The sequence below is a fragment of the Podarcis muralis genome, chromosome 13 (genome assembly GCF_964188315.1).
Source record: "Podarcis muralis chromosome 13, rPodMur119.hap1.1, whole genome shotgun sequence".
Lineage (NCBI taxonomy): Eukaryota > Metazoa > Chordata > Lepidosauria > Squamata > Lacertidae > Podarcis > Podarcis muralis.
The window spans coordinates 37,527,751-37,597,442 of NC_135667.1; the positions used below are offsets into that span (position 1 = coordinate 37,527,751).

The window sequence follows — 69,692 nt, forward strand, 5'->3', positions numbered from 1 at the left end:
AAAGGAAGCAGTAACTTTGTGCAGTACAGTACGCAATTTGTGGCATTAAGCCACATTGCCCCAAGATAAAAGTGGATGGTGCGCAACTAAGTATTACCCAGAAGTAAATGGGCCTAAGTTATTCGTAGAGGGCAATTCTGTCCGTGGCTGCTGGTCACAATGGCTGCTTGCAGCATCAAGTGAGGCAGTGTGCCACTGCTAGGATTACAACTGCTTGTAGGCTTCCCAGAGTTATCTAGTTGGCCATTGTGGGAAATACGATGCTGGATTAGATGGGCTTTTGATCTTACCCAGCGGAGCTCTGCTGGAGCCATACTTGCATAGATGGAACAGCACCTCAATGATCACAGGGTCCTGTCTTGTCCCTGCACACCAGTTACAATCTTCATCCACTGTGGTTTGCAATGTAAGTTAACACTCTGACATAACTTACAATTACCTTGCAAACCAAAATCTGATTGAAGAAGTGGGGGTGGGGAGGCAGTATTAGCATAACTGTAGCTACCCTTTTATTTATAGGTACCACAATCACCCTTTTCTTAGGTAATTGCACGGCTCTTCATTTCTACCCAGACACCTTCAGCTTACTCACACACATTACTCACACAGTAGCTTTTATTCTCTTACGGCATAAGTCTTACGCACATCCTAATGAAGCCCAAGTAGCTATGGATTTCTTCTTTTTCATTTGTAAAGCATTTCTGCTCCGCATTCTCTCTGCAGCCAGACAGGGCGAAAATGTCACTGTGGATGAATGAATGTAAACTTCCCCTTAGGTCTCGCTCTACCCAGCCTGTAAGACCAATGGAGCAGGAAACAATACATATTAAGACAAGAAAGGTGGCTGGGAGAGTAGGGATCGTTTGCTGGATACTTGCTGGGTTAAGACTTTTGAGAAACGCTTCGCTTGTCCCCTCCTGCGCAAATATCTCAGGCTAGATCATAGGGGTTGACTTTGAAAGAGACATCACTTATCAGAGCACAGATTCCCTGGAGGGAGTGAAGGGTGCTCTTCAGCTGGCAGAAGACCAAACTGAGCTCACGTGGCTAAGTGTTTTGTAGCTAGCCAGACTGGGGTGGAAGAGGGCCGTGCTGTGGCTTGAGTGGATTTGAAAATGACTGGACGGAAGGTGATTTTTTGCCCAAGGATGCCAGAGAATTGTGACTGGGCTGAGAAGAAGGGTCAACTCAGAGGGAGCAATAAGGCAATCCCCTTTCGAGTTACGCAGGTGGGAAGGCTGCAGCTCAGTGGTAGAGCAACTGCTTTGAATGCAGAAGGTCCCAGTTTCAACCCCTGGTGTCTCAAAGTAAGGCTGGGAAGATTTCTACCTGCTAGTTGTGTAAGATTTCCTGGGAGAGCCACTGCCAGTCAGGGCAGACAGTACTGTACTGAACTAGATGAACCAATGGTTTGACTCAGTAGGAGGCAGAATTCTAAGCTTAAGGCATTCTGGTGCCAGAAGCAGAATGTTCAAGCAGTATTCTTCACTCTCCCCCTTTCCTTGGTGGTAAACATTTAATGCTATCTAAATCGAGATGGCTGCCCTGTGGTTCTCCCTGGCCCATTGGCTGTGCTAGCTGGGGCTGATGGGAGTTGTAGTTTAACAGCATCTAGCGGGCCACCCCTGAACTCGGTAACTGATCAGCTGCTGCCCTTTCATGGGTATCTGAAGCATGTTCTAGGCTGCCTTGCCCTAATGATCAGTAGGAAGTCAGTCCTAGAGATGGGGCAAAAGGTTTGGTTATGCTGCACTTAACTGCCCTCTTGGGAGGGACACCAAAGCAGAAGAAGAGGACAGGCTTGGCATTTACCGCCTTGTGATGAATGGAAGAATGGTTTGGGGCTGAGTCTTGGAAGAAAAGGGAGAGCTGTCATAGGATCTGCATGCAAGGCAGATGCTCTACCAGTGAGCTATGCTCACAATAAAACAAAAGTTATGTAAGAATTACACCTTTGTTGTAGCCTAAGAAATTAACATGTGTCTGCCCCTATCCCTTTCACTGTGGATCGTCAGCAAAATGAAATATAGACACCTAATGAAAGGGGATCCTATAAAGACGGACAGATGGATGCTGACAACTCCTTTGCTTCTGCCAGTTGTAGCCTGGAAATGTATTTACAGTCCCCCCGCCTCAATGCGCTAACAGTGTTCCCTTTGATGCCCTGATTCAGAAGCGGGTGGCTGATGGCGTTCCCTTATTTATCCCCCGCTCTTGCTATTTGGGACCGGGTCGCTCTGGGCATGTTCCACTGTGCGCTCCAACAGATGTAACCCAAGAACGCATTGCTGTGATTTCATGGAGGCATCTTCATGCCAGGGCCTCTTTGACTCACAGAAGGGTAGCGGCGTGTGACAAGGCAGAGGGAGAGGGGAGTAAAAAGGAGCAGAGGAGGGTAGGAGGGACTGTTTCTTCCTGGATGGACTGAGCCCTCAGCCAACCAAGCAAGGAGCAGAGCAAAAGGGTGTGTCTGTTTGTCCGACTGTCTCCTTGCGACCGAGTTCATGTGATGCCCCCTTATTTTCTGTCCTGCCATGTGCTCTGCCGGCAACCCACTGTGACTTGCCCCATCCCAAATTTAATCACAGCTGTCTTTCTCCTCCAGCCTCCTCTCTAAAAGTGATGCGAAAGGTTCTCTCCGTACCCAATGTACTGTCTTTGGGTTCGAAAGCCAAACCAGAGACCGGCGTTCGGGCTAATTGGTATTTTGGGTTTTGCTTTTGCAGAGCCTTCCAGTTAAGACAATGAGGTGCAGGGCTAAGTCAGGTTGGGGTGTGGGGATCGGTCACTTGGATAGGTAAGGTGGGTCACACTTGGGTTACGAGACGTTTGCTGGGGTTTTCCGAGTTGCCCATAGGCCCCACGCCATCTAGCAGTTCCGAATTGGGGACAGTATGGGGGGTATCCCCATGGTGATGCTTCTCCTTGAGGTGGGCCCTCTCCCGGATAGCGGCAGGGGCAGGGGAGGGCGGCGGGGTGTATGGGCAGGTGGTAATGTGAATGTACTGCCCTGTCTCCTCGCACTCTGTCTCACGGTGGTAGAAATAGCTGAAGTTGGAGACAATGACAGGCACCGGGAGGGAGATGGTGAGCACTCCAGCGATGGCACACAGGGAGCCTACAATTTTGCCACCTACAGTCTCAGGGTACATGTCGCCGTACCCCACGGTCGTCATGCTAACCACGGCCCACCAGAAGGCCGCAGGGATGCTGGTGAAGCTTGTGCCTTCGTGGTCAGCTTCGGCGAAGTAGACAGAGCTGGAGAACAGGATGACTCCGATGAAGAGGAAGAAGATGAGCAAGCCAAGCTCCCTCATGCTGGCCTTGAGTGTCTGTCCTAGGATCTGCAAGCCTTTGGAGTGCCTGGAGAGCTTGAAGATCCTGAAGACCCTCACCAAGCGGATGACCCTGAGGATTGCCAAGGACATGGCAGGCTGGCCCACGCCCCGCTGGCGGGCAAACTCCGTGCCGAGGGCTACAAAGTAAGGGATGATGGCCACGAAATCAATCATGTTCATGACGTTCTTGAAGAAGGCGGGCTTACTGGGACAGGCAATGAACCGCACAAGGAGCTCAAAGGAGAACCAGCAGATGCAAATGGTCTCAACGATGAAGAAAGGGTCTTCAGCATGGGACTTTTGTGGTGGCAGGTGATGTACTATGCTGCTGTTCAAACGGTGATGGACCATCTGTGGAAAGCAGGAAGGGGTGGGAGAAAGAGAGAGACGTTAAGGCATGATTGTGTTATTATGACTTATTAAACCTGAAAGAGTTCACAAAACTCTCTATCTGCGGCACGGCGAGAAATCTGGCTGTCATGCTGGACTCAAATATGATGCTTATTACCAAGCTACACTGCTCATATGTTTTTTTTCCTGATTTTGGTTGTTTGAAATTCTTACTCTGTTTCAACAGAATTATAACAAAAAATATCTGTATAGTACAAAGCATTAGGATCAAGGGAAAGTGTTTAGTCCACGTCTTCAAAGTAAGATGCAAGGACTTGCATCCCTGGATATATTTTGTGCCATTCTGCCAACCTTTCCCCAAAGACCACTGCATCGCCTCCTCCAACACAGAAAACGGAAACAAAGCCTGCCTGCCTTCTTCACATTTCCCATTAACACAATCACAGCTAAAACATACAATTCACATCACTACCATAGCATTCACACTAGTTCCATCACAAGGGCCGTGGCCGGTCCTCCATTTGGGCAGATGGGGCATCTGTCCATGGTACTACTGAAGGATGCTGATGGGAGTGCCAAGGAAGCTGTATCTTACACTACAGCAGGTGTAGCCAATGTGATGCTCTCCAAAAGTGGTGGACTGCAACACCCATCAGCCCCAAGCAGCATGGTCAATGGTGAGGGGTGATAGGAGTTGCAGGCTAAAGCACCACATTGCCTACCTCTGCCTGACAGGCTGTGCTGAGCCAACCTACAAGCATTCACAGTTGTGCCACAGCTGCTGCACTACGGTCTATCTTGCTAGTGCCAGGCAAATCCTTTCACATAAGTATCATAGGTGACCTCCTGCTACTTTAAAGCCCTAAATGGCTTAGGCCCCAAATATCTGGAAGTCTCCCTTCTTCCAGCACTATTGGGTGTTAAGATCAATTTGCTAGTTTCACCACCCTCAGAGGTTCAGGGGTTAGTGGCCCAAGAGGGAGCACTCTTTCATAGCCCCCAAGCTGTGGAATTCCCTCTCCACAGAGGTGCATCTGGACCTTCCTTGTATAGTTTCCATCATCTGCTGAAGACACACCTCTTCACCTTGCTTTTTGACACCTGAACATGGGCATAGCCAGGATTTATGTCAGGGGGGCAGAACCTCAGTTAGTTTTTTTAAATTGATTTACTTGATTGGGGGGGCAGCTTCCCCCCACCCCTGGCTATGCCCATGTACTCTAGCAGTAGTAGTAGTAATAATAATAATAATAATAATAATAATAATTATTATTATTATTATTATTATTATTATTATTATTATTAATACCCTGCCCATCTGGCTGGGTTTCCCCAGCCATTCTGGGCAGCTCCCAACAGATTATTAAAAACACAATAAAACATCAAACACTAAAAACTTCCCTAAACAGAATTGCCTTCAGATGCCTTCTAAAAGTCAGATAGTTGTTTATTTCCTTGACATCTGATGGGAGGGCGTTTCACAGCGTAGGTGCCACTACCGAGAAAGCCCTCTGCCGAGATATATATTGTTATAGATTTGTAGGTGCTAGAGCAGGGGTCAGCAAACTTTTTCAGCGGGGGGCTGGTCCACTGTCCCTCAGACCTTGTTGGGGGTCGGACTATATTTTTTTTGGGGGGGGGGAATGAACGAATTCCTATGCCCCACAAATAACCCAGAGATGCATTTTAAATAAAAGGACACATTCTACTCATGTAAAAACACCACACAGGTCCCACAAATAACCCATAGATGCACTTTAAATAAAAGGGCACATTCTTCTCATGTAAAAACACACTGATTCCCGGACTGTCCGCGGGCCAGATTTAAAAGACGATTGGGCCAGATCCGGCCCATGGCCTTATTTTGCCTACCCATGTGCTAGAGTTTAATTAAGGCTTGGAGTACTAAAACTGGGAAATAGCCAGGCTCATGTGTCTTTAGGATAGATCCATGTGTGTATTTAGGATAGAGCCATGTGTACCACAAGCTTCCAACCCTTAAATTAGCATATGTGAAAGACTAATGAAGTTAACTTCCTAAACTGTGTATTAGACACCTCGCCAATCCCTTAATTTTAAAACATATGTTAGAAAGTAATAACCCTTGAGATGATAGCCTGGGGTAATGGGTCGCTCACACAAGAACATCAAAGGAAGTGGGGCCTCTGTTAAAAGAGACCAATGCTTAGGTTAGGGAGGAGAGTAGGACGGGATGTGACTTTGGAAGCAAGGCAAGCTGCAGGGCACAGAGCAATGATGCTGCTGTGGCTAGGGGAGAAGCAGGACTTGCATGGAATGCTAATGCTCTGAGCCTCTCTATGGCAGGTTCAGGTTGTATGTGCCTCATTGTCCAAAAGGAAACAGAGACCCTTGTAAGTATGCTTGAAACTCCCTGGAATCTGAAACTGCTCAAAGATTGAAGGTGGCGTGTAACAACACTTACTAATACTACTAGCCTTCATTGGCACAAGGTATAATAACATTTTAGGCCCTACTCCGTTATCGTCATCAAAATCCATTTTAACTGTGTTAAATTGTATTTTTGAAATTACTCTTGGACCTCATGATGGCAAGGTAAGAAATCTACTGTTGTTGTTCATTATTATTTTACTTGGAAACCATCCAAAGCTACTTCAGGAGGAGGAGGAAAGCAACAGGCACAAGCTGACTTTGGGCAGTGGCAGCAAAAAAGAGCGACTTTGACCTATAAAAATAGGGAAAGCGGAAAGGAACGAAAGCAGGAGGAATGAAAAATGTGGAGCTAGGTCTAGAACACTAAAAAAGACAAAAACCTTTGCTCAGCAGATTTAATTGTGTCACTGCTCCCTGCTACCCTGTCTTCTTTTCCTAGTTTAGAAACTACATTCCACTGAATGCTTCATAATCCACCATATCAACACTGGCTAAGTACACATAATATATTTATAGCTCATGACCCCCCCAAAAAAAGAATCCTGGAAACTGTAGTTCCCCTCACATAGCTGCAATTCACAGCACCCTTATCCAACTACAGTTCCCAGGGCTCTTGGAATGTGTGTGCTTTAAATGCATGGTGTGTATGCAGCAACTGAGAAGTTCTCACTTTTCCCAAAAGACTTCCTCAACTTCCCCCCATATAATTCCTGTTCTGTACATGACACCACTGTTACACAATTTTTGTACCACAAAGAGCAGCTCAGGCTGTGCTTTCACATTGTACTCCATGACATCCTACGCACTCCATCCTGCAGATGACCTCTTCTTGGTTGTTCAGAATAATGGGGAAGCCGGGGACAGAGGTGGGCATGATACAGAGATTGGTGGGTTACAGGCATTGATTCTTGGCCATCACTGTGAGGTGCTCATTCATATATGGAGAGATGACAGAGTATAGTAGCTAAGAGACTTGGCTGTGAATCAGGAAGGAAGGAAGGGGAAGGGGAATTCTGTTCAGATTTTAATGCAAACCTTTCGTTTAACTGACACCTTCTCATATGCAAACCAAAACACAGCTAGCTTTCGAAATTTGCACTTCTTTGAATTTTGCATTGCACTTCTTCAACCAAACAGTGTGCATAAAAATTCATACGTTAGTGAAAAGAAATACAAGAATGTTTGCTTAAAGGTGTACATCAGGCAAAATTTAATACAAAAATGTGAATATCAAACAAATGTGGAAGATAGGAAAATGGGAAGCCAGAATGGGCAGATTCATTCTAACTGCAGGTCCCTGGTTGGAATCTTGCTACTGACACGAACCCATAGGTAAAGGTAAAGGGACCCCTGACCACTAGGTCCAGTCATGACCGACTCTGGGGTTGTGGCGCTCATCTCGCTCTATTGGCCGAGGGAGCCAGCATACAGCTTCCAGGTCACGTGGCCAGCATGACTAAGCCGCTTCTGGCGAACCAGAGCAGCGCATGGAAACGCTGTTTACCTTCCCCCCAGAGCGGTACCTATTTATCTACTTGCACTTTGACTTGCTTTCGAACTGCTAGGTTGGCAGGAGCAGGGACCGAGCAACGGGAGCTCACCCCGCCGTGGGGATTCGAACTGCCGACCTTCTGATCGGCAAGTCCTAGGCTCTGTGGTTTAACCCACAGTGCCACCCGCGTCCCGACACGAACCCACAGGCAAGCCACATTCTCAGCCTTTACAACCCCCTCTCTCTGCATCTGCAGTGTGGAAGACAATAATACTGACATTCCTGGCTTAAAGGGTTGTTGTAAGGATTGTAGCTAGACACACACAGGAAGCACTTTGAGCACTTACAAGTTGTATACTGGTGTTAAATATTATTTTATTACTGTTCACCCTGAATGCTTCAATTGAATTAAGTTGAGTGGAAAGCACATTTTGTTCTGAATGGATGGTATTTTGTTTCTAATGCTTTGGAATTGAAAAGCAATGCAGTGTACAGAAATGGTACATTCCTTTACTGATATGCATATACAAGAAAATGAGATGGAAGAGCTATTTATTTTTATCCTTTATAAGTTGGCAAGTGAGTTCTGTTAAGCAACTTAGGTCTCCTGTTCTGTTTCCACAGCTGGCCATTTCCCATCCTCGCTGGAAACAAGCAATTTGAGGGAATCAAAGCAATTTGAGGGAACCTGTGAAGAACAGATGAAAGTTCTGGGTACGTTTAGCTCAGTGAAGAGAAAATCCTGGCTGTGTCACTATTCCTTTAAAACATGTTCAAAACACCCACCCAGCCCAACAGTTTGTTAAGAGTTGCTGGGAATTGTAATTCTGTGAAGCGCAAACTACAGTACCCAGAATTCGGGGGGGGCGGGCGGGCACAAATGTACTTTGAATGTGTTTTAAAGATACAGTCTGTATGTAGCCACAGGGTAACTGTCTTCAAATATCCAAAGAGCTGTCAGACAGCAGATGGGAACAAACTTGTGGAAACTGCAAAGAAACAGATTTTGGCTAAGCATTAGCAGAACATTCCTTATGGTAAGAGCTGTTTGACAGTGGGACAAACTGCCTCTGGAAATGGTGAGATCTGCTTTACTGGAGGTATTTAAGCAGAAGATAAATAGATGCATCTTACAATGTAAATCCTGAATTGAGCATGGGACTAGTGTAGATGGCCTTGACGGTCCCATTTAAAACTTCATGATTTAGACCCCTTCTGAAACTCTATGATTCTGTGACTTGGGCTGCATACACACTATACATTTCAAGCACATGGCTTCTCTCAAAGAAACCTGGGAGTTTTGGCTTATTTAGATTGCTGGGAGTTGCAGCACTGTGAGGGGTAAATTACAGTTCCCATGATCCTTTGTGGGAGCAAGTAATCTACTTTGGGGGATTCTTTGGGGGAAACCACATGGATCCACAGTGGGGTAGGGAGAGAAGGGTCATATCAAAATGTATATATTACCCATTGGGAGCAGGGACACACACCAGCTTAGCCTATATATTCTCAGGGAGAATCAAAGCTGTTTCTAAAGTCTGGAGAAAAGCCGAATGTCAAGGTCAAACACCCCTCCCAGCTCTGTCCTCTGGTCAGCTCTAATTTCCTGGCTCGCTAATTTTGACTCCTGTTCACTATGTAAGAAGGACTTGTTTGCTTTGCAAGCAAGTGAGGTGTGTAGTGGGTTAACGGGAATTCTGTCTCAGATCTGTTCGGACTCAGAATAGCCCTGGACTAGGTCAGTCTGTCTGATGCCCATGTGTAGAGAGCATACTTAAGAGCTGCATTCAATGTTAGGCATACGCAGAGCATGTTTTAATGAACATGACTACCATGCGTCCATTCATTTCATTGGGCCTCCCCTGAATAGAATTTAGTTGCTTCACACTGGCTTAGATGCACGCAATGCTTCTTTACATTTGTGGCGGAGAGAACCCTGGAGGTCTCCAGAGAAATCCTGCATTTTCCACGCAAGCTGTGTCAATTCCTTAGTGCCTACTGTTCTCCGGACAGCTCAGAGTGGAATCAGTTCAGCTGTCAAGCAATCTCTAATCCAGCTATTGGGAGGCCTCAGATTTACTTCACTCTGGTCTACAGAGGGAACTGCATCAATTGCCTTTAAAGACCACTCTCTAAAACCCATAGCACATCCTACATACTAATAGAGAAAATATTCTCCAAGCTAGATCCTTATCCATCCGAAACAGCACCATCTCCATGCAAGAGGGAGACATCAACCTGTTTAGGGCATCGCAACAGTTTGCAAAAGTACAAAAAACCTTTTTTGGGGGGGGAATTCTAAAGGTGGAGCAAGAGAAAGCCCAGTTAATCAGTGGCATGCGGGAAATTTTTCGTAGGGGAACAGTTAGGGCCAGAGGTGCCAGTTTGCGAAGGCGATGACCAGGGTAATGTTGCACATGTGATGTCCCAACATTCTGACATCATGCGCATGAGCTTCCTGGGCTTTGGGAAGGAGGCACCAGTGTGTTGGAGGGCAGTGGGTAAAAAGGTAAAGGTACCCCTGCCCGTACGGGCCAGTCTTGACAGACTCTAGGGTTGTGCGCCCATCTCACTCAAGAGGCCGGGGGCCAGCGCTGTCCGGAGACACTTCCGGGTCACGTGGCCAGCGTGACATCGCTGCTCTGGTGAGCCAGCGCAGCACACGGAACGCCGTTTACCTTCCCGCCAGTAAGCGGTCCCTATTTATCTACTTGCACCCGGGGGTGCTTTCGAACTGCTAGGTTGGCAGGCGCTGGGACCGAGCAACGGGAGCGCACCCCGCCGCGGGGATTCGAACCGCTGACCTTTCGATCGGCAAGCCCTAGGCGCTGAGGCTTTTACCCACAGCGCCACCCCCGTCCCAGGGCAGTGGGTACATGCAGCTAATACTTGGGAGGCTTGGCGATAGCCTGGTGCTGTCCCAATTCACACCATTTTTGGTCCAACAGGAAATTAATTAAGTGACACAAACATCCTACCCACATTTGCCCTGGAGGAAACAGGATTGAAGTTGCCTTTGTTCTGCAATTTTATTATCCATTCTGACTCTTTAGAAGGCACAGGCTTTAGGCTTAAATAAAACAAATATTTGATCATGTAGAGGATCAAATCCTGCTGCCATTATGAGATTATGCAGACATATTGATCCTACTGATTTCCAGTGATTCAAACTGCAGATGTGTAGCTTGTTCCACTGTATTTAGCCTCTCCTTGATTGCAATGCACATATTTCTATACTAACCAGAGTGCAGAAATTGTGTACAGTATTTCTGGGCCTGATTTAAGGTGCTCAACCTAGTGTTTAAAACTCTGGGTGACTTAGGTCCCAAATATCTGAATGACCACCTCCTTCCCTACAGACGCTCTCAGAGGTTAAGATCAACAGAGGTGCATCACACACATTAATTTTACAGCTTTTGTGGTGTGCTGAATTCATGGGAGGGGGGAAGTGATGTACTTGAAAGGTATGGTGTGCATGCAGCAATTTGATGTCATTTAAATGGTGCCATGGGTGGGCTGCCTCACCCTTTCTGAATTGTAGGGCTGGTCTAGTTTGCCCTATAATCACACCAGCAGGCTGAATGCTGGTTCCCTTCATGCCTGAGGTGTGCTGCCTGCACTTAAAAAACATTTATTTTAAACAGCCATATAATATTGATCCTTCACCTTAAAAAGCAAACTAATGAAAACAGTTGAAAACTCCTCTGGGAACTAGGGATAGGGATTTTTCAGAGCTTATTATGTGACAGAGAAAAGTCTGTTGAGTATTGAATGCTAAGTGCATCCTCGAACTGGCCTCAGAGTACTTAAGACATTAAATATTGTCTTCCTAGGCTCTTGAGGGTTTAAGTCAATAGTTACAACACGAAAAGGGTAATTCACAAAGCTCCTTCCAGATCTGGAAGAAGGGTACTTCAGCCAAGGTGAGAGGAGGGTGAAACTGAAGGCGCTTCCAGACTGTCAGCATTTTGGGATGAGATTCAATTGCCTATCAGCACATTCAGATTCAGCGATTAAAGTTGAATTGCAGCTCTTGCGCAACAAAACCCCTTCCTCTTCCCCCCAAATCAGACTTTTTGCAGGAAGGAAAGTGATAAGGAAATGTACTGGAGAGTGTGGGATAACATTTGCTTGTTGCAATGTTGCCTAACCTCTCCAAAGACAAAACTGAATGAATGCTCAATAAATAGCTGACATCACCTCATCTCCTAACACAAACTTTCTGCAAACAATTCAGGATGAAGGCTTGATAAACAGGTCATCTAGGAAGCAACTTTAGCCTCAAACATATGGAAGTTCTTCATGTTTCAGAGGTCATCACGGCCTCACGAGAAAAGAGGGGAAATAAACTAAGGAGACTTCCAGATTGTCACCATTTTCAGGTAGTATTCAATCACATCCAGGTAAATTCAGGTTGCGAAATTATAGTTGATTGGGAGGTCTTGTGCAGCAAACCTGTTTCCTCAAGCGATTGGACTTTTTGTGATAAGGGCAGTGATGGGGGAATGCACTGGAAATTGTGGGGTAACACTGACTTTGACACAATATCATCTAACTTCCCCGTAAGCAAATCAGAATCAATGCTCAATAAATAGCCAACTTTCTCTAATTTCACTGCAAACAAATCAGGATGAATGTTCAATAAACAATTAACCAAACTGCAATCCAAACTGAGGCCACTGGCACAAGCCTCATCATGGCACAAAATCAGAGAAGCCAGGGATACAACAGAGGAATGTACACACTGTACACAGAAAACACATTGAAAGCACATGACTTCCTCCCATGAATCCTGGGAACTGTAGTTTGTTAAGGGTGGTTGGAATTATTATTATTATATTTATATCCCACCTTTTCTCTTGACTGGGACTCAAGGTAACCTACAGATAAAGTAGAAAAAGCTAAAACATTGCGGGGGGGGACCATCATTAAAAAGAATTAAACATCAATAGAATTAAAACTATACATATGATCCATTAAAATTACTAGTTCTGTAAGGGGATAAACTACAGTTCCCAGGATTTATTGGTGGGTCATGTGCTTTAAATGTATGGTGTATTCATAGCCATAGAACTGATACAAAAATCAAATTGAGCTGAATTTTCAATTCCAGATCCCCAACCTCAACATTTGAGTTTTACGGATGCTTTTAAACGTTAATCACACACCAGTAAATGTTACAGTAATTGCACTGGTTTTAGGTATGAGCTTGCTAAATTTACTATGCCCTTATTTTCGTTTGAGTGGCTCAAAACAACTGTTTTGGTACTGCTCAGGTTCACCTTAACAACTAAATATACATTGCTCTTCAGTTAGCTATGTGTATATATGTGTATATTAGGGGTGTGGGAAACTCCTACTCAAGGGAACCAGCTTGGCGCAGCAATAACTGTGCCTTCGTTTAACCCCCGCCGGCTGCCATCAGGGCATTACATAAAACGGCTCGGCTGAATATAGTTCCAAGTAATTAGCCTGCGGTGTTGATGGCTTTCTAGACAGTGGTGGTGACCAAAATAAGACAACAAACGCCACAGATATGTCAGCTTCTCAGTTTCCGAGGGGATGGGGGGGGTGCTGGGCTTAAGACTGTGAAAGGAATATCTTGTGAGTGACCTGTATAAGGGTTAACTGTGTCTTGTGCAAGGAAAACAGCCACCTCCAGGCTCTGTGTGCCCCTTCAGGAGAAGGAGTCCCACAATGGGCACACAGAGAGCCCTATATTAAATTTGTGGGAGAGGGCTTAGGTTCAAGCAGTTATGAAACACTACTTTTTAAGTATAACTTACACCTCTTGTCCCCGTCCCTTCGCTCAAGCTACTTACATTTTGCATGGCTGATCCCATACTACATAAAACAGTAACAGAAGATTTCTGGAACTTTACAAACTTTAAGATATCGCACTCACACGCACTTTCCCCCTGTCAATAATAGGAAAAGCCTTGCGGATGTTTTTAAAAGTTTATCATGATTTTATATTTGTTCTAATCCACTTCCACCTTCTGAAAGGCCTGTATTTGATACATTTTGCTATATTAAAGGTAAAGGGACCCCTGACCATTAGGTCCAGTCGTGGCCGACTCTGGGGTTGTGGCGCTCGTCTTGCTTTATTGGCCGAGGGAGCCGGCGTACAGCATGACTAAGCTGCTTCTGATGAACCAGACCAGCGCACGGAAACGCCGTTTACCTTCCCGCCGGAGCAGTACCTATTTATCTACTTGCACTTTGATGTGTTTTTGAACTGCTAGGTTGGCAGGAGCTGGGACCGAACAACTGGAGCTCACCCTGTCGCAGGGATTCGAACCGCCGACCTTCTGATCGGCAAGTCCTAGGCTCTGTGGTTTAACCCACAGCGCCACCCGCATCCCTCTTTGCTATATTACACTGTGACTAAATCAGTAACAAATTGCTACTCCATTTTTTAAACAGGTTGCGTAAATATGAACTGGTTACTTGTGTTCGGTCTTACCTACTTCTTGAGGTTGTTGTGAACCTAAAATGGAGGAGAGAAAATAACCACGAATGCTGCCCTGAGCTCCTTGGAACAACCGGTTTTGTTGTGCTGGGTTCAGAGCCTTGGGGGCACTGCAACATTGATGTGGAATGGAAGGCAAGAGGAGTGGGGGCGTTGAATTTTGGCATTGCTGAAATTTTGAGACCCTAAGGTCCACCACTGCTTGGAGGAAGGGTATGTGGAAACATAATAAATATATACGAAGTAAAAATAATCTTATGAGATAGGGCTACTCTAAAAGAGAGTGGGTTGGATTCAGACTAAGTTAGTAGCACTTTAGTTTTATTGAAAACATTGGGAAGCTTGTCGTGTCCAATGCCCCACTGATTTCAGTGGGACAGGGATGGGCAACCTGCAGCTCTCTTGATGTTGCTGGACTCCAACTCCCATCAACCCTATGCTGATGGGAGTTGGAATCCAACAACATCTGGCGGGCCACAGGCTCCCCATCACTAGACTCAAGCTTGACTAACATAGTCTGGATCAACCCCAGTTATTCGCCTGGGTAAATGTCTCTGGGTTTCCTGCAGCTCAATTCCCAAGAGACTGTGGTTGTATTCTGATTTTCCAAACCCACATACAGGCCAATGTGTTCTTACAAGCAATCACACCAACAGTCTCAACCCCCACAACTCACCTAAACCCCTGCTCTGTTTTTTCCACCACACCAGGCACTGTATAAGCCTGTTTTTTTTATCCCCCAGTTCAGTCCATAAACGCAGAAGAACCCCAACCCTGAGCCCCCCAGTTTAGACAGCTGCTCCACCAACACCCCCTCCATGGGGTTCTCCAAGGTCTGGCACCTGATATCCTTTAACTGGGGATGCCAGGATGGGTTGTGGGACACCCTGCATGAAAAGCATGTGCTCTACCACCAGGATCCAGCCCCTCCCTGCATATGTTAGGGAGTGGTCAGGGCCCTCTGAGTTACCAGATGCATATATGTGTATGATGAGCATCTAACAACACTCAGTTTGTTCATTTCCTTGAAATTCAGATCTTTAAATTGCCCAAGATCAGCATGTGGCTCCAAAACCCTTGATTGTTTGCACATGTGATACTTAAATTGTTGGGCTGGGGTTTTCTTTTTGCATTTGCCATATCTGTCATTTGTATTTTCTCTACACCTACACAAAATAGAACGTGCATTTTTAAAGAAGTCTGTCTTCCACTTTCTACCAAACAAAGTTTATACAAAGAGTAGACCCATTGAAAGTAATGGTCCTAAGTTAGAGACATGTCCATTAAGTTTAATGCGTATACTCCCAACAACATCCCAATATGTACACTAATAATACAAAAGGCTCAAAAGTGATTTTAGTGTCATGTGCAAAACTACTTCAATTTAGCTATTCTTTCCATCCTGTTCATATAAGGTGCTATATTGTATACACACTGGGTTGTATCCAAGTAAGTATCCTACTCAGAGTACGTCCAGTGAAATTAATGAAACTAACTTAAAAAGGTAAAGGTAAAGGACCCCTGACAGTTAAGTCCAGTTGCGAACGACTCTGGGGTTGCAGCACTCATCTCGCTTTACTGGCCGAGGGTGCCGACGTTTGTCCACAGACGGTTTTTCCAGGTCATGTGGCCAGCATGACTAAGCCGCTTCTGGCGAAACCAGAGCAGCGCACGGAAACGCCGTTTACCTTCCCGCCGGAGCGGTACCTATTTATCTACTTGCACTTTGACGTGCTTTCGAACTGCTAGGTTGGCAGGAGCTGGGACCGAACAACGGGAACTCACCCCGTCGTGGGAATTCGAACCACCGACCTGATCGGCAAGCCCTAGGCTCAGTGGTTTAGACTACAGCACCATCCGCATCCCTGAAACTAACTTAGTCATGCCCATTAGTTTAAATGCTCTGAGTTTGACTAAAGTTGGGTGCAACCCATTTACCTGGAGAATTAAGCCCCACAGAACTGAATGGGGCTAACTTCCAAGTTGACACTGTTCAACATGCAGTGGCGTAGCGTGGGGGGTGCAGGGGGGGCTGGCCGCACCGGGCGCAACATCTGGGGTTAGGGCAAATCCACAGGTTAGGGGGCACAAATCCACGGGTTAGGGGGGGGCAAATCCACGGGTTAGGGGGCGCAAATTACTTGCCTTGCCCCGGGTGCTGACAACCCACGCTACGCCACTGTCAACATGCAGTTCATCCTGTAGTAAAGTAAGTGGTCATGTGATTGCTCACGATGCAACTCAGTTACAGCTTACCCCACATTTAAAATGTCACTGAAACCTTTGAAAGAGGTTGGTGTTATAGACACACTCAAGGCATGACAACCACGTTCAAAGCACATTCTTTGCCTTGAATAATTGTGGGCACCATAGGTTACCCCTCAGAGTCACAATTCCCAGCAACTCTTAACAAACAGCCATGCCCAGAATTCTTTCATGGAAAGAATGTGCTATGGATGTGCTTTAAAGGTATTATAGTGTGTACATAGCCTTTAGTCACATCCAAACTGTGCATTTAAAGCATGTTGCTCCCCACAGAGAATCCTGAGAACTGTGATTTTTTAAGGGTGCCAGGAATTGTAGCTCTCTGAGGGGTAAACTAATGTATGGTGTGAATACATTTGTGTTAAAGTACACAGCAATATAAGAAAGATGGGGACCAGAGGAAGGAAAAGGAGTGAAAAGGATAGGGAAAAGGGAACATACATAAGAGACTAGAATGCATATCTGCTTTTATTTTATTTATTTTATTTTATTTATTATAATCTTTTATCTTTCTCTTTATTTTTATTTTATTTTCTGTAAAGTAGGTGTATGTAGTAAGTTTTGCAATGTGTGATGTATATATTGTATTGTTGTGTAAGTTAATGTTGATGGTTTAATAAAGATTTTTCTGATAAAAAATAGAATGCATATCTGTTATTCCTCTTGGATATGAATAAGGTGTAAGGGAGAGATACACTGACTGGGTTCATACCTTTACATGCTGTTTTATCATGGGGTTTTTTTGTTTTTTGTTTTTACTTGATCTTATTGCAGTTGTGAAGCAGGTCATAGTCAATAAAAGAAACATAGAACATAAAGGAAGCCAGCCACCTTATACCAAGTCTGACCACTGGTTCATCCAGTTCAGCAATGGCCTGGTTCATACAACACGGTAAGTTCAACTATCACTTCCTGGGCCTGTGCAACTGTGTGGGCTCTTGGAGAGGAGCTCTTAGCTGCTTTGCGTCTTCCTAGACCTTTTTAATGCCGCACTCAGCTAAGGCAAGGTTTGCTGTTGCATGTCATTCAAACCAGGACTTGGGGTTAAGTTCTCTCCTCACCAGTGTTCAAAATTCCCCAGGTGCCAGGCACATTTTGCAACTGGCGCGGGTCCAGTTGTGACCACGTGGAGATCTCTGAATACCAGGTTGGCAACCGACATCTCCATCTGGCTGACCCCTCCAGTTTTCTTAAGCAGGTAAGCAAAAAGGTAAAGGTAAAGGACCCCTGACCATTAGGTCCAGTCGTGACAGACTCTGGGGTTGCGGTGCTCATCTCGCTTTATTGGCCGAGGGAGCCGGCGTACGGCTTCCGGATCATGTGGCCAGCATGACTAAGCCGCTTCTGGCGAACCAGAGCAGCGCACAGAAACACCGTTTACCTTCCCGCCGGAGCGGAACCTATTTATCTACTTGCACTTTGACGTGCTTTCAAACTGCTAGGTTGGCAGGAGCAGGGACCGAGCAACGGCAGCTCACCCCGTCGCAGGGATTCAAACCGCCAACCTTCTGATTGGCAAGTCCTAGGCTCAGTGGTTTAAACCACAGCACCACCCGCGTCCCTAGGTAAGCAAAAGAGCTTATTTATTGCAGTTATATGCCATCTTTTTCTCCAAAGAGTACACTGTTCACCCCCCTCCTCAGTTATTCCCTACAATGACCTTGTGAGGTAGGTTAAGTGGCTTGTCCTTCCACAAGACACCTCAAGCACCTATCCAGACATTCATTAATTTCTAGGTTAGATTTTCCTTTGAAATCCATGACTAGAAATAAATGGGTGTGGAGATGTTCAGGATTTTGCTTAAAGGTTTTAATCATAGCTGCTGTCTCAGAACAGAAAGCAAAAATTTGTGTTGGTAATTGAAACGAATGCTTACTTCCATTAAAAAGAGTCAAAACCTCACCTCACTGAAATATGGAATTGTCAACTGTAATCAGTTCTCAATTAATCACTTAAAAGCAAGAACACTTATGTAGTAAAAACTTTTCATCCAGGCAGAAGGGGAAGAAAAACCCTTCCAAGCTGCATTATGCACCAGGTATCTCATCTCCATGGCTAAATAAACTTTTGTCATTTGCAAACGATTGGCTCAGCTACCATATATAGCTGGTGACCACCAGCATTTTAGCATCCGAGGGGGCTGGTATCAGCAACAGAATATTCTCAAACATTGCAGCTGCTCTGCAAGGGATGTGAAAAGTCAGTTTGACTAGGCACTTCAGGACTGATGGAGAAAGCAGAGGTGGGGTGCTGGCTAATCAGACAGATTATAAAGACCAAGAGGTGGGGGAGCTAAACATAGGAAGCACAGAGGAAGGGCGAATGAAAGAAGAGATCATAGGAACATAGGAAACTGCCTTATATGAAGTCAGACTATTGGTCCATCTAGCTCAGTATTGTTTTTTGATGCCTGGCAATGGCTCTCTGGCATTTTAGACAGGGTTCTCCCTTAGTCCTATGTGGAGATGCTAGGGATTGAACCTGCAACCTAAAGCAGATGTGAAACTACCACTAAACTATGGGCCTTCATGCAAAGAAAAAAATAAGTTTGCTGAGAAGGAGGGACCTGAAAGAAGTATAGATGGAGAAGACTGGAGCCTGAGAGAAAGGTGCAGGGAGGGGGCGTGCAGCAGGGAAAGAGGAGATGACAAGGAGAAGTGTAGCTAGAGACTAACTGTCCACAGGCTCCAGGGACAGAGGAGGCTGGGGGCTGTTGAACCATGGGGGCAAGATGAGGAAGAAGGTCCCTTTCAGTACAATCCTATGCAAGTATATTCAAAGGGAAACCCCCCTAAGTTCAGTGGGGCTTACTGCCTACAAAGGCTGCAACCTTATACAGCACAATTACCTGGGAGCAAGTTCCACTGCACTTAACGGGCCTTGCTTACGAGTAGACACCGCAGTGTTAGTGCCCCATTACACCCATCTGCCAATTTTGACGACTCCTTCCTTGCAAGTGTGTTGGGGGAAATGTACAAAACAGCAAGTTTTATTGTGAAACTCCCCAAATTTAGGTTCCAGAATTTAAAAAGGGCCCAAAGAGAACTGGTTGCTCTGAAAGAAGAAAATGGCTTCTCTTTGCAAAATGTTATTGGAATTAGGACGCAGCTGTTTCTATTGGTGATGTAGATGCTTCCATGCTTGCACCGAAACAGGTATCAGGTAAGGGTGATGCATCATCTGTGTGATGCAGTCCATGATGTGGAGGGGCAGTGGGGGCTCTGCATGGCAGCGTGCCCCACAGGGATTCCCCTCTTGGCCTCAGAAGCCAGGTCCTTTTGGCCTTTAAAGCTAGAAACATCACATCAATTATCTCCTGCTGCCTCCCCTCATCCTGCTGCTGTCAGGATCCCTTGATAGTGAACACAGCACCAGGGGTGTTAATCCAGCCCACCTGCTCATGCCCCCTCCCACCCCCTGCCAGCCGCTGCTGCAGAGCCAGCAGCAGGTTAACGCCAGTCACACCAGCAGGAAGGCAGGCGCCAGAGAAATCTTGCTGGACAGCCAATTAGGGCGCCTAGGCTATCTCTGAGAGGATGGGGATTTGCAAGGTATGAGCAGAAAGTTTTTAGGAACGATGCACAGTGGTTATAAAGAGGATGGAGGTGGACAAATTAGTCAGATTCAAGCTGTGTACACGCTCCCATTTACTCTGTATCCAGTGTGCTCCCACCAATTATTTGGGAAGTGGTGTGCACAATGTCAGCCACAATCCATATCTATCCTGTCATTTCTTATGAAATACTGCATATAGATATGTCCCCCCCCCAAAAAAAAGAACCCCAAACTAAATTTGATCTGCATTGAGAAAAAGAACAACCTGGCTGCATTTTAAGCTGGTAACTTACATATGGCTGTTGTGTTGTCATTTTTTAGTTGAAAAGGGGGGGAAAATCATTTGGTATTATCAGTTGCATCCAGACTCAGTTAGCTGTACTTGCGTCCCATTAAAATCAGTGGGACAAGTTAGTTACAAAGTCCCATAGATTTCCTGGGAATTAAACTTTCAGTACAACTAATTGTTGTAAACTGCCCCAAGTGATGTGTGAACACTAGAAGGCTGAGGTATAAATCCTTATGCAAATTAATCAATAAATGCTTCCAACCACAGCAACGACAGTTCGGTGTTAGTTTTCATCACTGAACAGAGTCTTATGTTTTGAAATAAGTCATCTTCTGCCTGATCACGTGAAGGAATTTGCTTAGATCAATTGAAGGACCAGAACTACCAGACACATGACTGAAAAAGAGCACACTCCATTTGAGAAATTCATTTGCTGTGTTGTGCAATGTTCCAACAAGAAAACAAGAAGAGCGTAAGTTAGGAAAGAGGAACCTATGGCCCTCCAGATACTGCCAGATTCTAACTCCCATCAGCCCCAAGCAAGCATGGGCAATTGTGGTGGGATGATGAGCTGCTTGTGCGTAAAATGCAAGTCCCTCAGAGTTTGATCAGGTTTTCAAACCTCTGCCTGTGACGGAGCCCCTCCGGCATGGCTGCGTCAATCGCTAGTAGAATCCGAAAGTGGTTGCTTTCGGAAACGTTTCCAACATAAAAGCTCTTTCACGGAAACACGTCTTCTGGACTCTCTGCGTGACAGTTTCCGGCGAGGCGTGGGTGTCCCTATAGGAGGTCCTGAGACCTCTCCACTGTTTTCGCTGGAAACGTCTCTGAGCCACCCCTCCGACTCACTTTCCCTGGAAGTTCCTGCTCGCCCCCTACTGGTTCCCTCTTCAGCTGCTCCGTCTCTTTCAACCTGAGGGAGCCTTTGCACCTCCTGTCCTTCCGATGGCAGTTCCCTGACATCCACCTCCCCTCCAGGGCCCCCTTCACCCCCTCCCGTCTCCTCCCCTCCGGGCTGGGAGGAAGTAAAACCCCTGAAAGAACCTTCCTCATCGTCCGAAGTTTCGAACACTTCCCTCCACCTGCTACTGTCCCTCGTCTCTCGATACTCCTCGTCTTCGGAGTCTATTCCCTCTTCCAACTCCGACTCCGTGAATCCTTCCATTTCCTGTTCCTCGTCGGTGGTGCCGAAGTACTCCCTCCTAAACCTTTCTACCGGCTGTGGTTTCCTAGGGAATCTTTGGTGGAACGTTTCTGTTAAAACCTCGTCATTGACCTCCCCTGCAGTCACCCAGGTGTTTTCTGACTCCGGTTCCCCTTCCCACGCCACCAAATACTCTACCTGATTTCCCTTCCACCTGGAATCGAGGATTTCCGCTACATGGTTGCTGCGTTCCCTCTCTTCCAAGGCTGGTCCCCTGACGTGCTCCCCTTCACGTCCCCCCCTGTATGGTGACAGTAACGACCTGTGGAACACTGGGTGCAATTTCATGTGGTTGGGTAACCGGAGTTTGAAAGCCACCGGGTTGACCTGCTGAATGACCTCAAAGGGTCCCAATCTTCTGGGCCTCAATTTCTTACAACCCCCTTTGAACGGCAACCCTTGGGTTGACAGCCACACTTGATCCCCCACCCTTATGGTTTCACCTTCCCTTCTGTTCTTGTCTGCCTGCTTCTTATATTGTGCCTTGGCCCTTTCTAAGTTGAGCTGGAGCTGATGATGGATCGCTTCCATCTCTTCTACAAAATGTTCAGCCGCTGGAACGCTCCATCTCTCCCCTCCCTCCCCTGGAAATGCCCTGGGGTGACACCCGTAATTAGCCAAAAAGGGGCTCATCCCTGTGGACACATTCTCCGCATTATTGTAGGCAAATTCTGCCAGCGCCAACTTTTCGACCCAATCGTTCTCTCTGTCATTGACATAACACCTCAGATATTGTTGAAGAATGCCATTTGCTCTTTCCGCCTGCCCGTTGGTTTCAGGGTGCCGGGCCGTTGAAAAATTGACTTCCACGTGCAGCAAGCTCATGAGCTTCCTCCAGAACCTGGAAGTAAATTGTTTGCCGCGGTCTGAGATCACCCTCAAGGGAGCCCCGTGCAACCTAAAGATGTGTTCTACAAACAACTTCGCTGTTTCTTCCGCTGTGACTGCATGTGAGCATGCTACAAAGTGGCACATCTTTGTTAACAGGTCTACTACTACCATGATGGCTGTCTTCCCCTTGGACTTCGGCAGATCCGTCATAAAATCTATTGATACCGCTTCCCAAGGCCGTTCTGGTGTGGGTAATGGTTCTAATAACCCTGCCGGCGCCCGTCTTTCCCCTTTGGCTCGCTGACATTGGTCACACCCTCTTACATACTCCCTTACATCTTCCCTCACCTTGGGCCACCAGAATTCCCTGGTAACCAACCACATGGTCTTGTGTTGCCCAAAATGTCCCGCCGTGGGGCTATCGTGCAACTGCTTGAGTACTCTCCCCCTCAATTCACCTTCGGGTATATACAGTGCCCCTTTGTAATACAATGCCCCATTTCTTTCCTCAAAACCTTCGGGGCTCTCGCCCTCCCCCCTGAGTCCTCTGAGCTTATCCTGGGCATATTCATCATTTTCCGTTTCCTCTACCAGTTCTCGTTGCCCCACCAGCGCCGCCCCACACACCCAGCGGTCCTCAGGGATGACATGTCTCTCTTCAATCGCCCCCTCCCCCTCCCAATACTCTGGTTTGCGTGAGAGAGCGTCCGCCCTGACGTTTTCTGGACCTGGCACATAACAAATTTCAAAGTTGAATTTAGAGAATTCCTGTGCCCATCTCACTTGTCGTTGGTTGAGCACTCGAGCTGTTCTCCAATACTCTAAATTCCTGTGGTCGGTGCACACTTGCACCTTGTGTTGTGCCCCAATTAATAAATGTCTCCACCTCCGGAACGCTTCGTGAATGGCAAGTAGTTCCCTGTCATACACCGTGTAGTTCCTCTCGGATTTATTCAGCTTCCGCGAGAAGAAGGCACACGGTCTCCACTCTGACATACTCCTCCCCGGTTGAAGAAGTACCGCCCCTACCGCCCGGTCGGACGCATCGGTTTCCACTCTCATGGGTTTTCGTAAATCCACATGCAGAAGTTGTTCTTCCGAGGCGAAAGCCCTTTTCAGTTCTTCAAATGCTCGCTCCGCCTCCGCCGTCCAAACAAATTTCTTCTTGCTGCTGAGGCAGTCGGTGATGGGCGCCGTCAAGTGGGCAAAGTTCTTGATGAACTTCCGATAAAAGTTCCCAAACCCCAAGAATCTTTGCACATCCTTCTTGGTCTTCGGTGTCTTCCATTCCAGTACCGCTTGGACCTTGCCTGGATCCATGGCCAATCCCTTGTCTGACAAGCGGTACCCCAGGAATTCCACCTCCTTGGTATGAAACTGGCACTTCTCCAGTTTCACCCACAGCTGGTTGGCTTGCAGCCTGCCCAACACTTCTCGAACGTCCCTCACATGCTGCTCCTCATCCTCCGAATACACCAACACGTCGTCTAAAAAGGCCACACAGTTCTTGTAGAGCAAAGGCCCCAGAACGTGGTTAATAAACGCTTGAAAGCACGCGGAGCCTCCTTGTAGACCGAAGGGCATAACGAGGTATTCAAAGGCTCCCAAAGGGGTGAACATGGTGGTCTTCCATTCATCTCCCTTCCTTATGCGTATCAGATTGTACGCCCCCCGCAGGTCCAGCTTTGTAAAAATCTTTCCCTTCCTTACCCTGGTCAAAATGTCATCAATTCGGGGCATAGGGAAAGCCAGGGGTTCCGACACTGCATTCAAGGCCCTGAAGTCACACACAAGTCTCGGCTTATCTGTGTTTTTTTTGTCCACAAAAAACACTGGGCTGCCCCCCACCGCTCGGGACTCTCTGATGAAACCTCGCTTCAGGTTTTTGTCAATGAACTCCCTCAGCTCCTGCATCTCCCTGTCGGACATGGCGTACAGCTTGCCCACTGGGAGTTGGGCCCCAGGGAGTAGGTTGATTTGACAGTCAAAGGGTCTATGCGGCGGCAGTTTGTCTGCTTCCCTTTCGCTGAATACGTTGCTCAGATCTGCGTATTGCGGGGGCACCTTCCCTCTGCCCATTACTTCCATCCCGGCTAGGGTGACTCTGTCTCCGCCCTGAACCTTCCCCTGCTTGCAGTGTTCTAGGCAATGCGCTGACCCAAAGGAGACCACCCTCTGATGCCAGCCCACTAGCGGATCGTGTAGCGCCAGCCAGCTCATCCCCAAGATGATGGGAGCTCCTCCCAAGGTGGCCACATTAAACGCTATCCGTTCGGTGTGCCTTGCCACCCTCATTATCATCGGGACAGTCTGTTGGCTAACTTCTCCTCCCAACAGCTCTCTGCCATCAATCGTGGTCACCTGCAAGGGATTACTTAAAGGGATGGTCTGTATCTGGTGCTCAGCTGCAAACTCCTTACTCATAAAATTACAGGAGCTGCCTGAATCCAAAAGCGCCTTGACCTGTAGGGGGTGTCCATTTGGCAGCTCTAGTGACACTTCTATCACTAAAGCAGGTCTGGGTGGTTCTGGCGTGGGCACTTTCACTGCTCTTTGGCCTGGCTGCTGTGCCCCGACGGTGGCAGCCAGGCGTTGGCTTTTACTTGCTCCTTGTTTTCCTCCTCCCTTTCCCCCACAGCTCCTGCCATCCCTTGCCATTCCTTTCTTTGTGGGCAGACTCTGGCAAAGTGCCCTGGCTGTTGGCAGAGATAACATTTCTTGGCGCTCTTTCCCTCCTTCTTCCGCCCTTCACTGGGATTTGAAACTGCGCGCGCCCGCGCTGTTCCAACTTCCATCGGCTCTGCCGGCGGGAAAGGTGGCTCTGGAATGTCCGGAATGCGCAGTTCCCTCCAACGTTCTCCTTTCCCTTCCCGCCTTTCCAAAGCTCTCGCTTCCTGGCGCGCTCCTATGGCCAGCGCGGATTTGGTCAGCTGGTCCATAGACTCCGCCCTTGGCCCCCGGGAAAGTTCATCTTTAACGGCCGAAGAAAGCCCCTCTTCAAAAAGCATTTGGATGGGTTCCGCCGATAGGTCCCACCCCAATTTATGAATCAGCATAGTAAACTCAGTCCAGTACTCACGGACAGATCGGCTCCCCTGTTTGCAAGCCATTAACTGCCTTCGTACCACCCCCTGCTCAATGTCACTGGAAAACATCAGGTCCATGGCACGAAAAAACTTCCTCGTGTCCTTTAGTATCTCATTATTCACTGCCATCAGGGGTCGAACCCAATCCTTCGCCCCCCCTTCGAGATGGCCAATTACAAAAGCCACTCGCGATTCCTCGTCGGGGAAGTCATCATACTGCAGGTTGAGAGCGTATTGCATCTCAGTTCTAAAGGCATGATAGTTTCTGGGATCTCCCCCGAATTTCTGCACCAATCCTGGCACCTTTCTGGCTATCGAGGTGGTTTTCTCCTTTCCCTTTTCTGCATCCTGAGCCCTCCTCTCCTCAAGCCTCGCCGTTTGCATGGCCAGCTGGATCTCCAACGCCCTGTACCTTTCTTCCAGGCTTGGACCTCCTCCAGCTGCTCCTGCTCCTCCGGTTCCGGCTGGGTCGCTCATGATGCCGCTGCTTGCACAAGCTGGCTTTCAGTGACTTTCGGATTGCTGTGGTGGGATGATGAGCTGCTTGTGCGTAAAATGCAAGTCCCTCAGAGTTTGATCAGGTTTTCAAACCTCTGCCTGTGACGGAGCCCCTCCGGCATGGCTGCGTCAATCGCTAGTAGAATCCGAAAGTGGTTGCTTTCGGAAACGTTTCCAACATAAAAGCTCTTTCACGGAAACACGTCTTCTGGACTCTCTGCGTGACAGTTTCCGGCGAGGCGTGGGTGTCCCTATAGGAGGTCCTGAGACCTCTCCACTGTTTTCGCTGGAAACGTCTCTGAGCCACCCCTCCGACTCACTTTCCCTGGAAGTTCCTGCTCGCCCCCTACTGGTTCCCTCTTCAGCTGCTCCGTCTCTTTCAACCTGAGGGAGCCTTTGCACCTCCTGTCCTTCCGATGGCAGTTCCCTGACAGCAATGGTCAATGGTGATGGGAGTTGTAGTCTTAGAACATCTGGAGGGCCACAGATGCCACACCCTTGATGTAAATACAGATAACTCTAAGTCAACCTTCTTCAGTTAAATCTAACTAAATAGTCATGGCTCCCTCTCCCACATGCTGCTATACAGCTGAGTCCACCACATTCATCAAGGCTAATGGGTCTAATTCCCCTGCAAAGTTAAACACCCACCACACATACACCCTATTTCTATTCCTGCAGAGAAATACGACAGCTGGGAGCCAGAACTCCAGAGCCCTCTTGGAAAGTGTCTAGTGGTTTAGAGTAAACTAACTGTGGGACACAAATGCGTGTAACTATGACGACCTTTAGCAAATCATCTCAACTTTGACAGTGGACATTTTTGCCTGAATAAATACTGTAATGGGGGGAAAGGAAACTTAACCCTTTCTCAGCCCAATGTTTTCCTGCCACAACTTCCCAGTTTTATCTGCCCACTAATTTCCTGCTGTGATTTCTCTCTGCCAAATACTCCTGCAGAGTTTTGAGTGCATGTTTCTGAAGGTCTAAGAGGTTTGAAATGGCTCTCTAGAAAGGAGGTTAAATGGGTTGAGAGAGAGTGGAAATCAGGACTCTTGCATCCCATCCCTATCACTTAACTTTTGTACAGCTACAAATTACACAGGCACACATGAACTTATTTTTTGGTCTCAGTGCTGGATGAGTGGTGATGGGAGGGCCTAGGTAGAAACATCTGGGTGAAGAGACTGTAAGGGAGAATTGACAAGGAGAGGAAGAGTTAAGCATCCACTTCCTGTCCACCATACTTGCTTGCAAACATCTCCCATCTTCATATTAATGATAAAGGGACAAATACAGGATTGGGAACTCCATGATATGCAGTCTTGGGGGAGGGAAAATAAATTTATCACATCCATACCATACAATTAAAGTACTCTTATGCCACATTAACAGTCATGGCTTCCCCCCAAATATCCAGGGAACTATAGCTGGGAATTGTAGCTCCGTGATGGTGAATCATTCTCATCATTATTTGGAGGATGCCGTGACTATTAAAGTGCTTTAAGAATGCTTTAAATCTATGGTGTGGATGTGACCAGAGAAGAGAGAGAGGAAAAAGAGATCAGAAACAGGACTCAGCTATCTCTGGTACTTCCATGTAAAATATTATGTTATGGCCAAGCTCTCTAGTCAGCGGTTATTTCTAATAAGCTAAGCTATTTTGCTGCCTGATGGGGAAAGCAGCAATTGGTGTTCTTCAGCTCAAGGTGTATAGTGCCCAAAGCCAGTGAAGCTATTTTGGTACTTGAGGCACAAAATCCTAGAAGAACACTCTTCCTGGGTGGCAAAAACACAACAGAGATAATGAAATAATAATTTATATGATGCCCTTTCATGATGCCCCTAATCACTTGCCTGAGGTGGCTGCTTCACTCTGCCTCAAAGCATAAACTGCTGAGCTCTGTTTGAAAGCCATATCTTCCAACCTGGAATCTCTTAGTCCCTAGCACATAGGTTATGTTAGCTCACTGATGTGGGAAATGCATTCTCCACAAGTTTTAGAGATGAGCCTTGGCTCAACATAGTCCCTCCCTATTCCCAGGATGATGGAATCTCTCTGTTCTTTCTAAGTCACCTGATCTAATCATACCACACAGGGATCTTACTAGCCACTGTTATGGGATTACTCACTCCAAAGCCCTGTAGCACCCAGCTTTCATCCACCACAGCAGTTCTTCTCTTTTGCAGGTTTCCTTAAGAACCACTTAAAGATCCTACCATATGGATCCTATTTTTCTGACCAGTTTCACACTGGCATTCCTGATCTCCAGGTCTAAGGCCCTACCTGCACTATAAATGTAAAGCAATATCATACACTTTAAACAGCAATGGGTTGTCTTTGTCCCCGCGAGCCCCAAATCCTGGGTACTGTAATTTGCTAAGGGTGCTGAGAATTGTCAGGAGACTCCTATTTCCTTTACAGAGCTACAATTCTCAGAGTTCCTTGGAGAAATGGATTGTTAAACCACACTGGGAACTAAAGCTTTCTGAGGGGCATAGGGAATCTTCCAACAATTATCAGTACTCTTAACAAATGACACTTCCCAGGATTCTTTTGGGAAAGCCATGGCTATTTAAAGCAATAGGCTTCAAATGCACAGTGCAGATGGGACCTAAATCCAAATCAGCCAATATGTACTGAGTTACATTCAGTACAATGTATTTGTTGCTGTGCATTCCACCAAGGTCAAAGCAGATCCAGTGGTCATGGAAGATGAACGGGACATAGTCTAGTAAAGAGTGAAAACAGTGTGCCCATTCCACAGCATCAGAAGATTGATTATAACCACCCGGCAGTGACTGGGGGTTAGAAATATCACACAGATGGTGTAGGCACTGGAGATGGCAACATGATCTGGGGCTTCTGAAGGTTTGCAGTTTGGGGCTGTAGACTAGAAAAGGCATCTTTTCATAACATTAAACCTCCAAGTGTGAATTCACGCAAATGTTTCTCCCACTGCTACAGGATTGTTCCCAATAGAGACACATGTGTAGGTGGGACATCGGAAGGGCCCAAGGTATGGTGAGGCTGTGGGCCCATCAACATTAATCTCTATATGTATTGGAATGGGACCCTTCCCACTATCTTTTTCTACATGTATTTGTGGCTAGATGATGGCAACCAAAGCTGTATGAATCCACCTTTACTACCCTTTTCAAAGGTGTTCAGGTTGCCTCTAAAATATAAAGATAAAATGCTAATAATATGAAAGCATAGCATGCAGGGTTGTGGGATGTATTTCATTGCTAAGACATTATGTGATATTGGGGCCAAGATAGAGCCTTGGGGGTTCATAGACTGAATACTTGCCCTATCACTCTTTACAAGAATATCCCTATCACTCTTTACAAGGAGACATCCTAAATCTCAGGTTTCCAAGTGAAAGTAATGTGGTGAATGGGAAATAAAAAGAAGGGTTTAAAAAAATAAAATATGAAAGTCACATTTGACATTTTTCATACGTCAAATTCAATATTTGCCATCAATTGATTCTCCCTCTCTTCTGCCTGTGAAAAAATACCCTTATATTTTAGTGGAACTACTATCTTGATGGTAGTGGTGGTAGATGATTATTTCCAAATCTCAGTAGTGAAGCAGGACTCATATGAAAGTTGTATAAAATGTGGAAACTTTGGAGAAGGCTTAGTTATAATCTGACAATTTTGAGGGATGGGAAATAAGAATACCTTTTAATGATGCTGGCTCTAGGATGTTGGACTCAGGAATGGCACCTTCAGTGCCCGTCCCACTGGGAGAGAACTCTCTGATACCTGACCTTCTTGGATACTCTGAACAAATTGGAAATGGTAGCATTGCTAGGGTGGTGGGCCCTCTGCTGGACTTGGAGCCCTGGCAAATGCCCAATATTGCCACCCTCTGGACCTCACCCTGATTTGGAACCTACTAAAAATGTTATGGCAGTGCCACTAAGAGAAGACAAACGTTGGAAAAAAGATCAATGTGGAGCTAGTCACTCACCGGCAACGTCATGTCCCTCTCATCTCGAAACTCAGGAAGGGTCTCCAGGCAGAAGATCACAATAGAGATGAGGATGACCATCACTGATATTATTGCGATGATGCGAGCAGCCTGGGAACTCTCTGGATGCTCAAAGAGCAGCCACACTTGCTTGAGAAACTCCCTATCAGGCATGGGCTGCTCTTCTTCCTTAATGAAGCCCTCATCATCGCGGAATTTGCTGAGTGCCTCCTCCCCTAGCTGGTAGAACTTGAGTTCCTCCAGGAAAACATCAATGGGGATGTTGGCTGGTCGTCGGAGCCGCCCTCCCGACTGGTAATAATACAAGATGGAGTCAAAGCAGGGCCGGTTTCGGTCAAAGAAGTATTCACCACGCAGTGGGTCGTAGTATCGCACGCGGCGTCGCGGGTCACCTAGTAGGGTGTCGGGGAACCTGAGCAAGGTCTTCATTTGGGTCTCGAAGCGTAGGCCCGAAACATTTATCACCACCCGCTCACAGCAGTCCTTGTGCCGGCACCCCCCGCCGTTGGCAATGGGTTCATTGTCCACTGCTGTTGGTGGCAATAGCTTCTCCATGGCAGGTCTGCAGCTACAGTGATCCTAGCATGAGGTCAGGAGCCATGAGCTGGACTTCACCCTGATGCCCTCTCCCTCTCCAGAGAATGGTTTCTGGCTGTTCAGCTATTCTGTACACTTCCCAATATCAATTCACTCACGCCGTTATCTGAATCTCAGATGGCATCTTCTCTCTCTTACTTTCCTGCTGTTCTAGCTCCCTTTCCTTTCCTTTCCTTTCACTGATCCACTCCTTACTTCAAGCATATCTGACCTCGCTTCTGGCTTGATTCTCTCTCTTTCTCATTTGCTTATTACCCCTTCCCTACTTCACACCATCTCTTTCCTTTCTTGGCATGAACTTGTTTTCGTAATGCCAGTCTCCTGCCACTGACACCCACGTGCCACCTCCCTTACTCTTCCCCTCTTGCTCCACTGCATTCAAGCTTCCTCTGGTTTTCTCTCTGCAAAGGGGTTAGACCCGCAATCTAGATCCCCCTCCCCACTGCCCTTCTCTATGTCCCCTTTCTGAGAACACCCCTGCCTTCTAGTGCCAGCGTCCAAGGTTTCTGCCTGTAAACACTTTCCTCAGACCTAGAGGTATCAGGTTGCCCAGGACGGTACAGACTCTTGGCCCCCTTGCCAAAAAAACCAGCACCGCCCCCATCCCCAGCAGTACACTGATCAGAGGAGGGGAGAGCTAAAAATAACTGGAATGGCGGTGACATAGGGGCAGGCAGAGTGCCCAGGGCAGAGAAGGGGGTGGGCAGGGCACCTTCAAGATGGTAGGGAGACCTGCCAGCCAGAACTCTTGTGCTGTCTAGAAAGAAGGAGTGGCGCTTCTGCCAGAACACCTGGGTCTCTGAGAACAGAGCGGGGTCTCGTGAGCTAGGCTGAGAGACTTAGGAGGACTCAAGGGTTGTTGTGAGGTTTGGATCAGCAGCCAAGGAGACGCCACACTAAATCATATTTAGTGCCCCAGGCTTCTATGACAGCTAAACTAGCTCTATCCTCGCTTGCCAGTAATCACGCTCAAAGAAAATGCAGACACACCAACACAGGGCTGGCCGGCCCTACCATAAGCCTGAGTGAGGCAGCTGCCACAGGTGGCAGAGAGTCATGATAGGGCAACAAAGTTATATTTAATTATTAATGTCTTTTTACTGCACAGGGTGTGGGGGGAAGAGAAGCACTTGTAGGGCTTTCTGCCTCAGGTGCCAAAATAACTCAACCAGACTTGGGTTCCAGATGGGGAGGGCGGATTTGCTGCTCTGACTCAAGTAGCAAGATGTCCTGGCCCTGCACAAATGGCACCTCTCATCATTGTATTAAGTTTAAACACCTTCTATGCCTCTTCATGATAGTTGTTTTTCTAATCTTTTTTTTTGCTTCTTCTGTATTCTTCTCCTTTCACCAAAAACAAAGCTTCATCCTCAGACTTCATTCCCTTTGTGCTATTTCTAATTTCCTTGCTTTTTTTCTCCCACAATCCCTTGTGCATTGCTCTCTTGTTCTCAATATTTGACTGGCCTTTTCTTTGTCTTCCTTTAAGAACTGATTCAAAATGTCTCTCTCCCACATTTCCTTCTGGATATTCTATTTGATTTCTTCAATTATTTCCCTTCCTACTGCTAGGTTCATAACTGTTCGGGATTGAACTCTTTTAAAGGAATTTTTTTTGCTTTTCACTCAACAAATACAAAGGTTTCCCATTCTCTCCAATGCCCCTCTCCTTAAGACTATGTATACAACATACACTTATGGCACATTTGAAGCAATAAACTGTCATTTATTAAAGGTGCTGGGAATTATAGCTCTGTGTGGGGTCAACTACAGTTTTCAGGGTTATTGGGGGTGGGAGATGTGCTGTAAATGTGCTTTAAATGTATGGTGCATACAAAATTGTCTCATGTGTTTTCGATTGTGAGTCAGCAAGCAGGAATCTGTTCATTTTATCCATGTACAACAGCCAGTATATTTTAGATGCATTTATCAATATTAAGCGGTGGTGATGATGTATGCACCTCAAGCATTTTCCTCATGCTAGTGAGAGTATAAACATTCAGGTATTTTTGCTAGCCAGCTCCTCCAGACAACCTATTTATTGAGCATTCACCCTGATTTGTTTGCACAAAGCATATACGGGGCTCAGATTGTATCTGTTTCTTATTGAGCATTTATTCTGATTTGTTTGCCAGCGTGAGGGGTTTATATACGACATGTGTATTCAGCCTGCGTTCATCCTGATTTGCTTGCCAAGTGTTTGCACATCTTCCTACACTTTCCCCACACTTTTCAATGCATTTCCCTACCACTTTCCAAACTTCAAAAAGTCCGGTTCTTTTTAAAGAAAAAATTGGAAAATGAGAAACTGAGAAATTGAAATTGGCAGTTTTGCTTATCCCTACTACTCCCTTTGCTTAGTGCAAACTGAGAATGCATCCTGGGAAATGGCTAGCTCTCTTCCATGGCTGCACTTGGCATGGAAGATTGATAGTGGCGTGCAAGGTATGTTTTGAGGATACTGCCACCATTACCGGTCTTCTAACTGAAGTACCTGATAAACATTGAGGGAAGCCCAGGCTTTTCTGGAAGGAAGTTTGAAAGCCACTGTCCCAGATAATGAAATAGTAGCAGTGCAGGGTGGGATGAGCTACAGTAGCTTACTAATCATAATAGTTACTCCAGCCAGCAAGGGATGGAAGAATCAATAAGTTTCGGTTCTGTCTAATTTCTAATTTTTCCAATCTAAAATTCAGTTCTCTACATTTTGCATTAAAAAAAATCCTCATCAAAATTCATCAGCATTTTGGCAATTTATTACATACACCAACAGTACTGGACTTACAGACTGATCAGCAGCAGCATTACAAATTTGGATGTTGTAATTACAGACTACATCTCTTTTCAGGAAAAATAACTTTTCTTTCTTTGTGAATGATGAACTGACTGCTGGTCAGACTTTGTGCTCTACCCTTTATGCTGTAGAAACAAAAGGTGATGTGAAAACTTGAATTTATTACAATGTACCATTGTATAATTACAATGTACCATTGTACCATTGACGGAAGGGGTGGGCAGGAGCGTTGGGGGGGTATTTACGTCTGTTCCTGTTATTGTTTGTTTTTCTTCTTATATTTAATAAAAAAAATTAAGAGCATCGGGATTTTAGTGTGAATTTCTCATAGCAACACGTTTGCAAGTGGTTTGTAAGCATCATCTGGAGAGCCACAGGTTCCCCATCCCTGCAGTAAGAAAAAGGATTAAAGGCTTCTGGGTATGTTTTACATAAGGTAAAGGTAAAGGTACCCCTGCCCGTACGGGCCAGTCTTGACAGACTCTAGGGTTGTGCGCCCATCTCACTCAAGAGGCCGGGGGCCAGCGGTGTCCGGAGACACTTCCGGGTCACGTGGCCAGCGTGACATTGCTGCTCTGGCGAGCCAGAGCCGCACACGGAAACGCCGTTTACCTTCCCGCTAGTAAGCGGTCCCTATTTATCTACTTGCACCCGGGAGTGCTTTCGAACTGCTAGGTTGGCAGGCGCTGGGACCGAGCAACGGGAGCGCACCCCGCCGCGGGGATTCGAACCGCCGACCTTTCGATCGGCAAGCCCTAGGCGCTAAGGCTTTTACCCACAGCGCCACCCGCGTCCATATGTTTTACATACTCTGGTCTAAAGAATCTGGTCTGTTCTGCCCCATCCAAGTTACACCACAGACTGCTGTGTTTCCTTAACTTGTAATGGTTGTGAGCACAATATCATCATCCATGAGGCCTCCAGTTGTCTTTGTGTTGTGCCCTTGCAATCACGCCTATTTACATAGAACTCTAGCTCTTAGTATGCTGTGAGCCTTGACATTCAGCCCTTTTGCTCTGTGCAGTTTTAGGCCATAAGGGGAACATGGTATCTGGAGCTGGCACTTTCACACTGTTTCTCTGCCCTTTAATGACCACACCTTTCACTGTACTGTGGATTGTTAAAAGAGACAAGGGCTTAACTCTTAAATGTTTTCAAAGTTCAATTTACATCCATATTGCAAGGAGAGCAGGTTCACCATATCCTTTGGAGTTTTGAAAAGGACTGCAGCCCCACCATGGAGTAATGCCTAATTACTTTTATAATTTAGATACTCCATTGTATAGCAGAGCTTTTATGCTAGCTCATCTAAAGGCATTCCCCTCATTTGTATTGTTTGGAAGGTTTCAAAAAATCCCCTTCCAGATCAGATTCTGTTACTGTAATAAGAAAACACCAATACATCACATAATTTTGGATTGCCCTCTTCTCAACACCCACTGGAGATCTCCTAATGACTCCCTTACAGCTCAAAATATTGATTTGCAGAGTCTGTAATCCAATATTTCCTGAGGGATGATACTCTCAAAACTACCAAGATTGTTTTGGGGTACTTAGCCAAGATCTTTAAAGCTAAAGTTGCCTGATTTATTCAATAGCGGTTATCTAGTCTTTTATATATTGTTTGTGTTTGGATTATCAGTGTATTTGGATGACTTTGTATGATTTTTATGATTTTACTATTTTAACTTGTGCCAATAAAGGCAAGAAAAGAAATCTTGAAAAGTTATGTATTACTGCTTTCTTTCACCTTACACAAGCAGGCAGATCTTCTCCTGATGAATATTTCTGAAACATTCACTATCTAACAGTGCCACCTGCTGCCAGTCAATTCACTTCAGATATATTCCTTTCTGCAAGCTGCCGTGCAGTAATTGAGGTTCTGGTGAGCTGTTTTGGGAAGCTTTTAATGTTCAATTTTTAAAAGCTTTATTTGTATTTTTGTTGGATGCCACCCAGAATGACTGTGACAGCCCAATCATATGGATGGAGAATATACGTACAATTGATGATGATGATGATTGTGAGCTGGAGAAGCGTCTCGTTTCCGTTTCATGTTATTGCTTTGGTGGTTTGCCTGCTACACACTATCCTACTCCCCAAATGAAATTTGATCTGTCCTGTTCACTTACCCTAACTTGGGTTCATGTCTGTGTTTATGTGCATATATGTGCAGCTGCTGCCTTGTGTGGGCTTGTTGTGTGGTGATGTTGTGCTGTTGACATAGAATAATAGAATCTTAGAGTTGGAAGGCACCCCTGGGGTCATCTAGTCCAACCCCCTGCAATGCAGGAACGAACATGGAATCTTTATTTTCATTTTGCAGCATTGCAATCCAGCAAAGGAGGTTACTTACACTGGCACCATGAATATGATAGAAACTCCTGTCCCTGAGAACTGCTGGCGTAAAGACGCAAAGGTGGTGTCCATGGTTCTACCTCTCCCCATTTTATCCTCACGGCGATCCTCTGAGGTAGGTTAGGCTGAGAGACTCAAGGTCATCCTGTGAGCTTCATGGCTCAAAAGTGGGAAAAGTCCAGTATTTGAACAATTATACTGGCTCCTAGGTTCCTCTATATCTATATACAGTATTATAAAAAGGCTTCTAGCCTTTGTAGAACCTGAGATATGAGGCAAAATGAACAGGTCCTATTCTTTTTTTGTGAGAAACTAGACTGCTCCTCCCTTTAGTGTGGCTTTCTTCCCAAGACTGCACCTTAATCTAACTTTAACCACCCTACTTTAATCGGTAAACACTTTTTGCTATGCGGTGCTTCTTGCACCAAATCTGAGGGTGGGAAAAGATTGCCCCTGCCCTCTGTATTCAACATGATCAGGAAAATCTGGGCGAAATGACTTCTAGTCGTCCTTCTGGCCAGAAGTAACCGACGGGACTCCCTTCCACGTGAGATTTACCACAGGCACGTTGACATGCGCCAGCAACGAAAGCTTTCCTGCGCGCGGGTTTTTGTCGCGTCAGGAGGAAGGGTTCAAGGTAGCAAAATGCCACATGGACTTTGGAGTGGGTTTTTGTTTTTGGTGGGGTGTTAAAACTCCTCAGAGGAGAAACATTCAAAATGTGCAGCTTCCCCTCTATAGCCCCGAGGCGATACACTCCAAACCTTCGCCCACCCTCGAACTGGCCTCAGCGTAGCTAATACATAACATTTTATTCTTCTTAAGAGGACTACTTCCCTCGCCCTTCCCCCACCAGCGGCTCCCCTCGGCTTCTTCCAACCGTAAAACTCGCGCGGAGGGATCACCGCGTTTTTAAAAAGGCGGTAAAGAAGAGCCGGCCGCGTAAGGATCTGGACATGCTGACTGGAGGAGGGAGGGGGGACTGGTTGGTTGGTTGGATGTTGGAGGCTGAGCATGCGCAGAGGCAGCAGGGACTAGGCCCAGCCTGAGGCGGCGGCGGCGGCGGGCGCCGAGGCAGCAGAGGGAAAGAGCGCCCACGGCCCACCGCAGTGAAAGAGAAGCGGCGAGTACGTGAGGAAGCGTGGTCGCAGCCCAGGGGCGGGGGGCAGTAACCGTGGGGGGGGGGGGCGCTACGTGAGAGGAAGAAGTGGGGTTGTTGTGGTGTTTTTCTACCCCCCCCCCCACATTTGTCGCGCGCGTGTCTGTGCGGTTGGGCCAGAGGGGAGGGGCTTGGGAATAACGGGTGTTTTTTTGGGGGGGGAGGTTAAAGGGCAGCGATTTTATGCGGGGGGGGCAGAGAAGCAAAGGTTGATTACAAAAAAGGAGGGAGAGGGGAGGCTGTGATTCTGGGTGAGGAGGGGGAGGGATCCAGGAGCCTACTGGGATGATAATAATAATAATAATAATAGTAATAACTGTGGTACTGTATTCACATCGTTCTCAGAGCACTGCACTTAAGTGCTGTGTCTGCTTCTACTGCAGCCCTGCAAGGTAGGTCACCATATGGTTATTTCCCACCCCCTCCATAGGGCCACTTTCTGAGGCCTCTACCAATGCATTATGAAGGGGGGGGGAGGACGGGACAGGGAGGGCTAAGGTGTTGGAATGGACTGTACCACTTCAAACTGCAGGTGTGCGTATGTGTGCGCTCACGTTCTTTGAATGCTCTCCTGCATTGTGAAAACGGAGGTGGGAAGAGCTGTGCACTGTAGAGAGAGAGAGCGGTTTGGTCTATAAAAGTTCTCTTGCTTGCTTGTTTTCACTCCTCGCAAGTGGTTTTGTATGCAGGGGGAAGGGGCCCCGAGGAGCACTGGACAGTAATAAATTGCCCACTTGTGATGTGGAATGGTACAGTCCACTCTGCCTCCTTCCCACCCACCCACCCATTTGCTGCAAGTCTGGAGCAGGCCTCAGATCGGAGCAGATTCAAAACAGGACTTCCTGCTTTGAAGCAGTCTCTTACCAGTGGCATTCTTTGGGTCTACTTACTCCCAGATGCGTGTGTATAGTATTGCAACACTACACTCTGCTGCACCAACTGATAAGAGAGGTGTAGTATAGGGAGGAGGGAGCCTGAGAGATATTGGGTTGAGCTTAGTATGATTTACTTCTGAGTAAATGGACATAGGATTGTACTGTAAGTCCAGCTTCCAACCTTTGATGTTCAGAAGTGGTGTGTTGTTGTTTTAAGTGATTTGTGCATGGATGTGGATTACTAACAGTTCTTGTGCCATGTTAATAACTTCTTAGGGAATATCTGCACCAACTGTCTTTATCCTGTTCTCTAACTGTCTGTTCTTTTTCTTATGTGTGGCAGGTTTTCCAAGATGACGCAATTCCTGCCCCCAAATTTGTTGGCGCTATTTGCCCCCCGTGATCCTATACCCTACCTACCTCCTCTGGAGAAACTACCCCATGAGAAGCACCATAATCAGCCCTACAGTGGCATTGCCCCCTACATTCGAGAATTTGAGGTAAGTGCTTTTAAGAATTGGCCTGATTTGTAATTTGTTAGAACATTGGCCAGTGCCTGCAGAATTTGACTGTTGCAAGAGCAGCTTGTATTTCTCAACACTTTGTCCTTTATTAAAAATGAGCTCTTTCTCTTACAGGACCCACGTGATGCTCCTCCACCAACCCGCGCGGAGACGCGTGAGGAACGAATGGAACGGAAGGTATGTACAGGGCATAGCAATTTGTGGGTTATTGCAACAGGAGCTCTGATCCAGGATTCCTAGATTGCATGGGGGAACACCTCAGGTTCCACCCTTCACTGTTTGTTAGTAGCTTTCTTCCTTAGAAGCTGAGGTTTGTGGGTCCCTATTGCTTTCAAAGGGATGTATTTCTTCATCTGAACTGGAGGGTAAGCATTAATATTCTCTCCTTGACACCTTTCCTTGCAGAGGCGAGAGAAGATTGAGCGCCGGCAACAAGAGGTTGAGACTGAGCTGAAGATGTGTAAGTCAGGGAGAGGAGCAATGGGGGAAGGAATGAACTTTGTGAAAGTCGCACCACTTTTGGGCTTTAACCATGAATGAATTCAGTGTTTCATTGATTCCTCTTAAGATGAGCCTAATGTTCACATGTGTGAAAGAACAAATGACACCCCCCCTTTTCCTTCATTTCTTATCCGTTACCTTATTCTTCTTCCAATCAGGGGACCCTCACAATGATCCCAATGCTCAAGGAGATGCCTTCAAGACTCTCTTTGTGGCCAGAGTTGTAAGTTACCTTCTTCCTTCTGCTAACACTTTGTTTAAAATAAATTGCTAGTGTCCTTACCAGTAAGAGAGGTTAGATTACAGATGGAAACAAACAGCTGCTTTAGCATTTTCCACCATTGCCAACAGTACTTTCCTATGTAAATAAACTTATAAAAACCAGGGTTAAAAATTATGGCGCAGCTTTTAAGGTGGTGTTAAAAGTACGGAAAGAGCACAAAGAACCCCTCATGCCAGGGATCTCCCCATTCATCCCGATACAAGGTCATTCTGATTTTCTTGAGAGAAACAGGCCATATCTGAATCACAGAAATGGGCTAAGCTTCATAAACTATTGGAATTTTACATGGGAATGTGGCTCTAGGGAGCCGTGGAAGCATTAACTACACCATCCCAACATTGTGTGGCTTTCATGGTAGCAAGTAGGATCATTTTCAGATTGCCCCACATTATGGGACAAGCAACCAGAGACCTGGGTGAGTATGAGAAGATAATTTTAGAAGTAAGTGACAAAGATGTAAAGGGCTAGTTTCCAGTTTGCATTAGTTTTTAATACAATGGACATGCAATCACCTGAAGAGTTAGGAAAAGTCTGGGAAACGGGACTGGGACAACACAAAAATGATAATTAACTCCCTTCGGACTTTCTTACTTTCACAACAATGCATCAGCATTATGTTGTAGAGGTTTTAAGACAAATGGTATTTCAAACACATGTGGTGGACATGTCATTAGGGATGAGATATTTGAGGAAATTTTCAAAACAACTAGGCCAACAAATTATGAAATCCCCAGAAATAAATATTACATTTGTTTTTAAAGAATAATAATGATGGTCTGAAAATTAGGACCTTAATTTGTTATTTGGTGAGGGCAGTGATTGCAAAAAAATTGAGGACGAATCTGGAGCTACAATGTATAGTTGGAATTCAAATAGTCTGGCTGAAAAGCTATGCAGATTGGTAAAGTTTTATTTCATACACATATAAATGAGAAAATAACAGAAGGGTTCCCAGGGTAGGTATTTCAGAATTTGTGCATACTGTATTGTGTAGCATGCAGTCTGCATCATATATTATATTGCTCTTTGAGGGGAAAAATGGGTTCTCTTGTGCGAACCTTTAACTGCTTCTGTGATCTTTGCCTGTCAGTTTGTTTATGTCCTTTAAGTCATATCTGCAAAACAAACAAAAACAACTACCAGTTATAATCTCTATGCCTGCTCCTTATTTGACTTCCCATTTTCCTTGCAGAACTATGACACAACAGAATCCAAGCTGAGGCGGGAGTTTGAAGTTTATGGCCCTATCAAAAGAGTAAGTAGAAAGGTTATTTTTGAATCTGTTTGGCAATCAATCAATAAAATTCAATAGCTAGTAGATAATAATTTATTGAATATAATTATCACATTTCCCAGTGATGAATTGTGTAGCCCAGTATTGTGTGGGTGGGTGGAGTGGTTTCTGCTTAATTTCATTGTTTTAATCCCTGTTTACCTCTTTCTAAGAGAGCAAGTTTTAATCTTCGTTTTCTTCCCATATCGTTTTACTTCATTTCAAAGATAATTGTTTTGCATTCAAATGCTTCTGATTTATCAGAAGCACTTCATATATTTGGAACATATCTCTAGTTCTGTGATTTAGGATAAACTGAGTTGATTTTAACACTGCTATCTTTCCAGTGCCTCCTGTCTCTCACATCATTTTATCAAAGACATTTACAGTGCTGGAGTGGAGAGATGTAGAGGTGCAAGTGACCCCTGGGGAAAAGCTGTTTCTATCTTTGAACTCATTGGAGCACTGTTCTTTTTTTTTAAGCACTTACACATGGAAGACAGAACTTGTTCCCTGCTATCATTTCCTCATTTCTCTAGTGCTCTCACAGCTACTCTATATAGAGGGCACAGTGGGAATTTCTAGGCTTCGTTCACACAAAATGTAATGTGGGCTTTGGAATCTGGAGCTTCCTGTATCACTTAGGTATCTTTTTTTTGCAGAAATGCCCCTCTAATTACACCATAGCAGGCATAGTCAGCCAAGAAGCCGAGAGTTGAATGTGTACTGATCATTTTCCTCTTTGTGGTCTCAAGTGATGGGGTTTTATAAGGAGATGGACTTCATTTGGGTCCTAAGAAGGTATTGGGGCTATACATTTAACCAGTTAACCCTTGCTGCCACTTCAATTCCATTCCAGATCTACATGGTGTACAATAAGCACTCCGGCAAGCCACGTGGCTACGCCTTCATTGAATACGAACATGAACGTGACATGCACTGTAAGTACAATAGTTTTCTGGGGTGTTTTTATGATTTGTGTGTTTTGTCTTTTTATAAATTAGTTTTTCTATTACAAAAGCATGTTTTTTCAAAGCCCTTGACTTATTTGAGGGCTTGGGCTCCCCCCCAACAGGTAAGTACAGAGTGGGGGAGCCTGGCTTGGTTTGGCAAGCACCCAAGTTCCGTTAATCTGGCCCTGTTGGGTTTCCGAGTGAGGACCCTTCCAGTCATACCAATAATAGAAAGTGGGGGGGGGGGAGGCGGGGGAGAGAATCCTTCCAATCACATCAACAGTAGAATCCAGAAGGGAGGAAGTTTTACCCTCTTCTCCCTATATATTTTGTCATTCAGTCATTCATGTAGGGTTTGGACTTGGGCATCTCAGTTTTACTCTAGGTAGGCTTGCTCTCTTTCGAGAGCATCACTTCCATCTCTTTGTCTAGTTCTGAAAAAAGAAATTAACGTAGCTGGGGTGCTGCAAATGCAATGTGTGTGTGGGTGTGTATGCTAAAGTAACAGGCAACAGTTCAACAGCTCTCATCTTTACCCCTCAAGATTCCCTTGTGTTGGGGGGAACCCTGTAGACCGAGGGTGGGCAACTAGTCATGCCAGCATCTTTTTGGGCAGGCTGGAGTTCCTGCTTGCATTGCAGAACCCAGCAGGGTCATAAAGGCTGCCCCCCCACACTGAACTGTTGCCCATCTCCTTTCTGTTAATTTTTTTTAAAGAGGGAGAATGAATGCTGTGAAGAAGTAGTTCTTCTAAAGCAAGTGTAACTTTGACCTGTAGCTGTGTTTTGAAAAGATGCTGTTGTTGAGAGGCGTGTTGTGAGCGGGGTGTATTAATTCTGTGTTCTTATTGTCACTGCAGCCACCTTTCTGATGGCTATTGCCACTGCTGGCTTGCAGCTGATCCTTATGCTTCCCCTTTACAACATCTCATTGTATGGTTGGTATAAGGGTTTGTATAATTGGTAAGAAACCGCAGTACCCAACACACTTCTATACACAAGCCAGGTCAAAGGCAGATGCTAGGTGACATGACTTAGTGTGGAGGTGGGGTGGAGGGAAGGAAGGAAGAGGAATATGTTTCTCTTCTGGCTTCTGCGCTGTTCTCTTGCTGTGTGGAAGGAGAAGGAGAAATGGGTTCCTTATGCTTGGTTGTTGGCCTTATATTTTGCAGCATAAATATAATGGGGAGGGAGGGAAGAATAATAATAGGTCAGCCCTCTCCAGTAGGGCTCAAATATCCTGAGTGAACCCTCCCTCTCCAAGACACACATGTGCTGTTTTACGCTCTTCAGTCTGTGAGGCTGGATTGGCAATCATTAAACAACGCAGGCAGAAACAGTTGGCGAGTGAGAGTTATTTCAAAAATATCATTTTATTACGTTTGCCCCAAGTAGGTAGGGGCTCCTCAGTCCTTTTCAGACTGGCTAGACCAAAATGCTTCCTCTCAATCATTAACACACATAAGAAAGCATCACAGTATTTGAGGTCACTTTCTGAAATCGTCATGAGAATGTTAATCTTTCCACCTTCAATCACTGCTTACATTAATAGTGTAGACACAAGCGATGGTAAAGTCTGATGCTAATACGAGGCTCCCAAATATCCTGGCAGACCTGGGTTAGATTGTGTTAGTGCTCTTTGGAAAGGACTGGGCTCTGTTAGTCCTCTTTGGAAAGGTGGGAAAACCTAGACTACATCATTCTTAAACATTCTAGCTTATATACTGTAAAAGCAAGTTGCAGCATATTAAGGGAGCTTTGTAATTTAGCACTTGCCTGATGTTTGTGGCCAGTGACAGTTACCCAAAGAAGCACCTCCAGTGCCAGGGGGATAGAGCCACTCACATATAAGCTCCATTATTCTATCTTGAAAACAAGATAGCATTATAAAGTATGTGTACCTGGCTGTCTTGGACAGACACCCGGACTAGGTGCCTGGGCAGTGGAGTGACTGGTAGCAGTGAGAGGTGGAGTGGTACTGGTAAGCTTAGGAATGAATGGGAAGCCATCCTCTGAACAATTATTTGCACAGCTGTATTAGGAGAGAGCAAACATCTACATCAACCACCACTTGAGTCAGTTCTTGAATTTAAGAGTTTTAACAGATTGTACATTTGTGGCATGGAGGATTCTTCCCAGTTATTGGGTCACTTGATTCAGATTGAGACACACGGGGCCTTTTACATTTTAAATCTTTTGGCTTTGGTGCTTTATCTCTAGGTACAGAAATTGCATTGACTAACAATATTTTACCATGAGCCACTGCAACTTGCCCCTGGCCAAACTTGGAGGCAAATATCTTTTGATGCTCTTGTTAATGTACATAATCCCTGAGTAGGCTGACGTGTGTTTCTTAGGAGGGAGTGCATTTTTATGCCTGTGCTCTTTGATTGATAGGAACCAGGACTGAGGATATTTGAGCTCTGCTTTTAGTTAGGAAGCTGATGGGTGGTTGGGTAGTTAGCAAGAGTGGGAGCACAAAGCTATGTAGAGTAATTCCTCTGGCTACCCTTGCAGGGCTTGCCAAGGCCGTAATGGGACCTGCAAGTGGGACACGGTTGGGATGTCTGTCTCAACAGAGGTTCTAAATCGTTGATCCCCCAGTGTGGGTTTTAACATGCAAGCAGGCAACTATACCACTGTTGCTGGGTTCCAAATTATTGCTAGAGAAGGCAGTTCAGAGACATCACACATACCTTGCTGTTCTTTCTTGTTATCTTCTTTTCTGTCTGGCTCCTTTAGCTTAGATCTTTCAATTGTGTAGTATTTGGAGCCCTCAACCCTGCCTAATGCAGGCTATAGCTAGGAATGCCAAGGTGGGGGGAGGCTTTGTAAAATTCAGGACTTAAGCCTGAAAAGGACCATCCTGTTGCCTCCCAGTATTTACGTTGGAAGGATGTGTTCCGTCAGAGGCCTTTAAGCTTTGGAGTATTGAAACGTAATAAGGATTTATATGAGGCCCTTCAACTTGCCATCGTCTGCAAGGCAAGATCTAGAATGTCAAAGGCAGCAGTATATCACTAAATAGCAAACCATAAAGGCCAATGTGCACGTACTGTCCTCCTCTGCTTTGCTTTGGGGCACTGTTGACAAGGTTGGAAAGTTAATTAAACAAAGAAAAACCCACCTTTGCCCTTGAAACTTAACTGCTGACCTCTGAATCCTAGGGGAAAAGCGGTAAGTGCTGCCCTTGGATCTGTTAAAGAACAGGAAAAAACAAAGAGTGCCTATGAGTTTAGTATTGGAGCTATAAACTGCTTAGTGTGCTGATTAACAGGTGTTCGCTGTTGGCTCCTTGAGGGACTTGGTAAATTCTGAAAGCTCCCTCCCCAGCATTGCGATTATGTGTCTCCAGCAATCCAGAGCAGAGTGTTACTTTGCCAAATTCTGATAAGTAAGTGCTACTTACAGAGAGTCTCGTACTCATCTTTTACATAGCAATCTTGTCACAAGATGGAGGGGTTCCTTATACATTCTTCTCTGTTGATTTGTTCTCACAAAGGTGTGCCCTTATAAAAAGGATGAGAGAGGTACAGTGAATGGAAATGCACACCCTGCGTGTCCTTGCCTCTTATTAATTGTGCAAGCACATGAAAGAATGAAGAATTATTAGGAATCTCTTTGTGGTGAGATTTCTGTATGAAAAAATGAATTCACCCGTTTATCCAGAGTAACGTGTGAACTGGCCTCTCCTAGAGAGAAAAGTTTGAAGGTCTAACTTGGCATTGAAAAGCTTTGAAAACCCAGGGCTTGGTCATTGATGGGATACCAGAAAGGGCTTGAATAGTAACTTTTCAGGCCTAACTAATGTGACAACAGAGCTGTTCTAGGTGAGCTTCCCCAACATGTCAGCTGCTGCTGCTGCTGCTCAAAGCCCTTGAACGCCCTGAGAAAAGCTTGGGGATTTTTATGCTAGGGCCATTGTGCTTAATTATAAAATGTCCCAGGAAGGTAAGATGCAATGCAGAGGGTGGTTTCAGGTAAGCAATCTGGGACTCGCCCAGCCATGGACTGACCTCTTCACTGGAGAAAAGGCCCAGCTTCGTCTCCCATCTTCAATAAAATGGTGGTGAATATGGGGGGCAGGGACGCTGCTCCTTGCTGACTTTGGTCCACTGGGTGCCCATTTTGGAAATGAGCCATGAGGCTAACTGGGAGACTCAATTTGTAGGGGGTGGCGGTCTGTCATCGTGCCCCAAGATCCAAACTGTGACTGGCTTCTGATTCTCAGGGCTTCCAGGCCCAGGATGACATCTTTGCCATTGGTCATTGGACAAAGCCTGACTTGACGATGAAGATCTTGTCAAGCTCCACCTTCCACAGCTTTCTCTAGTAGCTGAACAATCTCCACTTTTTGTTCTTTTTTTTTAAATGAAGGTTAGGGGGATGGCAGACCGTTGGAAAATACATCCTCCTTCAAAGAAACTGATTTTTGGACTTTTAAAAAAATCAGAGCTTTTCTGCTGTGTGCTGTTGCATCAGATTTTAGAACAGGTGAAATCAGAACAGGTGAAAATGTTTTGTGCCATAATAAGTTAGAGCCAGTACTTTTTTCTTTATTTCATGGAACCTTCTGCCTGAAATGGAGAGCTTCCAAGTCTTTTTTTCTGAAGTAATATTTTCCCATTAAATGTATGTACATCAGAAGATTTTTGCCATTTGTTTCTATAAGAAGGGAATTTCAACCCTTTTTCCCCAGTTACGTATATGAGAATATCCTCCTTGAGCATATATGGATGAGTGAGGAAGGGGAAAATCCTATTTACCCACATCGAAGAGAGAGATTATCTCTTATCTTTTTTATGTGCATGCTTAAGGATAATGTTTTTATTTTTTCTCTAATGCACAGTTTATGCACGTGGTTAGCTTTAAACCATTATAGTTAATTTTTTGTGCTTCTCAACAAAATACAGCCCCTGCATTTTTATCTAAAAATCGCTGTACACACATTCCCCTACTCTTTTGAACTGTGCATGCTCAATAAAAGTAAAATTTCATTCCTGAAAGTGTCCCCAAAAAGACATACAGTCAACTATCTTGCTCTATTTTTTTAAAAGACACCCAGCACTTTGATAACTGATAATAAACAATAGCAACATTTGGCTCTCTGAATTTGGTGATGGGCATGTTTTTAAAAGGGAATACTTCAGAAATTTGTGGATTGAAGTCCTCTGGTAGTGTCTAGCGCTGCTTCACTGACCATGGGACCTACTGCCCACACCTGCATTCTTGACTACATATAGGTGCCTTTAGTATATTTGAGGAGTGGTGGCGCGTGGGAGCCACAAAGCTTGCAAGGACCCCTTAAGGCATAAACTATCTTCAAGGTCTTAAGAGTTTTATGTAGTTTTGGGGAGTGGGGTGAGGCTGGGGGGACTGGGGAGGGGCTGGCAAGGGTGGGGTGGGATCTGAGTGTCCGACTTCCGCTGCTGAGACAGGTAAGGCAGGGAAGGTCGGCTCAGCAGCTAAAATGCAAAACCCAAAATACCGCCCCAGCCGGGGGCTCCCGGGCAGGGGGGAGCTGCGCCTCGGGCCCCAGCGCTAGCAGCCCGATGCAGTGAGTTTGAGGAGTTAAAAGTTGCAATGGTTTTGTAAGTAGTTTCTCCAGGTAAATGCTTTTATTTCCTTTTTACTTGTTAGCTGTGCTCGCCCACCCTTCCTTTAGCAAGTGGCTTGAGAACATTTCCTCTCCCCTTAAAGTCGTCCTAGAGATTTGCAGAGGGTTTGAAAGCGGCGTGGGTGAGGGCGGGGGGGGGGGGGATAGTGGGTTAAAGTGGGCTGGGAGTGTTGAGCGAGGGTGCCAGCCAGTTCCCTGAGTGTTTTTCCTTGTGCGTACCACCCTCTTCCTTCCCCGCCAGACCTTTCACTCCCCTGTAACCTAGAAAGCATTTCTATATCCCTCTTCCCCTCCTCCCCTTCACCTGTTTGCCCCCCCCCCCCATTTTTTTTAAATTTATGTATTTATTTTGATGGCAGGAACTCTTGCTTTGGGGTTGGGTTTGGGGGCATGGCCAATCTTGGGACTGGCTGGCTGGGGGTACAACTAAGCAGCAGAGCCTGGCCCACTCTGAGGTTTGCTGGGAGGGCTGGGGTGGAGGGCTTGCTTGTCTGTACCCAGCCTTTTTCCTTCTGGGCAAGTGATGTATGTAGCGTGAGTCTTGACTGCTCAATAACCTTCCTTCTTTTTGCAGCAGAGGCCAGGGGGCTGCATTATGAGGTGGTGCTGGGGATTGCTCCACAACTCTGGGGCTCTGGGGCAGCTGTGGTCAGGCAGCCCATAAAGTTTACTTGCCGGTTGTGTCCCAACCCCACCCACCCACCCCCACAATGGTGTGGCTTTTGCCCAGCTACTTTAATCAAGGCAAGCTCTTGTGTTCAGGACGAGCTTTGAGGCAACGCTTCCCAAGCAGATGTGGAGCAATCCCTCGCCCGGGGCCACGGGAGCCTCCTTCAGAATCCTTTGTGTGTGTGGTATATGTCTTTGGGGGCGGGTGGGCTTGTTGATGTGCAGTCCGGATAATGGCAGTTCCCTTTGCCCTCCCCTCCCCCCTGGATACCCCTCCTAATCTGTTGCAGCGGCATACAAGCACGCCGATGGGAAAAAAATAGATGGCCGGCGGGTGCTGGTGGACGTAGAGAGAGGCCGCACGGTGAAGGGATGGCGCCCACGCAGGCTTGGTAAGTGTGTGCAGAGAGCTATACCGTGCTTGCTGCCAGTTTTTCTGCCCCACCCTTGTCCCCGATAGTTGCAAGCCCCAAGAAGTCTTGGCGGGGTGTGTGTGAGGGTCCGACATCAACGCTGCTGGACTGCTGCATTCTGGCCACCAAGGATGTTGACATTTAGTAAGTGTAGATCAAACAATCTAGAAGACAAACTGAGGGAGCTAAATATGTCCAGCCCAGAAAGAAGGAAAATGAAACATAGGGAGTTGTGTACTTAAAGTGGCTATTCCCTATGTTTTCTGAGGGTGGGCCAAGAATGGTTAGGTCTTAACTAGAGGAAAGTAGACTTGAGTTAAACGTTTCTTTGAAAACCTGCTTACATGTGGGAGCTGTTTGCCAGTGGAGAAATGCTTTTGAAAGGTAGAGAAATCCCCTGTGCTTGAGAAGTTTTCAAGATAATGCTGGATAGGCATCTGTTGACGTTTCCTGTGAAGGTTGTTGTGTTGGGCCAGAGGTACTTGTCAATTCTTAGATTCTGGAAAGAAGGTAAATGATGGACATGAACTCTTCCAAGGTGCTTTCATCATTCCTTCTGATCCCTCCATTTGGCAACGTCTGCTTTCTGTACGTTTTTTGCGAGGCAGGAGAAATTGTTCTCACTGCATATGTGGCTCAGAAACCAGGAGAGATCCTTTCCCCCTCTCTCTCTGGTTTCAGATGAGTTCAATTTAAGCAAGATATATTAGAACTAGAACAGCACACATTGGGCATACAAGTCTGAAGGATGATAGTTTCTTTCAGCCCTGGCCTTCTAATTGTGAACAAGCCTGGAAAGACCCAACATTGTCAGTGTGGTGTAGTGGTTAAGAGCAGTAGACTCGTAATCTGGTGAACCGGGTTCACGTCTCTGCTTCTCCACATGCAGCTACTGGGTAACCTTGGCCTAGTCACACTTCTCTGAAGTCTCAGCACCACTCACCTCACAGAGTGTTTGTTGTGGGGGAGGAAGGGAAGGGAGAATGTTAGCCGCTTTGAGACTCCTTTGAGTAGTGATAAAGCGGATATCAAATTCAAACTCTTCTTCTTTCCCCTCCTTTGCAGGTGGTGGTCTCGGTGGCACCCGGCGAGGAGGTGCTGACGTCAACATCAGACATTCAGGCCGGGATGACACCTCCCGATACGATGAAAGGTGAGTTGAGTTGCATAAAGTAGAACAGAGTGGTATCACTGCCATTCTCCCTCTCCCCTCAGAAAGTTATACTGTTGTAGGAATTTCATTTCTAATACAAGAGAATGATTGTTGGCAGCTCCCATTCAAAGTATTACTTAGCACCAACTGTGTTCTAAATGTACAGAAGGCTTACAGGCTTAAAGTCAAAAGCAAATATCCTAGCGTTTAAAACTAGAACATTTCTCAATTGCAGCCAGACCCTCCTCTTGTATCTCTTAAAAATTAAATACACACAAAATGGGACAGATTTAAATAGATTTGTATAATTTGTCTCAACACCCCCCCCCCCGATTGTAAAGATAAGGGTATTAAGCCAGATTCTGTGATTAAGGTAGTTTGGATTGCAAGCCTTTTATTGTGTGTTGCTTTTGTATAATGCTAGATCATGGAAGACATGATAGTTCAACCAGTTTGTAGTGCAGATGTGTCCTTGTATAGATGGCATGTTCATTCATGGGTTTCCTCTTGTGTTGTACAGTGGCAAAGTAGTAGTTAAAGACAATTACTTGACATTTGAGAAAGTACATTCTGTCCCCTCGCCACCACCCCGGCTCACAGGGATCGAGACCGTGAACGGGAGCGTGATCGTCGAGACCGCAGCCGAGACCGAGACAAAGAGCGGGAACGCCGTCGCAGCCGATCCCGGGAGCGCCGGCGGCGGACGCGGAGCCGAGAGAAAGATGAGCGGAAGCGCAGTCGGGAGCGCAGCAAGGATAAAGACCGGGAGCGCAAGCGCCGCAGCCGTTCCAGGGATCGCAAGCGGGACCGGGACCGGGATAGAGACAAGAAGGAAGAGCTGCCAGAAGTGGCTGAGGCCCCGCCTGATGAGGCCACCCTTGGCGAGATGGGCGTAGATGGGCTGGAGGTGAAGCCCGAAGTGGGGGAAGAGAAGGGCAGGGACAGAGATAGGGACAGGGAGAGGGATAGAGAGAGGGATCGGCGGCGCAGCCATCGCGACAAAGACAGAGACAGGGATCGTGACAGAGAGCGTCGTCGTGATAGGGACAGAGACAGGGACCGGGACAGGGAGCACAAGCGGGAGCGGGGGGAGCGGGGAGGGGAGAAACGGGAAGAGAGGGGGCAGGACAATGGCATGGGAGAGCCCTTGGAAGAAACCAGCCAGGATATGTTCCTGGACCAAGAATCCATGCAGTCAGCTGATGGTTATTTGTCCACTGAGAATGGATATATGATGGAGCCCCCAATGGAGTGATGAATGGAGACGCTTCCGTACCCCGTGTGGTCCAGTCAGGTGAGGCTTTTGTCTCCCGGGCTGCCTAACCAATGAGGCCCCATCAGCCAGTTGATGTAATTGATTTTAACTGGTTTTGTTTAGAAGGGTAAGTCTGTTTCAGTTCTGCCTGTCCTACCCCATTTCTTCTTAACATGTAACCTTCCACAGATCCCTTGTGTATTTGGATATTTTTCTTTAAACAAGAATAAAGTGGTGTTAATGTTTTCTTCTCCATGTGAAGTGTGTCTGGAACTGACATGTTTAAAGAGAGGCTCTGCTGGATTCCAGGTTGTCGGCGGCTCAGAGATCCACAAAGAAGGTCTTGGTTATATGTCAAACGCATTACTGTTGCTGGAACCTTTACTGGTAATGGAGTAATGATGCAGCTTTTTGCTTGCAGTGAAAAGTAGGGGGGAAGCAGCAGAAGTTGGAAATGAACCGAAAGACAGTGAGAACTTCATTCTGTAAATTCAGTTATAGGAGTGGTATAACAGGAAGATAGTGACCAAATGCTAAAAATAGGTGAGGAGGACATATTTCAAAAGGGACTGATGAAAAAGGCAAGCAGGGTTCATCCCTGTACTGAAATCAAGCTCAAATTTATTTAGACTTAACGGAGAATTTGCAGAAGAGCTGAGGGAAGCCCAAAAAAATGTATTTGTGAAAAACTTTGTTATGTGTTTTTATATTTTTGTATTGTAAAATGAATAAAAATATTTAAACACAAAAAAAGTTTATTTAGACTTTGCCTAATGATGGCATCTGTGAGGAAGGTACTCTACGAAGTTTAGGTTTTGTCGTGGAGAATAGCCAAGAATTGGGACTATTTAATTTGGAGCCCAGCAATAGGAAGAAAGTCTAGGGCCAGTGTTGTCCAGGCTGTATATTTTGTACTGAAAGAAACTACTGTATTTTTTGCTCTATAAGACTCACTTTTTCCCTCCTAAAAAGTAAAGGGAAATGTGTGTGCGTCTTATGGAGCGAATGCAGGCTGCGCAGCTATCCCAGAAGCCAGAACAGCAAGAGGGATTGCTGCTTTCACTGCACAGCGATCCCTCTTGCTGGTCTGGCTTCTGAGATTCAGAATATTTTTTTTCTTGTTTTCCTCCTCCAAAAACTCTCTTGTGGTATGGTGCGTCTTATAGAGTGAAAAATACGGTAGTTCTGTGTCCAAGTAAACCAGATTTTACAGTAAGAAAACTTCACTGTCACAATTTGTATGTTCAGAAGTATGCATTTTAAAATTATTTTTAATAATTTATTCTAAGTGATAGGCAAGGGCAGGGACAAGATTTACACCTGCAACTCACTGGGCATGTTTTAGCCAGCCCTCTTGTCTTTCAAGATCTTTGCCAGTACAGTGGTACCTCGGGTTACAAACACTTCAGGTTACAGACTCTGCTAACCCAGAAATAGTACCTTGGGTTAAGAACTTTGCTTCAGGATGAGAACAGAAATTGTGCGGTGGCAGCAGCACTGCTGCAGTGGGAGGCCACATTAGCTAAAGTGGTGCTTCAGGTTAAGAACAGCTTCAGGTTAAGAACGGACCTCCAGAACGAATTAAGTTCTTAACCCGAGGTACCACTGTTCTGCTCCATGCACTTTCAAGTATATCTTTGAAGCTGTGTTGGTAAGGCCCAGAATCCTGTTTTAGTCATATGAAAGCAGAGATTCCTAGGGAACCCTAGTGTACACATAACCCTGCCAGCACTGGCAGCTCAGAAGTTGGAGTCATGGCTTGGCAGTAAGGCCTAGAGGTGGCGGCTGAAAGCTTTGGTGATGAGTAGATTACACTAGACGAGCAGAATCGAAGGCTTTTGGTGCCCTTGCTACCACCTCTCCTGAATACAAAATATATCTACAAATAGAATGGTTAGGCTGAGGTGGAGGTATTAAGAAATACCTTTTATGATTCTTCAGCAGGGGCCTACTTTTCTTGCAGGGTCTGAATATCATTTGTTTAGAGAAGTGGACATTTTCATGGCTCATCGTCCTTCACGTACTGCATCTCTGCTGCAGCTTAATTTAATAGGAGGGCAGGCTCCTACAAGCAGAATTTGGCAAGGAGGGAAGCTGCATACAGCTGCTAGCCCAAACTGGTACTGGAGTAGAGAATTGCGTAAGGATGCCTGGAACAGTAGCAGAGTGTGTGGGAGAAATGTAGGCTATGAGCATGGGCTGTGGAACTCTTGCTTAGAAGCCCCATCTGCTGGTCTGTGTCTGAGCTGTTTACCATGCTATTTTTCTCTTGTGTGGGAAGCCTGCCACCATGGCAGGCTCATTTGTTGGAGAAAAATTGAATGCTTTGCTAGAGAACATTTTTATCCCATATGAAAATCCCACAAGCAGACTAATATATATACAGTGGTACCTCGGGTTAAGTACTTAATTTGTTCCGGAGGTCCGTACTTAACCTGAAACTGTTCTTAACCTGAAGCACCACTTTAGCTAATGGGGCCTCCTGCTGCTGCTGCTGCTGCGCCGCCGGAGCCCGATTTCTGTTCTTATCCTGAAGCAAAGTTCTTAACCTGAAACACTATTTCTGGGTTAGCGGAGTGTGTAACCTGAAGCGTATGTAACCTGAGGTACCACTGTGTATATTATCATTTTTCATTTTAAAAAAAAATTGTATCTCATGAGAGCAGATCTGCAGGGGGACTACGCAGGGAGGGGCTGTTTGGAACTTCCATGCCCCTGCCTGATCTACTCACCCTTGCATCGGTTTGTCCTGTTAGATACCTGCTTGCAGCTTAAAGTGGGTGCTGATTGCAATGGTGCTTCTATGAATGTTGACTGACTGCCTATCAGTTAAGGCAGGGGTCTGCAACCTTTAAGACAAAAAGAGCCACTTGGACCCGTTTCCGAAGAAAAAACAACAACTGGGAGCCGCAAAACCATTGCGACATTTAAAACAAATATATCTCCGGAGCCACGATCTGACAGCGGGCGGGAAGGTGACGTCGGGACGGTGCGTGACTAACGCACCCCCCCCATGTGACGTCACAGCCAGTACAGCGCCCGCCACAGTGAGGAGTGTCGGGGCGCACATTGCGCCTCCTCCCCTCACTAGTATCCGCCCCGGAGCCGCGGCAAAGATGTAAAAGAGCCACATGCGGCTCCGGAGCCGCGGGTTGCAGACCCCTGAGCTAAGGCATGGGGGTGGTCCAGAGCCTGACTTACTGTAGCAGCAGACTTGACACGTCTGGCAGAGCTGACTGTGGTGGGGTTGCTGCCTTTGGGGAGGTAAAGGGGCACGCACCCGTCAGTCAAGATAGGGAATTGTAGGTCAAGCATTGCAGCAGACAGGCCCATGACATGGTGATAGCCTGGAGGAAGGGGATTTTTGTTTGTCAGGTTCCCCTTGATTGAGGCAAAGAGGAGTGTGCCGTGCACTTTCTACTTGGCCTGTGGTCTAATCTGCCAGCTGTGTAGGTGACACTTAATGATGGCACTAAGTTGTATCTGGGTCGGCAGATAGCAGGGAGTTGAGAAGATGCCCCAGTTTCAGTGGTGGTGGGCCAGGGAAGGTATAGTTGGAGTGGGAGGGTTGACCACCATCTGGGACGGAGATGGCCCCCTGTTGCAGCCTTCCTACTCCTTCAGAGGTTACTGGCTCCTCTGGTTTGGTGGTCTTATAAATGAATGTCACAATAGGACCATGCTCCTCCATGACTTAATTGCGGATGAAGGGGGTGCACTGGGTGCCAGTGACCTGACTCAGCTGTGCCCATCTGGGTACTCAATACAATACCAGTCTGGACTGGGTCGTGTGTGTTGGCTACCATAGAAGCACCATCTCCTTTACCAGAATACCTCTTGGGGTGGTCTTAGAGGTCTGCATCTGGTGGTGGGCTCGAAAGACAAAATGGGGGTGCTGCTGGTCTACTGGTCACCCTATTGCCCAGTGGCATCCCTAACCAAGCTGGCAGAGGTAGTCTCTGACATGGTGTTAAGGGGCTCATAGGACAATAGTCCTGGATGAGTGCCACTGTATTCTGCTCTGGTCAGACCTCACCTGGAGTACTGTGTCCAGTTCTGGGCACCACGGTTCAAGAAGGACACTGACAAACTGGAACGTGTCCAGAGGAGGGCAACCAAAATGGTCAAAGGCCTGGAAATGATGCCTTATGAGGAACGGCTAAGGGAGCTGGGCATGTTTAGCCTGGAGAAGAGGAGGTTAAGGGGTGATATGATAGCCATGTTCAAATATATAAAGGGATGTCATATAGAGGAGGGAGAAAGGTTGTTTTCTGCTGCTCCAGAGAAGCGGACACGGAGCAATGGATCCAAACTACAAGAAAGAAGATTCCACCTAAACATTAGGAAGAACTTCCTGACAAGTAAGAGCTGTTCGACAGTGGAATTTGCTGCCAAGGAGTGTGGTGGAGTCTCCTTCTTTGGAGGTCTTTAAGCAGAGGCTTGACAACCATATGCCAGGAGTGCTCTGATGGTGTTTCCTGCTTGGCAGGGGGTTGGACTCGATGGCCCTTGTGGTCTCTTCCAACTCTATGATTCTATGACTTCAGTATCTACGTGGATGCTGCTGCTGGGCCAGTTTAGGACCTCATGGTCACATGACAACCATGGGGCTGTCTCAAATTGTCACTGGTCCAACATTCGAAGGTTTGGAAGGGCACACCCTTGATGGAGTCTTTACCTCCGAAGGTTTGGACTAGTAGTGGCAATTTCTCTGCAAGGATGTTGGGTCAGTTCTCACAGTAGCCACCCAGATGCCTGTGGGAAACCCACAAACAGAACCCAAGCACAAGCTTCTGGAAGCCACCTCAGTGCCTGGAGAAACCCAGCCAGAAATGTGGGGCATTAGTATTATTTCCAGCAACTGATAATTCAAGGATACTGCTTCTGGAGGCAGAGCATAGCCAACGTAAGTTTACAGTGGTGCCTTGCAAGACGAAAAGTATCCGTTCCGCGATTCTCTTCGTCTAGCGGTTTTTTCGTCTTGCGAAGCAAGCCCATTAGCGGATTAGTGCTATTAGCGGTTTAGTGGCTTAGCGGCTATTAAAGGCTTAGCGGCTTAGCTGCTAAAAGGCTATTAGCGACTTAGAAAAAGGGGGGGGAGCGGAAAAAAAATCGCAAGACTAGCAAGACGTTTTGTCTTGCGAAGCAAGCCCATAGGGAAATTTGTCTTGCGAAGCAACACAAAAACGGAAAACCCTTTCGTCTAGCGGGTTTTCCGTCTTGCGAGGCATTCGTCTTGCGGGGCACCACTGTATTTAATGCTCTTCCAAGTTGGCCATCGCTGCCTCCTGCTGCAGTGAGTTCCACAGTTTAACTGCACTGCGCAGAGAAGTACTTTCTTTTGTCTGCCCATAATCTTTAAAACATTCAGCTGCATTGGATGGCCACAGCAGAGAGGAAGAAAAACTTCACTCTACACTTCCTCCATGCCATGCATGAATTTGTAAATCTCAATCATGTCACTTCTTACCTCTCCAAACACTGCGACTTTCCCTCATAAGGGAACTGCTCCACCCCTGATCATTTTGGTTGCTCTTTTCTGGACCACCTCCAGCTCTACAATATTGTGAGATGACCAGAACTGTACACTGTATTCCAAATGCCACACCATAGCTTTCTTTAATATCAGCAGTTTTATTTTTCAATTCCTGTCCTAATGATTCCTGATGTGGAATTAGCTTATTCACAGCTGCCACCCCAATGGATCAACATCTTCATCAAGCTATCCAAGGTCTCGTTCCTGGTCAGTCACCCCACGAATGTTTATGTGACATGAATTGCCTTATGTCACATTGAATTGCATTTGTCATGCTACTGCCCATTCCCCCAGTTTGGAGAGGTCCTTTTAGCGCTCTTCACAATCTCTTCCACTCAGCCCTGTTTCTCCATAACATCTACATCAGAAGGCCTTGCAGGCCCTGGACCAGTCAGTACCTGGATGCACTGATGGGATGAAGGAGTGAAAATAAGCTGAACTTGAACCCTGGCAAGATGGAGGCACTGTGGGTAAATGGTTTTCTTACAATCGAGCAGAAAATTTTGTTAAATAAAAATTATCCAGGGAGCTAATTCTGGTAAACATGATTGCCGCCTCCATTTGATCTTCACATCCATCTTGTGCAATAGATAGTGATAGCAGTTCAACCCGTTGGATCTGCATGATTCAGTGGGGAAGAGAAATGGCTCTTGCATCCTGAATTCTGCAATGGATGCCATCTACCTTCCCATATATCCTATTGAAATCCAGCGTGTATAATTTTTATGCTCCAGATAGTTTGTGCAAATTTAACATGTTTGTCAGGTGTTCGCCTTTAGCTTTTCATTACACAATCGCCTACTATAAAAAATACTTGAGACCAGCTGGATGAATTAAAGGGGGGGGAAACGACACAGTGAGTCACCTGCTGACTGGACCGCCGTTTTCCACTTCGCTCTGGGCGCGAGCTTCTGGAAAGGAGGCCTGAAACATTAACAAAGATATTTTCCTGTTCATGGCTTTCCAAACCTGTAATAAACGTGTGCGTAAGGCACGGGACTTCTGCAAGGAGGTTGGGTTGCGTCCGATTCTTCAAAGGCGCCTAGAAGTGGCAAGTTCAAAGCGCTGATTCACCTGCGATGCGCTTTAATAACGATGCTAACATCCGCGTAAGACACTCTCGCGGGGTGGGGGTGGAGAAAAGGAAGTCGCTGCGCATCCTGCACGGGTGGGAGCACGCGTGGAAGGGGATGCAGCGGTGAGCGGATCTCCCTCGTCGCCTCGCGCTGCTGCTGCAACGACGACCAAGGATCTCGCCTGGCCAGTCCACCATGGTGCCCCACCGGCTGCGGGTCGGACGCGGTACGTAGGGGAAAGGGGGGGGGGGATCCGTGGAGAGGCGCGCGCAGGATGATGGCTCCTCCTCGGGCTGCTTCGCTCGGGCGTTTGTGCGGCGCGGCCCGGGCGCATCTCCTGGCCGCCGGGCCTAAGCGGTGCACGGGAGGGGGCCGGGCGCCCTCCGCACGTGCCGCGGCAGACACGCGCACCAGCAGCCCAGCGGGCAGGGCTGCGGCGTATCAGGTTGCAAAGCCCTCTTCCCTCCCCTCGCCGCTCTCCGCGCGTTGACGTGCGAGAGGCGGCGGTGGGGCTTCGCAAGAGCGAAGATGGCAGCGCTGGCCGAGCCTCTGGGGCTGGAGAGGGGTAAGCTGCGCCGGCGGTGGAGAAGGAGGGGAGACATGGTCTTGGAGAGGGGTGGGCATCTCCTGCGCCTGGAGTGGGAGAGATCCGCGGGTGGCTGGAAGGGGGAGATCCCCGCGTATATGGAGGGAGGAGGAGGAGGAGGATCGGGGCGGATGGATCCGCCAGCTCCGATGCACCAAAGCGAGCAAGAGCCGTGCGCCCTCGCTGCGTCCCAGGGGGATGGCGGGGAGGGAAGAGAGCATCGCCGGGGCGCGCGCGGGAAGGCGAGATCCCGCGGAAAGATGGAGGTGGCGGGTGGGTCCTTCCTCTCTCCCTCCCTCCCTCCCTTGCTCGGCATGGCTGCTGAGGAGGAGATCGGCGCCGCTTCCTCGCAGCTCGCCCGGATCTTCGCTTTCGCGCGCTCTCCTTTACGCGCGGCGAGAGCGCAAGGGAAGCGCCAGGCGATGTTCGCCGGGGCGGCTGAGGCGCGTCGCCCGAGGCGGCCCGGGGCTTCCTCCCTCTCCGCTGACAACCCCGCCGTCTCTTCTCCCTCTCCTCAGATGTGGCGCGGGCGGTTGAACTGCTGGAGCGGCTGCAGCGCAGCGGGGAGGTGCCGCCTCAGAAACTCCAAGCCCTTCAGAGGGTGTTGCAGAGCAAATTCTGCTCGGCCATCAGGGAGGTGAGCGAGCGACTCTTCCTGGGTCCTTCCTTGGCAGACGCTTCTCCTTTTCTTCATTTTTACTTTCGTCTCTCCCCTCGCCTCCTCTCCTTGCCTGGCCTTCTTCCTCTACACCAGTTCGTCACCCACTTCCCCCACCTGTCACTGCCAGTTGCACCTGTGTCACACAGGCATCTGGCCTCTTGTCACTCCCCTGTCACCCCGACCTTTGTCCTATGTTTGCAATCAGGCAGTGGCAGACTTGGGGCTTTCAAATTTCAGCACAACGCCAAAATCTGGTGCATCTAGCCTCTTGCTTTCCGCTCTGCATCATGCTGGTGCCTGGATAGCTCAGTTGGTTAGAGCACTGTGATCCTAACGCCCGGATGGGACAGCTGCATTTCAGGGGGTTGGACTAGATAGTCCTTAGGGTCCCTCCCAACTCCATGATTTTTATGATTTCTTGCAGCGCCCTCTCAGCTCGGCACTCAGGGCAGGCAAGCCACTTACACTCCCTAACTCCGCCTCTGAACCAAGGCGGCCCTACTGTTAGGTGCTCGCCTCAGAGAGCTGATTTGAGGTTTCCTAAAAAGAGCTTCAAATCATTAGTTACTTAGCTGTATTATTATCTGCGCTTTTAATGTTAGGCAAAGGGGAGAGGTGCTTGTGGGATTTTTCTGCCTCAGGTGGCGAAATAACTTGATGGGCCTTGGTGCACTGTGCGCCTTTCATACCACTTGCTGCCTCACGCAGGAAAATGTCTGAAGTGGCCTCTGTCTGGACTCTCCTTTAAACACTCCTAATCCCTTCTGTATCCCCTCAAAGTCAATACAGTGGTACCTTGGGTTAAGAACTTAACTCATTCCGGAGGTCCGTTCTTAACCTGAAACTGTTCTTAACCTGAGGTACCACTTTAGCTAATGGGGCCTCCCGCTGCTGACGCGCAATTTCTGTTCTCATCCTGAAGCAAAGTTCTTAACTCAAGGTACTATTTCTGGGTTAGCATAGTCTGTAACCTGAAGCGTCTGTAACCCGAGGTACCACTGTATTAGGAAGAAGGGAAGCAGCCGTATATATTTACTCAGACCATAGGTCCCATCTAGAGCATTACAGTCATACCTCAGGTTACAGACGCTTCAGGTTGCGTTTTTTCAGGTTTCGGACCACTGCGAACCCAGAAGTACTGGAACAGGTTACTTCCAGGTTTCAGCAGTCGCACATGCGTAGAAGTGCTAAATTGCACTATGCACAGAAGCGCCGAATCACAACCCTCGCATGCGCAGACGCGGGTTGCGAACATGCATCCTGCACGGATCACGTTTGCAACCTAAGCATCCACTGTCTTGTTTACACTGGCAGACAGCAGCTCGCTAGGGATTCAGACTGGGGTATTTCTCATGTCTATGCAGAGGTACCGAGAACTGAATTATAGAAGCATAGCACCATGAAAGGAGATGTTCTACCTGCTCTCCCCGCCCCCCGTCTTGCTTCCATGCCCTCTTATCTCCTGTTCTGTCCATCCCATATTCCCATTCCACAGTGGATGCTTCTTTCAAGTATCCTCCTTTGCATCTGTGTTCCAAGTGGTGTCAACTCCAGACTCGGCGCACAAATCTCCCTGACACCCCCCTTTTTATTGTCTCTTTTCTGGACAGGTCTATGAGCAGTTGTACGACACACTGGATATCACGGGGAGTGCTGAAATTCGGGCGCATGCCACGGCTAAGGTATGAGAAGAAACCTGTTGCTTTGCTTCCAGTTGTGTAGGTTCCCACCACCTGCTACGTATTTTGGGAAGTTGTTTGCCCGCTTGTTGGGATTCCTCTTAAAGCATTTTAACCAAATTTTGCATGATCAAAGAGTATGATTTTGGTCTATTTTTGGATCCAGCCAGATGCCATTTTGAACAGAGGTGGCTGGCTGAACCTTTCAAAGCTGCACTGATTTTAACCAGTGGTTTCAAAATGGCATTGGTTTCAACTGCAGGTTTCGAAACTGGACTATTTTTTAAAAATCATTCTGTTCCTTAGAATTCTTGTGCAACGCTTGGTCTGAAGTTGTTAGTTCTCTTGAATTCATATTTCGTTCAGCTTACTGAATTTGCTGCAATTGTGCTAGATAGCTTAAAAGCAATGTTCGAAATTAGCCAGCCACGTTTTGCATCTGACTTTCCCAGGTGCCAGGATGATGCCTGACGTCTCCACCATCTGGAGATGCCTGCCTGGTGAACCTTGGATCTTGGCTGTTTTCACACACTAGCAGCACATCCTGTAGAATGCAATCCGTTATATTTTATCTGCACAATCGGAATGAATTTCAGGAACCAACCACAAAGTCGTATTGAAAAATACTGCTTCCGAGCTGTCTGGCCCCCAAATCATCTAAGCATTCCGTTTTGGCGACTGTGACCCTGGTTTAAGGAGCCATTTGGTGCCTAACTTATATAGCTGAGTTTCTAACACTGCTTAAAAGGCTGTGGGCCAGCCCTTTCATTAGACAGAGTGAGGTAGATGCCTCAGACAGCTCACTTTCAATGTCATGAAAGGACAACAACCTGATATTTAGTTTTGCTGGGCTTTTAAAAACTATTATTTACTAAGCGATGGTTGTACACCCAGGGAGAGGTACCCATGGGATTTTTGTGCGTCAGGTGTCAAAATAACTTGACCGGCCTTTGGCTGCAAGCACCTTGACGTGGGGCCGGGATGAGGGCAAGATGCCATCAAGCAGCAAAAACAGCTTAGTCCGGCCCTGATTAAATAGCTTTAGAAGGGGATTAGACCAACTCGGGAAGCAAAGAGACTTTCAGTGGCTATTAGTCATAATGGCTATATGCACCCTTTGGGTCTGGAGGCCGTATACCTCTCAGGGTACCAGTTTGCTGGGAACAACAGCAGGAATGGGCTGTTTTGCCTTGCTTTTGGCTTCCCTGAGGCACCTAATGCCCTGTGCTGGAAACAGGGTGGTCAACTGAATGGAGCTTCCTTAGAACTAATATCTGTATTTAAAATATGATGTGAAAATCGCTAGAAATGGGCTGTTTGTAAAGTGGTCTGCCTGTGCTCTTCTGCTTGGTAGTGTTCTAAAGCGGCTTGCATAAGATGAGTAAAAGCAATAGGAAAGTAGGTTGTCCCTGTGTGTGCAAGTTTACAGTCTAAAAGGCATGGCACGAAAGGAAAAGAGGAGGAGGAGGGAGGAGGAAGGGATGGGGAATACAAGACTGTATGTGTGTCACAGTTTTGTAGGTGGCGGAGGGGGGACACAGAATGTTACTGTAGTTTCAAAATCTAATTTCTGAGATTCTCTGCTTTCATTTCTTTTTTAAAAAAACCAAGTTTCTAGTCCTTATAGCCCCAAATATGTGCTTGAAAGTTTGGGGACTAATACATTTTCCAGTTATTGGAAGTGAGGCTTCAGGGCCCTGTGCAGCGCCTACCCCAGTAACTTGAAAAAGGAAAGAAAGAATAAGTCTTACAACATAAGTGATGACATGGCAGCTGAGCAATTCGCATAATTTATATGGGGTTGTAAAATTCAGTTTATCTTGGCACTGAATTTATTTACTAATGCTTAGCATGGAGTATGCAGAACCCTGGGTAGAAATATGCACATAGGTTAATTTGAGTAATTTGACAGTGGCTGGGGGAACCCAGTTAGATAGCCAGCATATACATGATGATATGATATGATATGATATGATAATAATAATTTATTTATACCCCGCCCATCTGGCTGAGTTTTCCCAGCCACTCTGGGCGGCTCCCAGTTGAGCGTTAAAAACAATACAGCATTAAATATTAAAAACTTCCCTAAACAGGGCTGCCTTCAGATGTCTTTTAAAGATAAGATAGCTGGTTATTTCCTTGACATCTGATGGGAGGGCGTTCCACAGGGCGGGTGCCACTACCAAGAAGGCCCTCTGTCTGGTTCCCTGTAATCTCACTTCTCGCAATGAGGGAGATGTTAGGATATTTCCGTTCCACCTTAAGAGAGAGCAGGCTTGTGAGTCACAGAGTCTGTGTATTTCCTGTTGAGGATGTTTATGTTTGCTGTTTCCTTTCGATTTCAGTCGGTCGGAGTCACTGACTCAGAACGGTCATGTTTTTCCTTTGTTCTGTTCAACGCTGAATAAAGTCTGTAAATTATGCTCTCTTCTGCGGTGCAAGCTTTCTGGCTGTGGTTTCTGCTGATAAAGAACAGTGTGCACAAGCCTGGAATGTGGCAATCTATTTCTGAGGCTTCGTGTCGCTAACTGCTGGATCTGCCTGGCTACGGGAGATCGATGGACGTCCGACAGCCGGCTTGGGGCCATGATGGACAATATCTCCCTGGCAGTTTCCCAACAACAAGGTTTCGGGCCCAGATTCACAGCACCTACAGGAGAGTAAAGCTGCAACAGACTGCGTTTGAGAGGTATGAAGTGGGAAAAGCGAAAGAAAGGGGGGCTTTTCTGTTTTACCTCGGACGGAGCCTTTGAACTCCGGCAAGGCTTAATTGGCCTGGGAGCCGAGCCAAAAGGCATCGTGATTAATGAGCTGCCACGATAAGGAGTTTTTGAAGGCAAAAAAGACTCACGGCTGAAGCAAAAAGCTGGAATGGAGTTTTTCCAAGCTTCTGAGGTGAATGCTGAATGCCTTAAGTTACATGGGCAGAATTATGAAACCTGGGCAAAATGGTGTGAGAGTTTGCTGCGTCAGTTTAGGGTGTGGCACACTGTGTCTGAGGCCCCCCCAGTTCCTCTGACAGAGAGATGGAAAGCCGATGATTCGAAGGCGATAGACGTAATAGTCTTATCCGTATCTCTTGAGGAAATTAAGACGCTGGCTGGCAACACCACTGCACGTGGAATGTGGTATGCTTTGATGAAAGCTCACAAGTCAGTCGTCCCAGCCCAGAGTTTGACTGCATCGGAGGTCCTGGCTGTTTCCCAGAATGCGAGTGAATGCAGGGATGCTGAGGGCACCGGTTGCAAGCTGCAGGGGGAGCAGACTGTGATGTCATCCCAGGCAGCATTCCAGCCTCCAGAGGGAGCCAAGGAGTCGGCAGCTGAGAGCTCTGTTTCTCGTGAGAACCAAGGTCATCGCCTTTGCAGAGGCCGGAAAGGCAAAGGTAAACAGGCGTCTGCAGATGGCCCGAAGCAGAAGGGGGGTGAAGAGACCGCGCCAGTGGAAAACAAGGCTTTGTTAGCTGGCACTGCTTCACCAAAGGCTAAAGGCACGTCTGCTGACCAGAAGCAGGGGGGCAAGCTGCAAAAGCCCACGCCAGTGGAAGACAAGGCTATGTCTGCTGGCACAGCTTCACCAAAGGCTAAAGGCACGTCTGCTGGCCAGGAGCAGCAGGGGGGCAAGCTGCAAAAGCCCAAGTCAGTGGAAAACAAGGGTTTGCTTGCTGTAAAGACTGCTCCAACAGCCAAAGGCAGGTTTATTATCGATTCAGGTGCCAGCCGCCATATTTCGAAGGATCGCCACCTGTTTATCTCCTTCAAGCCTCAGGAAGGTGAGATCCACCTGGCTGATGGAAGGACGTTGCAAATTGCAGGAGAAGGGACTGTGAAACTTGCAAGTTTGCATACAACCATCAGTAATGTTCTGTATGTTCCTGGAGCTGCAAGCAATTTGTTGAGCGTCCCGCAGCTTACTGGACGTGGTTTTCAGATTTCCTTCAAGAGGAGCGTCTGTGTCATCAGTAAAGGCAAAGAGGACTATTTGCATGCAAAGTTTATGGATGGTTTGTTCCATATAACTTATGAGGACACTGCTGTTGTATCTAATGCTGATTCTTGTTGTGTTGCACAAACTAACAAAGTTCTTCATGCAGGTTGCATTCATGAAGCGCATCGAAGGTTTGGTCACCTCTCTTGGAAGGCACTGGCCAAGATGCCAGAGGTGGTTGAGGGTTTGAACATCAAACCCTGTAAATTTCATATGAAATGTGTATCTTGTGCAGAGAACAAGGTGAAGGTTGCTCCAAAAGGCAAAGAGTCTAGCAGGCAGGCTTCCAAGCCCTACCAGCTAGTGCACGCAGACCTGGTTGGGCCACTTACGCCCTCTTTAGGAGGAGCAAGGTTCTTCATGGTTCTAATTGATTCTTTTTCTAGGTACATTCATGTGTTTTTGCTCGAACAGAAATCGCAAGCGTTTCCGAAGTTTAAGGCATTCTGTGCTTGGTTGGAGAATGCTCACGGTAAACGTATTTCCTGTCTGTTTACCGATCGGGGCGGGGAATTCACTTCTCAGCAGTTTGAAGCTTTCCTGACTGAGAAGGGAATCCAGCATGACATGTCAACCCCCAGATCGCCATGGATGAATGGGCTTGCGGAGAGAGCAAATCAGACATTGCTGCAAGGAATGAAAACCTTGTTGCATGATGCCAATCTCCCTGATAAGTTTTGGGGGGAGGCTTTGGGGAATCTGGTTTACTCCGTTAATCGCAGATTGTCATCACCCATTGGTTGTACCCCCTATGAGAAGATGTTTGGCAAGAAACCCAACACCAAACACATGAGAATTTTTGGTTCTGACATGTGGGTATGCACCCCACAAACCAACAAGCTTGGGAAGCGTGGGGCACATGGTTTGTTCATGGGGTACGAAAAAGGTGCATACAGGGTATGGATGACTGACTCTAAATCCATAAAGTTCACAAGGAGTGTTGAGTACAATCCTAAGTGGGGGGAAAATGTGGGAATTTTCCAGAGTTACCCAGAGGAGGATGAAGGTGATGTCAAGCGAGCAGCTAAAGCTGAGGAAGCTGCTGAGGATGATGATGATGAGGATGATGATGATGATGATGATGATGATCAGAGTTCGGATTCCAGTTCAGTGGGCGGCGCTGCTGCTGATGTCAGTGAGAGTGATGACACAGCAGACTACAAGAGTGCAAAGGCCTCAGTCAGACCATCTGATGCGTCTGACAATGAACTGGAAGAACCACTGTTCACCATTGGTCATTTTTCTCCTAAGAAAGAGGAGATGAGTCCAGAAGACTTGCGTCTAGTACGTAGGTCTGAAAGGGCGACCAAAGGCAGACCTCCTAAGAGATATGCTGATGAGTTTGCTAAGACAGCAACTGCTGTTCTTAGTAGCTCAGAGAAGGTGTGGGAACCTTCAAGCTTCAAAGAGGTTCAGGAGTTAACCTCTAAAGATGCTGAGCCTTGGCTTAATGCCATGAAGGCTGAAGTTGATTCCTTGAACAGGAACCAAACTTGGGAGCTGGTACCGGTAGTCCCAGGTATGAGACTGGTTGGCAGCAAATGGGTCTTCAAGGCCAAGACAGACCAGAATGGCAAGGTAGTCAGACACAAAGCCAGATTGGTTGCCAGAGGTTTTTCACAGGTACCAGGACAGGATTACCACGAGACCTACTCACCCACCGTCAAATATGAGAGCATTCGGCTGATGCTCAAAATCGCTGCGGAGGAGAAACTGCATGTTTCCCATCATGACATTAATACAGCTTTTTTGTACGGGATTTTGAACGAGGAGCTGTTTATGCTTCCACCTGACGGGATGCAGATACAGAAGAGAATGGTCTGTAAACTGCGGAAATCCTTATATGGTCTCAAGCAGAGTGCTAGGTGTTGGAACACAAAACTCACTGAAACGTTGCTTTCTCTAGGTTTTCACCAGGGCAAAGCTGATCCATGTGTGTTTGTCAAGGAGGAGGGGCAAAACAAACTGTATTGTTTATGTTTTGTTGATGATCTTCTGATGTTTTGGAAGAATCAGGCTTTCTATCAAAGCACCCTAGCTCAGCTGAAGGAGCACTTTGACATGAAGGATCTTGGTGAGGTATCCAACTATCTTTCTCTGCAGGTGGAGAAGGACCAAGCAGGTAATTTTCTGGTACACCAAACACAGAAAATTGCTGATGTATTAACCAGGTTGAATTTGGTTGATGCAAACCCAGCAGACACACCGATGGTGACAGGTTACCAGGTAGACAGTACTGCTGAAGCGTTTTCTGACACAACGCTGTACAGATGCATTCTAGGCAAGCTGAATTTCATTGCCAGATGTTCAAGACCTGACATAGCTGTAAGCTGTAATCTGCTTAGCAGACATGCCAACAATCCTACGGTTCAGGATTGGAAAGCTCTGAAGCGCATAGCCCGCTATTTGAAAGGGACTATGCACTACAGGCTGAGGTTCACCAGTCAGAAGACTGGAGGTCTTGAAATCTTTGCAGATGCAAGTTTTGGAAGTGACACCACAGATGGTACAAGCACTTCTGGAGTATGCTACATGTACAACCACTGCCTGTTTGACTGGTTGTGCAAGAAGCAAACAACAGTGAGCCTAAGTTCCTGTGAAGCAGAACTCAATGCTCTGTCATTTTCACTCATGGATTGTGAATGGTTGATGCAACTGTTTAAGGACATCGGGGTTTCTGTGAAATGTCCTATACAAGTGTATCAAGACAATAGATCGTGTTTGGCTTTGCTGAACTCTGAGAGTTGCAAGCAAAGAACCAAGTACTTGCAGATTAAGCTACATCGTGCAAGAGAGTGTATTCAGAAAGGACTGATTCGGGTGTCCTACATGGCAGGAAATGAAATTCCTGCTGATCTGTTGTCTAAGGTTGTTAACAAAGAACAACTTAAGGTTTACACACAGAGGTTGCAATTGGGTGAACCACAGGTACTACAGGTTACACGGAAAGGGGGAGGATGTTAGGATATTTCCGTTCCACCTTAAGAGAGAGCAGGCTTGTGAGTCACAGAGTCTGTGTATTTCCTGTTGAGGATGTTTATGTTTGCTGTTTCCTTTCGATTTCAGTCGGTCGGAGTCACTGACTCAGAACGGTCATGTTTTTCCTTTGTTCTGTTCAACGCTGAATAAAGTCTGTAAATTATGCTCTCTTCTGCGGTGCAAGCTTTCTGGCTGTGGTTTCTGCTGATAAAGAACAGTGTGCACAAGCCTGGAATGTGGCAATCTATTTCTGAGGCTTCGTGTCGCTAACTGCTGGATCTGCCTGGCTACGGGAGATCGATGGACGTCCGACAGCCGGCTTGGGGCCATGATGGACAATATCTCCCTGGCAGTTTCCCAACAGGAACCACCAGAAGGCCCTCGGAGCTGGATCTCAGTGTCTGGGCTGAACGATGGGGGAGGAGATGCTCCTTCAGGTATACAGGACCAAGGCCGTTTAGGGCTTTAAAGGTCAGCACCAACACTTTGAATTGTGCTCGGAAACGTACTGGGAGCCAATGCAGATCTCTCAGGACCGGTGTTATGTGGTCCCGGCGGCCGCTCCCAGTCACCACTCTAGCTGCCGCATTCTGGATTAGTTGTAGTCACCTTCAAAGAGAGATGATGAGGGATGAGTCGGAAATGAAAACCCGAGGGAATTGGGGCACGAGGGGAAGGGTGTTGCCGCTGTGGTGTAGTGGTTAAGAGCCAGTGTGGTGTAGTGGTTAAGAGCGGTAGTCTCGTAATCTGGGGAACCGGGTTCGCGTCTCCGCTCCTCCACATGCAGCTGCTGGGTGACCTTGGGCCAGTCACACTTCTTTGAAGTCTCTCAGCCCCACTCACCTCACAGAGTGTTTCTTCTGGGGGAGGAAGGGAAAGGAGAACGTTAGCCGCTTTGTTGTTTTTTTAAAAATAAATTTTTATTGGTTATCCACACACAAAATAACAACAAACAATACACCATACACAAACAAACAAACAAACATATAAACATGTATAATTTCATGCTCCCATTTTCTTAGACCTTATTTCCTGGACTTCCCCATACCTCCCCTTTTCTGCATCCTTGTTTTAAATTTCTTCAGCAACTCCTCCAATTAACTAATTAGTCGAATCAATTCTTTTAATTTCTTCCTTAACTTATTAATTACAGCTGCAATTCTTTGTCCCATTCCCCTGACATCTTAACATTTCTCAATTTTACAACAATTTTTAAGATATATCTTGAATCTCTTCCAGTCTTCTTCCACTGTCTCCTTCCCCTGGTCACGGATTCTGCCAGTCATCTCCGCCAGTCCCATATAGTCAATCACCTTCGTCTGCCATTCTTCCAGCGTGGGTAGTTCTTGTGTCTTCCAATACTTGAACGTTAGCCGCTTTGAGACTCCTTAAAGGGAGTGAAAGGCGGGATATCAAACCCAAACTCTTCTTCTTCTTCTTCACTGACTTTTAAAGACGTCTTCGAAACAGTCCTAAATACTGGTGCAGACTCTTCTCTGCTTCCTCCCCACATCCAGGCGACGGTGGCTGCTTTCGCAGCGAGCGAAGGCCACGCGCACCCACGGGTGGTGGAACTGCCCAAGACGGACGAAGGCCTGGGCTTCAACATCATGGGGGGAAAGGAGCAGAATTCTCCCATCTACATCTCCCGCATCATCCCAGGGGGCGTGGCTGACCGCCACGGCGGCCTCAAGCGAGGAGATCAGTTGCTGTCGGTCAATGGCGTGGTGTGTATATTGGGGGGCATGCCATACGAAAGGTTTCTTTTTGGGTGTATGGGAGCGGGATACGGGTTTGCAGGAAGCGGAAACAGTTGGGGTGGGTGGAGATCCAAAACAACTCAGGGGATACAGAGCATGCTCAGTCAATTGCGGAATCCTGATTGGCTGGTTTGTGGTTGCAGACGTGTTGTTGATTTTATATAGACATAATACATAAAATTGGGAGGCGGGTGGCGCTGTGGGTTAAACCACAGAGCCTAGGACTTGCCGATCAGAAGGTCGGCGGTTCGAATCCCCGCGACGGGGTGAGCTCCCGTTGCTCGGTCCCTGCTCCTGCCAACCTAGCAGTTCGAAAGCACGTTAAAGCGCAAGTAGATAAATAGCTACTGCTCCGGCGGGAAGGTAAATAGTGTTTCCGTGTGCTGCTCTGGTTTGCCAGAAGCGGCTTAGTCATGCTGGCCACATGACCCGGAAGCTGTACGCCAGCTCCCTCGGCCAGTAAAGTGAGATGAGCACCACAACCCCAGAGTCGGCCACGACTGGACCTAATGGTCAGGGGTCCCTTTACCTTTACCTTTAATACATAATTACATGGTTTCCAAAAAACCATGTGTGCTGTTCATCTGTAGGTTTACTCCAGCTGATAGTTGTTGTTTTTTTCTTATTATTTGTTAGATTTGTACACCTATAGATCTCAGGGTGGTTCACAACATAAAATCGCAATAAAATAAAATAAGAAATATAGTGGTACCTCGGTTTTCGAACATCTCCGTTGACGAACATTTTGGTTTTCAAACGCCGTAAACCCAGAAGTAAATGCTTCCCTTTTTGAACATGCCTCAGAAGTCGAACGGTCTTCCGGAATGGATTATGTTCGAAAACCGAGGTACCACTGTAATAAAAAGAGCAGAAACAAACCAATAATCCCCTCTCCCCAACACATTTTAAAAGGGCATTGGATGTCAATCAGCCAAAGGCCTGGTTAAAGAGGAACGTTTTCGCCTAGTGCCTGAAGGTGTATAATGAGGGCACCAGGCGAACCTCCCTGGGGAGAGCATTCCACAGATGGGGAGCCACTGCAGAGGAGGCCCCGTTTTTGTGTTGCCACCCTCCGGACCTGTCGAGGAGGCAGCATACAATGGAGGCCCTTGGAAGATGATCTCAGGGTCTGGGTAGGTTCTTATGGAGACAGGGAGTCCTTGAGGTGTTGCCGTCCTGAGCCATTTAAGGAGAGGGAAAACGGGGCTG

The 69,692-nt window shown here is 46.8% G+C and overlaps 3 protein-coding genes across 5 annotated transcripts in view; 2 read left to right on the forward strand and 1 right to left on the reverse strand.

The window, feature by feature from the left end:
* Nucleotides 1-363: 363 nt before the first annotated feature.
* On the reverse strand, nt 364-30,869 carry KCNA7 (potassium voltage-gated channel subfamily A member 7). Its single transcript, XM_028703141.2, has 2 exons — nt 29,776-30,869; nt 364-3,689 (listed from the first exon to the last, which is right to left on the reverse strand). The coding sequence occupies exons 1-2, from the start codon at nt 30,349-30,351 to the stop codon at nt 2,808-2,810; spliced, it is 1,458 nt and encodes a 485-aa protein (XP_028558974.2). The 5' UTR covers nt 30,352-30,869; the 3' UTR covers nt 364-2,807.
* A 5,650-nt stretch (nt 30,870-36,519) lies between these two features.
* Nucleotides 36,520-50,480, forward strand: SNRNP70 (small nuclear ribonucleoprotein U1 subunit 70). 2 transcript variants are annotated; one of them, XM_028752031.2, is made up of 10 exons: nt 36,520-36,672; nt 37,923-38,079; nt 38,218-38,280; nt 38,509-38,563; nt 38,763-38,827; nt 40,080-40,142; nt 41,020-41,101; nt 47,689-47,790; nt 48,877-48,964; nt 49,529-50,480. In XM_028752031.2, the coding sequence occupies exons 2-10, from the start codon at nt 37,933-37,935 to the stop codon at nt 50,217-50,219; spliced, it is 1,356 nt and encodes a 451-aa protein (XP_028607864.2). In that variant the 5' UTR covers nt 36,520-36,672; nt 37,923-37,932; the 3' UTR covers nt 50,220-50,480. The 2 variants fall into 2 exon arrangements, with proteins under 2 accessions (XP_028607864.2, XP_028607865.2); XM_028752032.2 differs by lacking the exon at nt 36,520-36,672 and having other exon boundaries at nt 49,565-50,480.
* Nucleotides 50,481-55,907: 5,427 nt separating this feature from the next.
* Nucleotides 55,908-69,692, forward strand: part of LIN7B (lin-7 cell polarity scaffold B) — a 21,965-nt gene continuing 8,180 nt past the window's right edge. The window contains exons 1-4 of one of the 2 annotated variants that reach the window (XM_028703307.2): nt 55,908-57,057; nt 57,936-58,054; nt 59,689-59,760; nt 68,241-68,450. In XM_028703307.2, the coding sequence (XP_028559140.1) occupies nt 57,027-57,057; nt 57,936-58,054; nt 59,689-59,760; nt 68,241-68,450 (432 nt within the window). In that variant the 5' untranslated portion in view covers nt 55,908-57,026. Of the gene's footprint in view, nt 57,058-57,133; nt 57,397-57,935; nt 58,055-59,688; nt 59,761-68,240; nt 68,451-69,692 lie in introns of those variants that run through there. The other variant, XM_028703306.2, reaches the window with a different exon arrangement.

What these genes read in the sequence shown, in the direction of transcription:
- KCNA7 (XM_028703141.2), bottom strand. Translation starts at nt 30,351, where the DNA reads ATGGAGAAGCTATTGCCACCAACAGCAGTGGACAATGAACCCATTGCC. An exon ending in AGAGGGACATGACGTTGCCG is followed by an intron (nt 3,690 to 29,775) that starts GTGAGTGACTAG and finishes TGCTTTCCACAG; the next exon opens with ATGGTCCATCACCGTTTGAA.
- SNRNP70 (XM_028752031.2), top strand. Translation starts at nt 37,933, where the DNA reads ATGACGCAATTCCTGCCCCCAAATTTGTTGGCGCTATTTGCCCCCCGT. An exon ending in AGGAACGAATGGAACGGAAG is followed by an intron (nt 38,281 to 38,508) that starts GTATGTACAGGG and finishes CTTTCCTTGCAG; the next exon opens with AGGCGAGAGAAGATTGAGCG. An exon ending in TGAGACTGAGCTGAAGATGT is followed by an intron (nt 38,564 to 38,762) that starts GTAAGTCAGGGA and finishes TCTTCCAATCAG; the next exon opens with GGGACCCTCACAATGATCCC.